Source organism: Lytechinus pictus, chromosome 5 (assembly GCF_037042905.1).
Source record: "Lytechinus pictus isolate F3 Inbred chromosome 5, Lp3.0, whole genome shotgun sequence".
In the NCBI taxonomy this organism is placed as follows: domain Eukaryota; kingdom Metazoa; phylum Echinodermata; class Echinoidea; order Temnopleuroida; family Toxopneustidae; genus Lytechinus; species Lytechinus pictus.
Window position 1 is genome coordinate 17506021 of NC_087249.1, and position 60948 is coordinate 17566968.

General features: G+C 36.1%; 2 protein-coding genes and 1 non-coding gene across 8 annotated transcripts; 2 read left to right on the forward strand and 1 right to left on the reverse strand.

The window, feature by feature from the left end:
* Nucleotides 1-3752: 3752 nt before the first annotated feature.
* Nucleotides 3753-15721, forward strand: LOC129262960 (uncharacterized). Of its 4 annotated transcripts, none has more exons than XM_064099934.1 (8): nt 3753-4142; nt 6424-6596; nt 7059-7136; nt 10273-10441; nt 10892-10959; nt 11708-11824; nt 12927-13137; nt 14358-15721. In XM_064099934.1, exons 1-8 carry the CDS (start codon nt 3941-3943, stop codon nt 14549-14551), a joined length of 1212 nt encoding a protein of 403 aa, XP_063956004.1. In that variant the 5' UTR covers nt 3753-3940; the 3' UTR covers nt 14552-15721. The 4 variants fall into 4 exon arrangements, with proteins under 4 accessions (XP_063956004.1, XP_063956007.1, XP_063956005.1 ...); XM_064099935.1 differs by having other exon boundaries at nt 4000-4090; XM_064099936.1 differs by lacking the exon at nt 3753-4142 and adding an exon at nt 4167-6161.
* A 651-nt stretch (nt 15722-16372) lies between these two features.
* On the forward strand, nt 16373-16443 carry TRNAA-AGC (transfer RNA alanine (anticodon AGC)). Its single transcript has one exon. It is a non-coding gene; the product is annotated as a tRNA-Ala (tRNA).
* Nucleotides 16444-29809: 13366 nt separating this feature from the next.
* LOC129260441 (trace amine-associated receptor 6-like) lies at nt 29810-60420 on the reverse strand. 3 transcript variants are annotated; one of them, XM_064099391.1, is made up of 2 exons: nt 60306-60420; nt 29810-31215 (listed from the first exon to the last, which is right to left on the reverse strand). In XM_064099391.1, the coding sequence occupies exon 2, from the start codon at nt 31201-31203 to the stop codon at nt 29962-29964; it is 1242 nt and encodes a 413-aa protein (XP_063955461.1). In that variant the 5' UTR covers nt 31204-31215; nt 60306-60420; the 3' UTR covers nt 29810-29961. The 3 variants fall into 3 exon arrangements, with proteins under 3 accessions (XP_063955461.1, XP_063955460.1, XP_054754393.2); XM_064099390.1 differs by lacking the exon at nt 60306-60420 and adding an exon at nt 34183-34268; XM_054898418.2 differs by lacking the exon at nt 60306-60420 and adding an exon at nt 31762-31846.
* Nucleotides 60421-60948: the final 528 nt, after the last annotated feature.

Genomic DNA, 60948 nt, shown 5'->3' on the forward strand with positions numbered 1-60948 from the left:
AAAACAAGAATGCTGAAGTATATTATTACAACATATAGTTCAAGTTGAGATCAACTTGAATACTGGTATTGATATTAATTCATTGGAAGTTCATGAGTACAGTCACAAACAAATCAGAGTGGGCGGGTGATTATAACTAATTTATAGCATTAATGGTCGGGCATTAATGGTAGCTGTATGTTACGCAATGTTGGCCTATTTACACCAAAGGCGTACATTCCCCCCAGAGTGTGATTATGGTTGACTTATAATTTCGATGACTGCCTGCCTTAATTGTATGTTGCAAGAATGCCAGGAAATAAAACAATATTGGTGAAGGTTTGAGAAAAAATCCATAAAAGATTAAGACAGTTATTGGAATTTTACGTTTTTGACTTGTGACGCCCCATAAACTAGCAGCTGCCCAAGTACACTATGTCATATAAAATGCATAAATTCCATTGTTTTCAATGGTTTATGATGACTAATAAAAAATAATATCAGGACCTGGGGGCCGTTTCATAAAGCTGTTCGTAAGTTAAGAGCGATTTTAAGAACGACTGGTGATCCCTTCTTACGCGCTAAACCGTCGCCAATGAATATATCATTTACCACAAGAAAGGATCGCCAGTCGTTCTTAAAGTCGCTCTTAACTTACGAACAGCTTTATGAAACACCCACCAGGCGTGGAATAATTTGTCTATTGATATAATCATAAAGTACAATACAATTTCAGTGAAATCCTTGGTTTTGATTGGCTTAGAGGCACTGGCCTCTGACTGTTACTATGGTAACTGTCGGAGAAAGACGACTTGTCAGTGCTGACAACTTTCATGAAACGGTCCCCGAATCTATTAGACCTATATAACAGTGCTGTTAAAAAAATTTAACTGAAGTTTCTGTAGCAGTCTCGAGAACTCCTGTAATCTTACTGCATTCTGAAATCGTACGTGGATTCTGTGACATAACATAAAATTGGTATTTGATGATTAGAACCATAAACCTTACAAATTTCCTTTTATAAACTTAAATTTTTTTTTTAAACAGACCTGTTCTGTTAATTGCAGAAAAATGTTCATTAATATTATCATTATTATAATCATTATTATCAATATCATCATTATCATTATTATCAAATATCGTCATTATTGCCGAATACAATGCCTATATAATGCAAAAGAAAAATAAACAAATAAAAAAAAGTTTAAAGTAATTGAGCGGTCATTCTTACAGCATTAAAAAAGTAAACTTAACTGATAAAGATAATTAGTGCAACAAGGAAACGAAACCATTACAGAAATACTATATTGTAGACCTTTTATTTATGTTTTATTACGGCTATAATATGTTTAAAAATTATTTGTAAACATTTCCAAATACAAGAAAATTGTATCAAATCGGGAACAATCTTCGATTTTCCATCATTAACATGCTCACTTTTCTGCTCGTAATCTTCTCCGGTAATTTCGATATTTGAACCATCTTTGTAAAGAATTGAGTGATTGACTATATTTGATTATTTTACGGAGCTGTACAAGATCATTATTAGGGTTCAATCAACAGCAGGAAAAATTGAAATCTGCATTTCAAGAAAGCACATCGAAACATGGCTTATAACAAGGCTTTATTGTGTTGTGGGATGACCTCGATGCTTTGGATGTATCTCTCATGTCCATTGGTGTCATATGCCATATATCTTGAAGCCGGATCCCGAAACATGGTAGTGGAGGGAGATAGAGTGTCAATGATTTGTGATTTAAATGATGACAATAATAAGACAATATTTTGGACTTATTTAGGACCATCGCCATTCCGATATGCAAGTAGCAATGATAACATATATCACGTGTTGGGTAATCATGGGTATGGTTTGGACCATAAGAACTATAAAATATTCGTTAATCAGTCCCAACAAACCTACGAGCTTGTGATCACAAGCGTAAATTTGCTTTCAGAGGCTGGGACATATGAGTGTGGATATAAACATGACACCAACAGCATATATAGAGAACTCGCCTCAGCAACCATTTCTCTCATTAGTTGTCATCAATATATTTTGCAATCTTTGGGTTCCGCGATTAACCAACAATTTGAATTACATGTAGCATGTTTCTTGACCCCTATTCAAACAGGCCAGGCAAAGTTCTACAGTAGCAACGGGGAGACCGTCCATGTTGATCTCAGAGTCCCATGTCTAATCATCAGTCGAATTCAGTCTCAAGGTAATCCGGGAGCGAGACAGTGATAGACCTGCTTCTGAAATTGGACATACAATGTACTGGTGGAAATAAAACTGAATCAGTAAGAGTTGACCCTTTTATTGGTCATGCCACTCTTCGTTCCAACCAATCTGTTGTTTGCACTTCTGTTAATCAAAGTTATCCTCCTGAATTTTCGTGGAAGCTAAGGGTCAATGGAACTTTTCTTTTCGGTAGTCATGACCGGATTCTCGTAATCGGTAATGTAATTTCAATTGTCAACGTACAGGAGGAGGATCGAGACATGCTAATCGAGTGTCAAGTCAATATATCTGAAGATGTGATGAGGTCGAGTTATGCGCCCGGGGGGCCACTTCCATTGACGAGTGGATACCATGCGCGACCATGTGGTCTCGAAAAGCACCCTAAACACGTATTTTCTGTACTCTGTAAATGCACCCCTTAACAAGTATTGGCGTGTGAAACCCTACCCTTAACAGAAGAAGATTGTGACGTAATGAGTAAAGTCCAGGCAACTATAATGACGTAGAGTTAAAGGAGTCTGACTCCTTTAACTCTACGTCATAATAGTAATCACCAAATGATGCAACCTGTTTTGGATTAAAAAATCATCCCTGAAGAAGGTCTATGACCGAAAATTTGGAAGATTATGTCTCCTCACGGCGTTTCTATTAAGTCTTCTTTTGTTTATATATATATATATATATATACCCTTGTAAAAAAGTACTGCGATTACCGCGGTACTACTGCGGTACTACCACAGTACTACTGCGGTACAATTGAAGTACTTGTAGTACCGCGGTACTACCGCGGTACTACCGTGGTACTTATGCAGTAGTACCGCAGTACAATTGAAGTACTTGTAGAACCGTGGTACTATCGTGGTACTACCGTGGTACTTATGCAGTAGTACCGCAGTACAATTGAAGTACTTGTAGAACCGTGGTACTATCGTGGTACTACCGTGGTACTTCCGTGGTACTTATGCAGTAGTACCGCAGTACAATTGAAGTACTTGTAGAACCGTGGTACTATCGTGGTACTACCGTGGTACTCTTGCAATAGTACCGCGGTACAATTGAAGTACTTGTAGAACCGTGGTACTATCGTGGTACTACCGTGGTACTACCGTGGTACTCCTAATCACTAAATATGGCTCAGAATATGCTTATTATCTGTATCAACATCCATTTTTACTAAATAAACTGGTTTTTAACATTAATTGTGATAGCCAACAAATTCCTCATGTATTTCTTGGTTTTTAATTTCTTATGTACTGTATTTGTTTGATATTATATTTTTTTTGTTTTTCTTTTTATGGAAAAAATATTGAACATTATTCAACAACTTTTAGCCCCAAATCAAATGATTGCAGTGATGAAAAAGAAAAATAATGAGGGTTTTGACTATTCTTTGAAAAAAAGTCCCCCCCCCCCCCCCCCCACCCCGTTCCGCGATACCCCGCGGTCCCTGTAAATCAATTATCGTTTATACTCACAATAAAAGGATGATAATTATCCCGGGAAATTTATATATAGGCTAATTAATCTTTACATGCAATATGGACATTGAACAGTAAAATCATGCGATGTAATATGTACGCGATTGTTTGACAATCGTGATCACCTGAAGGACGCATGCGCGTATCTCGAAAAATCACGTGACGCGCGTGCACCTTTTTTATTGGATCGTAGAAAGGCGCGCGCGATCGTCTATTTTTCATTCAAGATCTCAGCCTCACTATGCCGCCACCAGCTTCAGACGAGTTCTTCTGTCTTTTTGAATTTGAAAGCGATGACAGCGTCGAAATTGGACCATTTTCTTGGATATTAGACACGGACAAGGATGTGGATCCTGAAAGCTATGTCGATCAAGCTGTTGAAGTTATGTGGGTCAGTGGCAGCAAAACGGAGAAGTATCGAGCAACAGTGTTGGCTGTAAATAGTAAGTCTGTAGGGTCCTACGGTGTACCCATGCAACTCAGTCCCATGCATCATGCATGCATTACTATACGATAATTGTGGTCATACATATTTACAATGACGTACATGTCAACGAATAATGTCAAAAATACATATTCTCTGCATAAAATCAAATTGAAAATTATATGATCGGCTGCACAATCTCATAATGAACACATCTGATGTCATACAATATTTAAGTCTAAAGAATTTAACGTAGGCCTACATATTTTTCTTCAAGTTCAAATCGACTTTCAAATAGATCTAAACCTTCCAAAAAGAAACTGCGTCTGCGAAGCCGAAGACAAACGTGTGCATGGCCATGGGAATGTAACATTATTGTTGACATGCTCACTCACTGCCACCATTCCTAATCCTATATATTCTTGTCATATGTGTAAAACACCTTGTGTATGTTAGTAGATCTACTTGTGACTCATTAACCCATCAAGGACGAGAGCTATTTAAAGGCTAAAGGCCAAATTGATCATTGTTTTCCTCTACAAATTGGCAACTCGTATTTGTCGTAAATTTTGTTGGCCATTATTCGTTAAAATATCACTACCATCCCACAAATATGCGGGGCTTAGCCTTAGGCACTGATGGGTTAACAGTCAATTGACATGGTCCATTGACTTGTACCACTACCAGTATTACAGTCAATGTACTATTAATTAGATCTATATTGATTCAAATTGTTATTTTGGTAAAAAAAGGTCTACAATTGCACACCCCCCTGGCATTTCAACAAATATTTGGCCGATTGAAATTTGCACAAATTGATGCTCTAACTAATAATGATTGATATGTGACAAAAATTTCAAAGAAATTCGAAGGCGGGAACTCACGATATCGCCTTATCGGTGTCAACATGGCAATGGCTGCGATTGCGATGCCGATGGAGAGTAGTTGTTGCCTCCGATCGTACAACCAATTGTGATGGATCACAAACAATTATAACGCTGTGAGTGTGATAACATTAACAAGACTTTTTACATTTTTTTCTGTTATTTTTTCCCTTATAATTTATATTCATAATGGAAAAAAGTTTATCACATGTTATGATCAGCGTTATTATTGTTTGGGATTGATCACAATTGGTTGTACGATCGGAGGCAACAACTACTCTCCATTGCGATCGCATTGGATGTCGATGCCGATATCGTAATGTATTAATCATTATTAGAGCATCAATTTGTGCAAATTTCATCTCAATCGGCCATACACTTTTGAAATGCCAGGGGGTGTGCAATTGTAGACCTTTAGGCTTTACCGTTATTTTTGTTAACTGAATTTGACTTTGTATTTGAATGTTCTACTAGCTACTCTTCTATATTATAAACATTGTCTGTGATTTATGTTCTGATGTTCGTACATTGCCATGATGTTGGTATATTGCAGTGAGTGCGATGTAAACAGTGGCACTGACCACATGATCACGTAGTACTAGTAAATTTCCAAGACCAAGCCTCACATGCATTATCAACATGTCTGTTATTTAACTCCGGGCATCGCTAGCAGATTTTTTTTTTTTTTTTTTTTTAAATTATTTTAAAGCAGTTTTTCGCTGCGCATTACTCCCATTAGACATTTTTGGCTCCGGATCACTAGCGCTGTCGCGCTAGCGATCCCCGGAGTTACATGTCTGTTAACTCCGAGGATTGCCACGCTGCGCGTGGCGATCCGAATCCACTCAAAAGTGAACAAAAAAAGTTCACATTTGTGCAGCTGAATTCAGCTTTAAAATAATAAAATCATGCAATACTTAATTACCACCAAAATATGACGCAATATGCTAGCTTTGCTGTGCCTCCATAAAAGAATCGGATTTCCCCCTCCATTCGGCACAAATTCAGTCATTTAATGGCTTCCGAGACTTCCCTCCCGTGGCCAACTGCACAAATGTGAACTTTTTTAGTTTTTTGTTCACTTTTGAGTGGATTCGGATCGCCCCAGAGTTATGTCTGTATGTGTGGCGCTGACGAGCTGCATGAATGATGAGGTAGGTACTAGAAATTGACAATCTGACATAAACATGATTATGTGCATGATTATTTTTTAGAAGTGCCCTAGCCTGTTAAAAAAAATTTTCGGGGTCTCCCTGATATGTTAAAGCAATTATCATGATTATGGAGACATTTGAAAAGTGATTTTTGTATTAATTATTTCCATAAACCAAACCAAATGAGGAGTGGGAAAGCTCCAAGTGAGTTTGTTTGAAATTGTATAGTTAATTTTTTAATTTGTTTCAAAATTGTTTAAAGGATCCAAGGATAATCTCATCAGAAAAAGGAACAAGATGTGTGACGGGCAATCAATGGAGACTGATAAGGAAACTGGGAGAGGGAAGAGAAAGAAGAAACCAACACGCACATACATGTATTCATCTTCGGAGTTGGAGACGGATGATGAGGAGCCTCAACCAAAAGAAACAAAGGTGTGTGTACATGTGTCATATGATATCCCAACACTGGAAGTAATTTTTGATGACTGACAGATTAACAAAATCTTTCTATCCAGTTATCATTTACAAACTCATCAACAAACATAGTCAATAAATCCTTTACAGTTTACAGAAATAACATTGTTGGCTTTGTTTCAATATTATGCAGCTCAATCATATTTATAAACAAATGTTCTGGTTAAAATGTATAAGGAGGGATATTTGTTTTCAATTTGTAGAAACAGAATAACATGTTTTTGCTCTTTTTTTAAATTTCTTGGGTGCTTAATACAGATGGTTCTAAGCGTCTACATATTGCTAAATTTTTCTTCATGAAGTAACTGCAATCGCCAATGGTTGTGTAACTTGTGTGCCTAGACAATTCCCAAGATGCTAAACAGTACTATTTAAAAAAAATCATAAAATTGTTTTTACTTCTATCTTTTCCTTTTTCAGAAATCAAAATCAAAAATTTCACAGTGCAATGAGATGGCCAGGGATCTCAGGAAGCAAATGTTTGGTGCCAATGAAACGGTATGTGCAGCTATTTAAACACCTTGGAATTGCAACTTGCAAGCGTGATTAATCTAAGGTATCTGTTGATGCATAGTAAGCTATAAGTTTGTTCACATATGCAAAGTGTCCTAAAATCACTGTTATATGACAATTAACTAAATGCTCAGTCCTGGGCAAGTCCAAGATAACGCGCGTGTTACGTATGGGACATTTCAGAGGCTTTTATTTCCAGAAAAATGGTGTAAAGGAACTTTGATTGCATTGAATTTAACCATGGTGATTGATATCCAGGAGAAGTGTATTCATGTAAAAAATTGTGAGAAATGACCTTGACAATGAGATTTTAGAAGAGAAAATGTGTGCTGTTACGTATGGGACCAGAAGAAAAGAGATTTTTTTAATTTCTTTTTCAAGTTGAAATTGCTCAGAAAGTATTTCATTTAAAACCTTGAAACTCACTGTGATAAAAGTCACAGCACTCAAGTTTACCAAGGATAAATTTCATGTAAAAAGGCAGAAAGCTCTAAGTACAGGCTCTGATTAAAGACAGATATGACGTGTTACGTATGGGACATTTTTTCCCCTATTCGTTTAGTGTGTGGAAAGCGTATATTGGATTTTTGGTCTGGTTACCAAAGTGAAATAAGCTGTAATTAATCAGATTTGTTTGCAAATTGTCAGGAAAATGAAATTCCAATAAAATTTACAACCATAATCATATTTGATTATATTTTTCATTTTTATCTATTTTGTTTCATACGGGCATGCTGCTAATCAACCACTAACTGATTTGAACATGTATTTACTAGTGCTAATTATTATAGAAGTTTTGATGATATTTTTTTGTTTTTTTTATTTGGGGGTGGGGGCAATTTTTATACATTCACTGGGCTTTTAAGTTGTATAATTAAACTGTGTGAAAATGCCTTTTCTATTGTTCAAGAAGAACCACTTGAGTAATACCAGCTATAGATCTACAAACAAGTATGATCATTCTGTGCGAATATAATGAACCACCGTGCACCGTTCTTGGTCTATATTAGTGTATTTTCCCTAAATATGAAATGCCATGAAACAGTTGCATGATTTCTAAAATGAAAGCATACACACCCTTGCTTTTATCAAATACATCTTTACTACCTGTAGATTTAATCTTGAACAGGGGGGCCACAATATGAAATAATACACAGTTAAAATTCTTGATGTTGTCACAGTTTCTAACAAAACTTTTCTGAAAGGCTATTTTTTATGGGCATCTTCTGCATCATCACATAATTTTTGTAAAATTTGTTCTTTTTTTTTTTTTGTTATCCCTCTTCACTGTATTTATCTTACTCAGTAGCTACACTTTCCTCTGTAAAGATGTGAATTTCTTGATTGGTAGTAACTGGTGGAGGTAAAAAAAAAAAATCTGTCTCTGGTTCATTAGCAAAGCTGAACTTTGTTTTGCAAGACTTGTTTTCTTCCTCATGATTCCGAGGCTGACAGTAATGGCAACTGTCTGATTGTCATATATTTTCACCTTTCTTACAAATTAATAAATAAGAGGGTATTTTTTAATCAAATTATAGCATTCTTTCAATCTGAATCAGGTTCTTCTGGATGGCTTAATGTTGTTGCATTTCTTGAAGAACAAATGTGCTCCTTCATATTCAGATTGTTCTCAAATGAAGTGATGACTTCTGTATGGATTATGCTCTACCTAAATTAATATATTTTACACATTTCATGCTGATTTATTTTACCTACCTCTCCCCATTTAGAATGCAGCAGTCTAGTATTGTCTCAAGACAGTGGCTGCAAGATTGGGATGCATGCTGCAGGCTCATTGACCATTCATGTACTGAGAAACTATTGATGCCTGCTGCATGTACATTCGCATGCAATATATATGGGGATGTCCCATACGTAACACATTGTCACATACGTAACATTATTTCATTTGCTAATTAAAAATGGGTCTAATTGTTATTTCTTTTCTTTCTAACCAGTATCTAACTTCTTAACACAATAAATTAGAACTTCCCAGAATAGCACTGCAATAACTTTTACAAATTCAGAAATAAACTAAAAAAATGTCCTCAATTTGTTACGTATGGGACAATCGCTGATAGGACGCGACCTAATTTGCATAATTAATTGCGTCGTGCATAAATTTTCATACCAAATTAAAATAGATGATGAACCTCTTAGGTCCACATATTAATAAAATTTCAATTGTGTTCCTTTAAAGGTGTAGATCAGTAGTGGTTTAGGAACTCGAAATGTATTTGAAATCAGGTTAATGGGTATTTATATAAAGAAAACATCATTAAAGAACTATCGTGGAATTTTGGACACCTAATTTTACTTCTGTGTGATTTTATGAATGAAAAAAGGTTGATCTTGTATCCATCGAAGAGCGAAAATTCGTTCGTAAAATTCAAATATCAATACACACGGCCGTTATCGACTTTTGTACGTGGGCCACGTACAAAAGTAAATATCTGTTTTCTTTGATATTTCAGCCATTTCTGAACCGATTTTGATCAAATAAACGTGACATTTGTTTAAAATTAATGATCTTACTTCAGTATTTTTAGTTATTTTCATTCCAGCTCCCAAAATAGTTAAATGGTTCCAACGCCCTCTCGCCCACTACTGATCTTCCTCTTTAAATAATAATGATTTTTTATATTTGTCCCATACGTAACACAGCATTTCTAATTTATGCAAATTAAGTCACTGAAATTTGCATAAATTTGCATGATACAATTTATTCCTTCACAGAATTTTAAATTTCAACTATCATGCTTCAAAATGACACCAAACATTTCAATGTTGAGCAAAGATGAAATTTTGTCTTCTCAGGGGACCTTATCTTGGACTTGCCCTCCTATTGATTGCTACAATTTTAACACATTTGAATGAATCCTTTAAAATTTTCATTGAACATATTTAGCTAAGTAATTAAACATGATAAATGTACAAAGTCAATATATTTAGTTAGATAAGTATGCTAATTGCCATGTAAAATCTTACAAATCCTAATTCACAGTGAAACCTTGTTATTGGTCAAAATTAACTAAATCCTGTTATGACGAGGTAATTGCGCTGGTTCACATTCATAAACCATACTTTTTAACTAGTGTCCGATTTGTTATCATTCTGACAGAAAAAATCAAATGGACGTACGGCAACGGGAAGTGGAACAAGTGGTGAGATAATTGACCTGAAAAAGCAGTTGGAGAAATCAAGGAGAGAGACTGAGGATCTGCAGGTGAAGCTGAGTAAGGAGAAGGCAGTTAGGGAAAAGATACAGCAACAGCTGTTGTTTTTGCAAGGTACAGTATTTCCTCCCATTATTTAGTATTCAAATGCTTGGACAATACCTCATAGTCATATACCTCACATATTCGTTAAACAAACCTTTAGTTTATGGTGCCCTTTTGAGCCCATTTAAATAATTCATGTTGAATAGTTGGTAAAAAAAAAAGTTGGAATGAGGGGACTTGTTCCATATGTTAACAACTCTGTATAAGCCTTCTGAACTTTGTGAAATTCATGGAGTGGCTTCTTTTTCTGAGGTATCCCAATCTCTCAAAGAAGTTTTCTACTTTTTTTTATCTGTGTCATGATCTTATGTTTGTATTAAATCTCCAGCTCTCTTCTCCATTCTAGAGTATTCAGCTTCGGTTTGGCAAATTTTTCTTCATATAATACCTTCATAGTTTTAAATAGTTCAATTTTTAGTGGTATGAATAAATATCTATGTTATTTTGTTTTTGTTCAAGGAGTGCCTAAATTCATCGAAACCTTTAAAGGGTTCATAGTGGATATGGAGGAGATGTCGAGACTCAAGGTATGTTGTGAATCTTAAGGGGTGGTCACACTGGACATGACTATACCCACGAATTTGCTGTATGCATGTGGTACGAACTAGTGCTCTATGTCTACTGTTCACATATTTGCCAATGCCATGAGAAAGCAGTAAGAATCCGATAACACTTCCATCAAGAATGGAGAAGAACCAGTACGATGTCTTGCGAACTCAGTATGATTGCAGTAAGAATGGTGGACAATACCTATGACATTCTTACTGCAATTGTACCAAGTGTGTAACCCTCGTACTGGTTCTTCTTTCTTGATGGAAGAGTATCGCATATTTACTGCTGTCTCACTGCATTCTTGTGGCATTCGCAAATATGCATACAGTATGCATTGAGCATATGTAGGTATGGTCGATACATGGCGAACTACGATCGTACAGGTTAATACCGCAGGCAAATGTGTACAGCATTTGTGGGTATAGTCATGACTGTGTGATCACTCCTTTAGGCAAAGCGATTCCAGGCCAGCGTGCATTTGTGTTTATGATGAATTACTCTGGATGGATCGTTATATTGTATAGGTCTATGAAAACTGAATCAGTGGGAATTAGTAACTATTTAGAAGTCATTTTTTAGAGGAGGAAACATGCATGCAAATCTCTTATGCTATTTGCTATTTTCTGTTTGCTTTTGTTTCCTTTGATTGCTTGACCTACTTTGCAGTAAAATCTTGGTAAATATTTGATGGTATGAAATATGGATTTTCGTTTTCATTGGCAGGCTGATCATGAAGAGATGCACTGTCCATCAGGAGGGTCATCTACATCATCCTCGCCCGCTCGTTCCTCGCCCGCTCGTTCCTCCACCCAATCCTCGCCATCATCAGCACGACCACAGGTAATTACTTCATGTATAAATATTTTAGTTCGACTAAGTGGCCCAGATTCAAAAAGAAAATTTGTACATAACCATGATTAACATTGATTACTGCTCGTATACAAGATAACAATTTCTAATTATATGATGGTTCGAGCTTGCAAATCGGCAAAATATTTCAGAAACATTTATTTGTTGCATTAAGTGTGTACTGTCAATATTGTTAACAGTATTTAGTCCTCACCAGGCCAGGTTAGTCTATAGCCCGCACCCCCCCCCCCCACAAGAAATCTCGGCCGCAGAACGCGCCGCCGCCACGAAAGTTGGCACCATAACCTGCGACATAATCTACAAGATTGTAATATTTTTTTGAAAAAATCAGTATTGTTAATTATGCAAAATTATGCGAAATCCCTTTTGTCTATAAATCTCGAAATATAATTGACAATATGCTCAATTTGTGCATCATCATATTTTATAACTTATAACATGTTTTCAAAATTGCGACAGCCAAATAATTCCTGGTGTATTTCTTTGTTTTTGGAATTTCTTATGTTTTTTTTTTATTTTATTTTATTTTTTATTGTTTGTTTTTTCGATGGAAAAATTATTTACCATCAGTCAACAATTTTTAGCCCAAAATCAAAAGATATTTTGATTGAAAAAAAAATTAATGAAGCTTTTTTCTCTTATTGGAAAAAAAAATCAGTTTCCATAGGATTTGTACACAAATCACAAAATTTAGCGATTTCCGGGCTAGCAATCGCTTACAAAAGGGTATACACATGGTCGTTGCGAAATTTGGTCTCATACGATGCGGAAGACTTCGATGAAAAAACTCCTGAAGTCGCGCGGCAATACCTGCGTGCGTTGCAGAATTATCGTGCAAAAAGTGAGGGGGTGGAATCCAACCCCCGTCCTCCCCTTCCTGCGCACAGTCAAAAGATCCATCAGTTTACAAATGGTATTTCATAGATGTGAACAATGGTTTGTATAAATCTTTGTTAATTTCAACCATTGCATTAAATATGTTACAGTAAATTTACCCTCATTTATGTTGGCCATGATTAAGTCAGTAGGGTATATCAGCATATAATCACTAACCATGTTGTATTTTCTTAAGTCCCAACAGATTGCCCTTGGATCGAAGGTCTCTCTTAGTCGAAACGTCCTCGACAGGTGCAACGCTGGTGATTTTCGCAAGTACACCTGCGATTTGATGCTGGCGGTGTTCGGCAGGCCTACCCTACTGACCTCGTCACTGACTGGTGCGAAGAATGTGGCAGGTCGCGCAAAGCCACCTCTGGACAGTGACAAGCTTCAGGGGATAATTAGTAAGTAACAAGACTTAGCTCATTATTGATTAAACATTTGTCAAGATGTACAATTTTGGTTTTTGTGTTTAAATTTGTCAGCTTTACAAATTTGGTGGGTGCAGATAATATTATGCAATGCCATTAATGTTTCATTTTAATCATTAACCCTCCGCTAACAAAGTGGTTGGATTTTAAAATTTTAAAATTTGTACATGTGCACATGAAACCCCTTATAACGAGGTGTTTGGGACCATCGATTTTACCTTGTCATAAGCGGTATCTCGTTATAAACGGCAGATTCAATAACACATATAGAAACACATTTACAATTGGGACCAAAGGATTCTCCTCGTTATAAGCGGTACAGGGAAACCCCGTTATAACGAACTCGCTTATAACGAGGGGAATCCTTTGGTCCCGATCGTAAATCTGTGTTTTATATGTATTATTAAATCTGCCGTTTATAACGAAGTACCGCTTAATATAACGAGGTAAATTTGATGGTCCCGACCACCTTGTTAAAACAGGGTTACCTGTACTTCATTATAAGCGAGCTCGTTATAACAGGGTTTCCCAATATCATGATCACTTCTGACAGATGTACCCGTCCATTATGTAATTTTTACTCAGATTACAAAGCTACCAGCAATTTTGATTTGATAATATTTTCTTCATTCATTGTTCGTTTATAGTGGAAAATGTGTGCCATCATGGACATTACATATTTGGGCAAATTATGTAATGGATCCTGATGGTACACATTTTATGAAATAGCTGAACATTTGATGAGCCAAATGTTTGTAAACTTGTAGTGTATAAACTTGTTCATAGCTTTGTATTCAAAGTACAAGTTACATCCTTTAAATTGTGCGATAGCGGAAGCAGGATTTTTTATAGTTCGCAATCGAAGATCCATCTAGTTCATATTTGTAATGTCTTTGACTCTGGAATAGCCCGTATCAGCCTACTTATTATAAAAAGATATCACTGCCCAATCTATGCAGGGCTAGTGCTTAGCTTTTTATTTACAGGTGAACATAACACATTAAATATATTTGATCATAGACTTGTGTGTTGTAGAACCTAACAAGTTTGTGGCTAATACAGAGCTTCTTTCTTATTTCTAGTGGCCAAATAAAATTTCAAGTGGCCATTGGCACCCAAGTCGAGCTATGATTCTCATTTACCTACCTTGACTATAATCTTTTTTTTTTTTTTTTTTACGTGTTCCTTTGCAGGTCATGTCAAGTCAAAGTTCCCAGGAGTGTCATCATCGGAAATCCGCATCGTTATGCGGAACAAAGTTGGCAACGAAATTAAGTTGGGCAACGAAATTAAGTTGGCCAAACGTAGATCTCAACCGAAAGAGAACCAAGCCAAAGAAAACCAAGCCAAAGAATTAAACCAAGAACCACAAGATGAGACCGAATGAAGCACTTTGTCAAGATGACTAATTAATTAATAATGAGCTAAGTCTTGTTACTTACTAATTATCCCCTGTTCACTGTCCAGAGGAGGCAAATTTGCGCGACCTGCCACATTCTTCGCACCATTCAGTGACGAGGTCAGTAACATGGGCCTGCCGAACACTGCCAGCATCAGAGGACTTAACAAGCACATGCATATTCTGTTCCAAATATAATTTAGTATGATCATCATGATGCGACCTATCCGAGTATGCCATGTTTGGTACGTTTCTGGCACTTCTGAATCGCCCGTCGCTCCTGTGTATTTTTTTGGTTGATTGGAATATGTTTTAGACCACAGGCATTGCTATAATGCTTGCTACAGACCAACATTAAAAAAAATAATAATAATGTTTTAATAGGGGCCAGAATTATCCTTATCTGATATATTAAAGGTGCTCCTGCATCGTTTATCATACACACAGTGCCATCTTGCGCACAAACTAGCCTAGTTCAAAATGGCGATCTGTAGCGTAGCATCCCAACGCTTGATGATCTTTAACATTTCACCTGTTTCTAAAGCTATTTTGATAAAAAGCTCTTCATGGGCCATCACATCAATTCTAGGCATGTATTGTGTTTTCCGTCCAGCTGGTACTAATATATTAAATTTTATGTTTTGGCATGTGGATATCAAATGACAGTGCGCACGCATCAATCAGTGTTCTTTGTTGGCACCCTTCTAAACAAATAAGTGTCAAGAACTTTCTTGTTGAGTAAATTTTGATCTGATAAGGAAACAATTTGAGATTTTTTTGTGCAAAAAATGGCATTTATATATGATCTACGGATAAAAGCCCAAATTCACCTTGAAGAATGGAATCAAATCAGACTAACAAGAAACTACATCTCTTGGAAGACATCAAAATTTATATGGGGAACCTAAATTGCCTCAAACATGCATTAAAATTTGAGACATTTGGTATTGTTAATCTGGTCTTTAAACAAAAGCGAATGGAATTAAAATTGCTTTTGTTATGATTTTGAATGACGGGAATATACCAAATTATTTCATGTTCCTGATTGTTCCGTACTCTATTTGCCAAAGATATTGCTGAAATGTATTCATTGTGTGCTGAAAAATAACTTTGATAATGTGTATGCGTTTGACGCCATTTATTTAAGTGGCAAATTTCCTCTCGTCCTTTAAAAACTTTGCCTTGTGCCAAATAACAAAGTATGCTCATGTAACATTTTAAAGGCATTGTCTTCTATATGTGTACACAATATATTTACCCTACTTATTTGTTGTGTAAGGTCACATTGATAAAGTGCTGTAACAAATATTGTTATATTATTGATAGATTATCTGTAGTAGTTATAAAAAAGTACTAAAGTAGAGATGTTAGATATCTTCATGTTTTTGTTGCAACTCAGTACAGATGTTTTTAACTACAGTTTTGAGATATTATTGATAGATTATCTGCTACAATTTCTACATATATGATTCATTTATTTATTTATGATTCATTATTTTAAATAATCATATTTTACTTCTATTTACTTACCTTGTCAAAGATTTTCTTTGCTCTTCATTACCTATAATATATATTTATGTTCAGTTTAATTCTCCACTCAATTCAATCTTTATTTGGAAATAAAGATTGAATTGACTGTATTATTCGTGTTAATTATATATTCAAAAAGCTGCATCAGTTCGCCGTGATCCCTCGCATAGGCCTATAAAGTTGATTCTATCCTTTGGGTTTATGTCAGGTTTCTATAGCTTCTGACCATACGAGCATTGAAAGTTAAGGGGTTTATGGGACGAATTATCGACTAGGGCCGTCCATAGCTCAGTCGGTAGAGCACCGGGCTAGCAATCCGGAGGTCTCGGGTTCGAATCCCGATGGAACCCCATTTTCTTTGCTCTTTATTACCTATAATATATATTTATGGTCAGTTTAATTCTCCGCTCAATTCAATCTTTATTTGGAAATAAAGATTGAATTGACTGTATTATTCGTGTTACTTGTCAAAGATTGGAAGGAACTTGATTGATGTATGTTTTTGTTCCAACTTGGATACAAGTACGTGTTTTACAACTCAACAGTTCTTGAAAATTTTATAGACTTTATATGAAGCGTAATCTCAACTTGCCTTTACCATAAACATTGTGCTCGAACCTAAAACTCGTTAGTCATAGTAGTTATAAAAAAGTACTAAAGTAGAGATGTTAGATATCTACATGTTTTTGTTGCAACTCAGTAGAGATGTTTTTAACTACAGTTTTGAGATATTATTGATAGATTATCTGCTGCAATTTCTACATATATGATGCATGTGTTTAGTTTTAATGGTTTTAAATAATCATGTTTTACTTGAACTATTTACTTACCTTGTCAAAGATTGGAAGATTTATGTTTTTGTTGCAACTTTGATACAAGTACGTGGACAGTGTTTTACAACTCAACAGTTCTTGGAAATTGTATAGACTTTTTATATGAAGCGTAATCTCAACTTGCCTTCACCACAAACATTGTGCGTGAACCTAAAACTCGTTAGTCATAGTTGTTATAAAAGTACTAAAGTAGAGATGTTAGATATCTTTGTTTTTGTTGCAACTCGAGTACAGATGATTTTCACTACAGTTTTTATCATGTAAAATATTAAGCATATAACTTTAACTTGCCTTTACTTCAACCAACCATTCAGCCATTGTGTGTGCTAAAACTTCAGGAATCCCGTTACCTCAACCAACCATTTAGCCATTGTGTGTGCCAAAACTTAGTCATGTTAGTAAGAAAGTACATGATTACAGATGTTAAAACATATATATATATATATATATATATATACATATCTCAAAATAAACTTTTTATAATATTAATACTTTTGTAATTTTCTTATTACTGTGATTAAGCTAAATGAAATTGTGATCGTTTTCATAAAGGTGTGCAAGTACCGCAGTAGCACCAGGGTAGTACCATGGTACAGGTACCACGGTACTATCGCAGTACTATCGCAGTACAGGTTTACAGGTACAGCGGTACTACTGCGGTAGTACCGCAGTATAGGTACCGCGGTACTACCGCAGTACAGGTACCGCGGTACTACCGCAGTACAGGTACCGCGGTACTACCGCAGTACCTGTACTGCGGTACTACCGCAGTATAGGTACCGCGGTACTACCGCAGTACAGGTACTGCGGTACTACGGCAGTACTACTGCGGTACTACCGCAGTATAGGTACCGCGGTACTACCGCAGTACAGGTACCGCGGTACTACCGCAGTACAGGTACCGCGGTACTACCGCAGTACAGGTACCGCGGTACTACCGCAGTACAGGTACCGCGGTACTACCGCAGTACCTGTACTGCGGTACTACCGCAGTATAGGTACCGCGGTACTACTGCAGTACTACTGCGGTACTACCGCAGTACAGGTACTGCGGTACTACTGCAGTACTACCGCAGTATAGGTACCGCGGTACTACCGCAGTACAGGTACTGCGGTACTACCGCAGTAGTACCGACCAATTTACCACGAGTACTACCGCAGTACTTTTTTACAAGGGTATATATATATATATATATATATATATATATATATATATGTACATGTTGTATATGTATTGTATACTTTCTCCCATACGTGTACTGTATCAAAGCAATAGCTTTGATCCAGCTGAAGCATGGCGGCTTGTCATTGTTCGAAACCCACCTTCACCCGACAAAGGAAATTATAATTGGTATAGTGTCGAAAATCTGTCTTACGGTCAAGCGGATCGGGGTCGCCCTAGCCACTAACTCGTCTCTGTGGTCTAGTGGTTAAGGCACCGGCGTTCAAAGCTGAGGGCCCGAGTTCGATTCCTGGCAGAGACATTTTTTCGGCATCACCAATTTTTCCAAAGGGTAGATAGCTCTGGGGAACCTTGATTTAAATCTACCATTGTTCTCTTCATCCATTTCTTTACAATATTTAAATAAAAGAGTTGCCAAAGCTGTCGTACATGTATAACTTTACACATATATATTATATATATATATATATATATATATATAAATGTGTGTGTGTGTGTGTGTATGTATGTATATATATTTAATTATGTTTACTCGAACTAAATGACTTTTATTAGTCTTATATTTGTATACTCTTTGATCTCTTTAGACTACTAATGGACTCGTGTAAAATCAGATGGAAAATCTCAATCTGAAATATTAAAGAATCAACCCTTTTCTCGTTTTAATTTTGGATTAGTCTGCGACCGCAATCTTTTACAATAACGTATAATCCCAATGAATTTGAATTTCACTTATTGTATATTAGACTTCAGGGGTGTGGTCTATTGATTTCAATTAATCAGATGATATTTGACAACATACGGAAATGTATTATACAAACAGTGAGCTGTGATCAGTGCATGTTAGATAGAATCCAGATATAGCCTAAGATGCTCCATTGAAGTTATCAAATGTATTATATACTTTAAAACTTGGACATGTTGGATCATGAATCATACGGACTGATGATCCGCAGCATTTACATTGCGCCATAGTTCTATTAACAATATTCATAGGCGCAGGCTCATCCAATAGTTACTACATCTGCTGATTATAAGTGAGTTTTGAGGGACGATTTTGAGAGTTCGATCCTTCGGTTGCTCGAAACTTTGTTTAGCAGAGCAAATATTCTATCATATGAAAAACAAATCAATCTTATTTGACGAAGCACGTAAAACTGCGCATAATTTTGTGACAAGATTCCACTGCTTACGAAGAGGTCGGGTGCAAGTACCATTATGATCAGCCGCCCAACTCCACAGCTTCTCCGGTTTTTCATTCTTCGACACCTACCCGTTAAATCATTTTTCAGTATATATGTTGAAGAAAGTATATATCATTAAAAAAAATTTAGGGGCTGAGCTTTGGGTACGGATCACTATTCCAGATATTCTGAATAAAGAGTGAACGACTTTGTTGTTGTTGTTGTTGTTGATAAATCGTAATACTTATATTTCGCAGGACCTAATAGTCACGAAAATCAGATCCGTGATTTTTAAATCGGGGAGGGGTGGTAGGTATAGTTGTCACAATCATCTAGCCAAGTGGCAGAGCCTAAATAATGAAAATTGTATTTTCTTTCGGTGATTCTTCATTTTGTGTAAATGAGTAGCCTTTAAAAAACTAGGTGCCCCATCATTAGTAAATTCATTTATTCCCGCTCCTCAACTTCAAAATCCCTATCCAAAACAGAAATGAGTCCAGACCTAATCCACTTACGCAAATCAGATGATATTGTCCTTCCATCTGGCTTCACTTTTATTATGCTAAAAAATGGAATTGTGATGTAAAATATTTTCTATTTCATTTTATCTTTAAATCAAATGCAATCGTTTTCGTGCTAGCAATATTATGTACATCACAATTCCACTCTCTCTCTCACTTTCTCTCTCTTCCCACTATCTAATCTGTTGTTTTCTCTATCCTGCACCCTCTCGCTCTCTCTCCATCTTTCTAAATATCTAACTCAATGGCCCCACGCAACCAAAAGAACATAAAAATTAAATAAAAAACGAGATATCTAAAACGAAACTAACACAGATTTTAAAATGGAAAATTAAAATTTTGGACACTCGTCTTACAACATGAAATTCAAGTCGATTCGATTTTTTTTGTGCAAAATATTATTTATTGGAACTACCAAACATACATGTACACGAAGATCCAATATCATGTGATTAACCATGACTAACGTGCTACACAAAAACGGTAAATTGCCAATTCGTCCACTGCCAACTCGTCCTCTCACCACATGGTCTACCTTCATTTAGTCTAATGCCATTCCGTCCATCAACATTTCGTCTAACAAATTTTGGTCCAATAACCACTTGATCTAATCATCACTTCGTCTAATCACCAGTTCGTCTATTACCATTTCGTTTGATAACCAGTTGGTCTAATACCCATTTTCTTTGCATTCATTTTGCACAATTAACACTTTAGTTTAATTAGACCACAACTAAATGGCTATTGGACCAACTGGTTATTAGACGGAATGACATTAGACTAAATGAAAGTAGGTTGTGTGGTGAGTGGACGAACTGATGGTAGACCAAATGATAGTAGGCGAGTTGGCAATTGGACAAATTGGCATAAGACGAATCGGAAATAAACCCACACACACACCCTAACATAATCCTCACACACACACACACAAATGTTTCTTGTTTATTCTACATGGTGATCCTGTGACGAAGCCAGTGTAAAGTGTATTTGTGATTTCCACTCAATCGTGCACAGATAAAAAGATGTCTATAAGTACATGTGAAGCGCTTAGAAACAGATAGTTTAACTATATTGTGACTATAATCATTATCATTATTATTATTATTATTTGACAGAAAGCACTTTTCCATTAGCATCAAAAGTGATTCAAAGGAAAACTGCTGAAAGGAAAATAAAAAAATTAACCTAGCTTGATTAATCGGTAGCCATAATGTGATTATACTTAGGAATAAAAAGACCTTGGCAGCGGACAATAGAAATTTCGATAGAAAAATGAAGGCCTAATTCTCAGTAAGCTTCTTTAGCCTCCCTTAAGATTTTTTCATCAGTCCTGAAATGTCTTCACCCTATTTCAAAATTAATTTTAAAAGAATTTATTGCATTGAACTTAAATCTATTATTTGTCGAGAAAGAGGAAAAGAAGTCCGCCTGCACATCGTGCAATTTCTTTGTTACCCAATGATGGATTCGCTCTTAAAGGAGAATGAAACCCTTGAAACCAGCTGAATCCATATCAAAGAGAAAAATCAAAGAAACATATTGTTGAAAGTTTGAGGAAGATTGAATGAATAATAAGAAAGTTATGAGCATTTGAATATTGAGATCACTAATGCCATGTAGATCCTCCCATTGGCAATGCGACCAAGATCTGTGATGTCACACACGTACAACTCCCTCATTACTTTAGTTCTTATTTCACTTATATTCTCACTTTTATAGAGTCTATCACAAGGTGAGGTGTTCTCTTTATGAGGGGACAAGTACAGAGGTTTCACAACATTATATCATTGATGAATCGTTTGTCATAATTATGATTAGAATGAGCAAAAAGAGATGTTTTGGGGTATATTTTCAGTGTCCAAAAGGGGAGAGTTGTTCATCTGTGACATCATAGATCTTGGTCGCATTGCCAATGGGAGGATCTCCATAGCATTAGTGACCTCGACATTCAAATGCTCATAACTCTTCTATTGCTAGTCCTATTTTACTCAAACTTTTGTTGATCTTATTCTTTGATTTTTCTGCTTTCACAAAAACTAACTTGCTCCAAGAGTTTCATTCTCCTTTAAGGGCAATCAAAAGGGGAAATGTCCTCAGAACTTGTATTTTGTTGTGGATTACAGACTGATATAAATGTATACACAGTAAAAAAAGAAAAAGCTGCTTAAAATTCTAGACGACGCTGTTTCTTCTATAAACCTTGCAGTATAGTTGTTTAAAGGGATGATCCGGGCTGTAGATATTTATATCTCAATAAATATAGTAAAATCCATAAAGCAAATGCTGAAAATTTGATCAAAATTGAATAACAAAAAACGAAGTTATTGAATTTTAAAGATTTGCATTATTCCGGTGAAACAGTTCTAGGCATTTCTTAAAGAATATTCATTAGGTGGACTGATGATGGCATATCCCCACTTGTTCTTTTGTATTTTATTATATGAAATTAGGTTTATATAACCATTTTTTACCAAGAATTAAAACAATTTGATTGACAACTGATTAAGTGCATTAGTTATTTATTACCGCAACTTATTTCATCATAATTGAGTCACATCATTTACAGATGTATGAAAAAATGAAACATTTATGATTTCATGTAATACCAAAAGAGAAAGGAAAGTGGGAATGTGACATCATCAGCCCACCTAATGAGTATTCTTGACGATGTGCATATAACTGTTTTCACAAAATATGGATAAACTTTGAAATCCAATAACTTCGTTATATGTTATCCGATTTTGATAAGATTTTCATCATTTTGCTCTGTGAATTTTACTCTATTTAGATATAGAATTTTTCAGCCCGGACTATCCCTTTAACAGGTAAAAAAAACATGCATAAGTTATTGAGAATGAAATATTAAAAATGAAACTTTGTTTATACGATTCGGAACACCTGTTTAAACTGTTTAAACTACTGTAAGACTCATATAGTAAACAGCGTTGTATAAAGAAAATGTGAACAGCATTTTTACTATTCATACAGATAAATGGAATTACCGGGGATACTGGTGTCCTCAAGGAGACTGTGGTCACATGTTATGGTCAAATCATATAATGACAGAATACGCTAATTCACGACGGACAATTCACTCATATCATGATGATAATGTGCTAGTTAATGAATCAATGAATTCAATGATTCCTGTATTGACATTCAAAATGTATCCATCAATCCACATGTATCTTAAACTTGTTCATTTTTGTTTTCGGTCATGAAATTCTTAGTCCAAAACAGTGATCTATCAATAGGCAGAAACACCCCTTTTTATGGGTTTAGACCCCGAGATCTTGTATTTAGATTTGAAGAAATCTAATATATTGTATGATGCAAATAAATGCATTTTTATTAGACACATACATAATACAGAGATGGTGAGAGGGTAGGGATGAAGGAAGAGGGATATAGAGATAGACTGAAAGAGAGAGAGAGAGGGAGAGAGAGAAGGGGAGGGAGAGAGGGAGAGAAGAGGAAAGAAACACGTCAATCAGTATGTTAAATACTAGACAAGATCGGTGTTTATTTCATAAACGCCATGCTTTAAAAAATTAAGGTGATTTTGCTTTTCAATGCAAAAATTTACAATAGTACATTATCGCCAGTGCAAAAAGTCATCGCAGCCTTTTGATGTAATGAAAGCTTTATACATAAAACGATCGCACAGGACGGATGATGGTGATGATGATGATGTGTTTGAGTGCACACGTCCCTACAATGTATCTAAGTATGAATATTATATATATATATACAAACACACCAATACACACACCCCTATAACATATTGATATTTAGATCATTCAATTTATATATTCTACTTATTAAAGCTTTCTTTTTTCTGTTATTGTACACTGCAAAAACTCCGATGTTGATTTAACACCAGCCCGGAATCTATATATGTCCACACCAGACTGCCAGAGAAGTATTGAAACAACACCAGTTTTGAATCAAACCGATGCTGATTTGATACTAATTGGTGTTGTATAAACACCTATCTGGTGTTAGACCAAAAACGAAACTGGTGTTGTTTAACAATTCTCTGGTGTGGACATATATAGATTCCGGGCTGGTGTTAAATTAACACCAGAGTTGAATATACCATCATTTCAAATTTTTCGAAAAACATTATTGACCAAATCGTTTACAAAAGTGACCATCATAGAAAAAGATATATTTGATCGCTTGTTCGTACATTTTCATTTTACACATTTGTTTATACAAATCTAGCCCACCCCCCCCCCCCTCACCCTCCACACACACTATCATTATTGTGCAGGAATCCCTTAATGCCTTAGATATTCCTGTTTTAGCAGGAATTAAACACAAAATATTCGTGGGATAATTCTTCGTTTATGCTCCATGGGCACGTTTGAGCACGCCTCTTAATATGCCTAATAATAATGATAAAATAGCATCCCCTCCCCATCCCATTTGTGCATGATAAGCGTAAGACACCGAACTAAATAACTATGCAAAAGAAGTATAATAGAGTATTAAAGGTCAAGTCCACCCCAGGAAAATGCTGACTTGAATAAATAGAGAAAAATCAAACTAGCATAGTGCTGAAAACTTTATCAAAATCGGATGTAAAATAAGAAAGTGATGACATTTTAAAGTTTTGCTTATTTTTCACAAAACAGTAATATGCACAACTAGGTGAGTCAGTCGATGATGTCCATCACTCACTATTTCTTTTGTGTTTTATTGTTTGAATTATTCAATATTTCATTTTTTACAGATTTGACAGTAAGGACCAACTTGACTGAACCATAAAATGTTAAACAATGGTAATTCCACATGTTCAGGGCAAAATAAATATTTGTTTCACAGGACAATGAGGAGAAAATTTAAATTTAAATTTAAATTTAATATTTCATATTATACATTAAAAAAAAAATAGTGAGTGAGTGATGTCAGTGGTTCCCTCATTTTGACCAGGGTGTGCATATAACTATTTTGTAAGATTAAGCAAAACTTAAATATTTCATAACTTTCTTATTTTACATTCGATTTTGATGAAATTTTCAGTGTTGTGCTTGTTGGATTTTTTTCTTTTATTCAAATCAACTTTTCGTTGGGATGGACTTTTCCTTTAAGATGCGGTTCAAATGCGAGTGCTGAAAGTGTGAAACATGTCAAATATAATAAACCAACTGTAAGTTTATACATGGCAGAAGAAAATGCCAGAGGTAAATTCAGGGCCGTCGCTAAAGAGGGAGTGGTGAGGGTGCGACACCCCCCCCCCACTACTCTGGTTATCGTCCGTAAGTCGTCCATTAATAGCGAGTTTTCGCAAACCTCGGGGACGCATCATTAGGGTCCGGTAACACAAAAGTTAACGATTAATAATACACTCGATTTTTAAGATTGATTGTACATTATAGTCAATGGAATCAAACACAGAAAACTGTTCTACAATGATTGCTAAGCTTTGTGTTACAGGCCATATAGATCTACTTTTCGTGTGCAAATTTCTTTCACGCGACACCCGCACCATGCATGCCTTTCCAAGATGCGATTAAATCCCGCTTTCATGCATGTACAACTGGTCATCAGCGTATACCCGCCTGAGCCGGCGGCGGGCCTCTACTATGACAGCTGGCTGGAGATATTCGAAATGCTGGGCCTACATGGTAGATTATGACATGGATAAGAAAGTGGGTTTTCAAACAAATCGAGTACATGTTGAGTGAGGAAAAACTTACTGAATTAAGGCTTAGATATAGATCATTACAGTCCATCGAATCGATATTGCATCTAATGTGGATTATTGGTGGATCACTGGCAATTGATTCCATGGGTCAGATCACCTCTTCAGCCGAAACCATTTCGCATGCGTTGGTATGTACACAGCATATGCAATAAGCCTATCCGTCTGAAAACTATCCGAATTTGCGGGTTTTTTTTTAATATTTTGCTCTCTTCTCCTACACAAACGATAAGCAATCTAGCACACAATGTGATGGCATTATTTTTTTCTTTCCCCCGAAATGGGGATTAGATTAAAATTCCCGGGGGGACCACTCCCTTTGACGAGTGGATACCAGGCGCGACCATGGGGTTTCGAAAAAGCACCCTAAACAAGGGAAGCAAATCTTTCCAGATTATTGAAATGCATCCCTTAACAAGTATTGGAAATTGGACCGAAAATATGTAGCTTTCCTAACAAACTATATCCCTTTTTCAGTATTCTAAATATTGTTTTTTACACCCTTATAACGTTACATATACGTAACGTGCCCACTCTTGAAAAGAAATCCCTTTTTACACGTGGTCGCGCCTGGTATCCGCTCGTCAATGGAAGTGGCCACCCCGGGCGGCCCCTCGAGCTCTGGGAGGAACCATATGTGGCTCTGGAAGCTCGTCCTAAATCGGATATATCGCTGTTATCATAGTAGCAACCAGAATTTTGCACACGAAACGCAGATTGAATGTTTCCGTCGCGGATGCGAAACGTAGAAAAATTATCATGTCACACAACTTGCATTGCAGGACAGTTTTTTTTTGCGACGGGCCCATAAGTCTCTTCCAAAATCAATATACCATCGTAAAGTCCGTCTGCGTTGCACCGCGAAAAGAGGGGAATCTGCGCAGCCGTCGGAAAAAAATGAGGAAAAGGGGAAAGGGGGGAAATAGAGAAAAGAAAAAAAGAAAAAAAAAGAGGGAAAGAGAAAAAAGAACAGTGAAGAAAAGGGGAAAAGAAAATAAAAATAGAAGGGAAACAAAAGGAGAAAAAGGGAGAGAGAAGGGGACGGTAGGCGAGGTTTCGAGGTAAACCTGTGAATGTGTCGGTGCAAATACAAGCTGCGGAGTTTGAGATGTTGTCCGTTTGGGGAAATATTCATCATCCCAGCCATGGCGTAATTTCCTTCAGCAAGAAATTTATCCACATTGTGCTGCACTCGACCCGGATGAGGTGAATGGGTACTTGAATGCATGAGCGCTGAAAGGCAGCTCGAGCTAAAGCCGGGGTAATAATAATAATAACAACGCGCCTCGGAATAGAATATTTCTAGGTAGATGGCTATATGTAAATGCCTATTATTATTATTATCATTATTGTCTGTTGTACAAGTGTAGGGGCTGTTGGACTGATGTCGGGAAAAAATGATAACCTGTCGGGTCGCGCAGGAATGTTCTGCTTCATGTACCGACAATGATTAGAATTTCCCGATTTTAGGTCTAAATCGCTTGAAAATTCAACTCGCGCTTCTGTACCGACAATGATTGAGATGTAACTGTCGGGTCATTCTGGGCTGTTCCAACTGCTTCATGTACCGACAGTGATTAGAATGTTTCGGCTGTAGGTCAAAATTGCCCAAAAAAAAATCAGCTCGCGCTCGTATCCTTCATTTACTAAGATCCACACTATCATCAAAATTGTCTTCAGTGTTTGACAGTGCTTAGAATGTTTCCTTCCGGGTCAGTATTAATAATAAAAAATAATAAAAATTAGCTCGCAATATGCGCTCGCTTTGTTTATTGAGATACACAACTTGTTCTTTATTGCAAAACGTTTTACAACGTCCAGTTATGATCAAGTTGGAATATCAAAATTTTGTTGGCATGATACTCTTCGTTTTTATTATTAAAAGAAGTGCAAATAATGTCAATTTTTATGTCTATACCTTAAAAAATCAGCTTGCGCTTCGCGCTCACAATAATTATTTATTGAAAAACAGGCCTATATCTTGATCTTTATGAAAAAATGTGCTTAAATATCCAGTTGTCAGGTCAGAATATTAAAATTTCTGTTTGCGCTTCGCGCTTGTATTGTTTCATTAGATCCCCAATATGTAATATCCAGTTTTCAAAAAAAAAAACCGGCTCACGCTCCGCGCTCGCAAAAAATATTGTTAGTACTTTACCCATCATGTTCAAGATTATATTGCTTCGAATGTTTTTTTAGGTCTAAATCTATTTACAAAATTCGGCTTGTGCTCGGCGCTCTTATGTTGTGTTCTTTAGTAAAAACGTGCTTAAACTTGTCAAGTTTTCAAGACGGAATAGTTTTCAGCTCGTTCTTGCATCAATTGTTTATTTTGATTCCTATCCTGTTCATGATTAAAAGAAAAAAAACTTAATATGTCCGTTTACCCGTAAAGTTTCAAAATTTTGCGCTCGCATAAATAATTTGATTATATACATACCCATTTTGTTCATGGTTACATAAGGAGCTTAGAGTGTCCAGTTTTCCGGTCGGAAAAATTAATTCGCGCTTTGCGTTCGCATCAATTGTTTAGTTATATACCCATCCTGTTCATGGTTACAATGCTTTGGATGTCCTAGGTCTAAATCTAAGCATAAGCAGTCAGTTCGAGCTTAGCGCTCTAAAACAATGTTCTTATTAAATACAGAAACAGACTTTAACTGTCCTGATTTTAGGTCTAAATAAAAAAAATCAGCTCGCGTTTCGTGATCGCATTAGAAGGTTATGCCTACATGTATCCATCCTATTCATGGTTACAAAATGTGCTTAGAACATCACTTTATTTTAGATGGAGGCATCAGCAATGTTCAGCTCGCTCTTCGCGCTCGCATTAATTGGTTGATACCTATTCTATTTATGATTGCAAAAGTGGTTAACCTGTCCAGTTTTTCAATGAGAATCTTTAAAAAATCAGATCGCGCTTCGCGCTCGCATAAATTGGTTAATTAGATACCCATTTTATTTATGATTTAAGAAAGTGGTTAACTTGTCTAATTTTCAATCGGAATCTCAAAACTTTCAGCTCGCGCTTTTCGTTCGCATTTATTGGTTGATTAAATGTCTTTTCTATTTATGATTGCAAAAAAAAGTTGTTAACTTGTCCAGTTTTCAATCAGAATCTAAAAAACAAATTCAGACCTCGCTTTGCGCTCGCATGAATTGGTTAATTAGATACCCCTTTTATTTATGATTTCAAAAAGTTATTAACCTGTCCAGTTTTTCAATCGGAATCTAAAAAAAACAAATTCAGGTCTCGCTTTGCGCTTGCATGAATTGGTTAATTAGATACCCATTTTATTTATGATTTCAAAAAGTGATTAACCTGTCCAGTTTTCAATCAGAATCTCAAAAGTTTTCATCTCGCGCTCGAATTATTTGATTGGTGTCTTTGGTAAGATATATATTTTATTCATGAGTTACTGCAAACAGCCATTAGCAGGTCCCTCTTTAGCCGATTGCGGAAAATGTGAATGGAAATATTTTTCTGCCCCTCTCTTATTGATAAAAGCTGGAACTCCCCCTGGTATGGCGAAGCCAAATGTGACTGATGAAAACAATGGCGTACAGATTGTTCACGACCAATGGAATACAAAAGAAAAGGAAAACATATTATTTTCTGAATACTATCTCAAATTATATCGCAAAATTTGATTTTTTTTTAACCCAAAATGACTTTTTTTTCTCGCTCGCAACTTTTTATTAATTTTACATGTAAACACCATATCAAGCCGACCCAAAATTTTATGCTCTTTACGCAACTGGATGAAAAATGTTGAACACTAAAAACTCATGGTCGTTGGTCGTCGGTAATCGGTACTGATATCTGTCTGTAATCAAGGGCCTCCACACCCCCTACTGGAAAAGGCCTAGCGACGTCCCTGGGTAAATTAATTAGAGGTAAAATGTCAGCAGGAAAAAAGGGCTAGAGATGGTAAAATCATTACAGTATATCAACATGGATTTGCATCCCATAAAGTAACTGCCGAAATAATTGCATTAATGTGAGGTATTTAGGATGCGAAGAGAAAATAATACATGGCGTAATTAAGTCTACAAACAGGAATGAAAAATGATAAAATGCAGTTTTTTAAGTGTTCCGCTCGAAACTCCTAAATTGTGATTGTCTACATTTTGTTCCACAATTTTTCCTGATCTTGAGTATACATATTGCAGGGTCCTCAGAACAACCCGATTTTTGCATTGACAGTGGTCAGCCCCCACTTTCGCCCCCCCCCCCACCACACCACTTAAAGAACTATTCCGCGGCCCCTGTAATGGCCCTCACTCATATTTCATTCTAGAAGAAATTATGATAGTTAACTAAGAATTGAATGAACACACTTAATGAGATTTATACATGTATATCGCCGATGTGTTTATTTGGAACGGAATTTGGATGGGTTTCTAAAGTTTAATCATAAAGATACTGGAATGTGGTCACGCGGACTCAGGATTCGAAGCCGGGGTTTTCTCAGGTTGATCGAATATAGGAGCCCTCTCCGTATTGGACCGAGAGAACAGATCGCGGACAGCCTTACGAAATTTGGGATACTGTAGAGTGTAGATGACAGGATTGGCGCAGCTATTAAAAAACGCCAGAACAACAAGAGCTCGATCCAATGGCCCGTATAGATAAGAAAATGGAAGGTATCCAAGGTTGAATGCCAGGTAAGCCGACTGATTAGGACCCCAACTAATGATGAAAATGACGTTGATGACGAAGATAAGTTTGATGACGCGCCCCTTAGCAATGAGATGGCGTTCGCTGGACTGAGTGGCACCGTTGCCTGGTGCCTTAAAACGCGAGGCCTGGCGATGGAGGGCCAACGCAGTGAGAGATTGCGTCACCAACATGATTCCCATGGGTAGCACCAAGACAATGACGAAGGAAGTAATACCTAGAACCTCTGCGCCATTAGCCGTAGGGAATTGAAGGATGCAGGACTGAGTATCAGGGTCGACAAAGAATACAAAGAAGGCAAAGCTGTTGAGGATAAAAGCCATGATCCAAACGATGATTATTGCCAATCTTGTCCTTGTAGGACTGAAGAAAAAGCGAAACTTGAAAGGTTGCTTAATAGCGATGTAACGTTCGACTGAGATTAATGTAAGTGTGAAGATCGAGGCACTGACGGAAATCCACATGAAGCGAGCGGTGTAGATCACCTTGCAGTAGAAGCCCCCAAGCCACGTGTAGGGGATGTTGGAAACATCCGGAATGGGAATGAGAAACACCGACGTCAGGAAATCGGCTATGGCCAGGGCACCAAGAAGCGTGTCCGTAGAACGTCGGGCTTTTTGGGGTCTGAAAACAACAAGCATCACAAGAAGGTTTCCAATGATACCAGCAATGGCTGCTGTCAGCTGGATAATCTTCCACCAAGGCCAGACTATCTGATGGGCGATCCAAAGCTCTCCAGTATGGTCATCTGATCCAGAGGAAAGCGTTCCTTGAGGCTCGTGGTACGTCGTATGATGTTCGTCGCTAGTCTGGCTGGCATAGGTATCGGTAGCAAACGACAGGTTGATTTCCGTTGCATATTCTGATGACAGAACCTCCGAACCGTTTCCTGGGACATGGAGAAGTTCCTCAGTAATCTGAGCGCTGTTTTGTTGAAATTCGATGGCCGATATCAAGAGGAGGATGAAAAAGGTCGATCCATACATTGTCATGGCCATGATGGCTTATATCTGAAAGAAAAAAGAACAATAAACATTAGAACAGAGTATCATCGTGTCTAAAGGCACGCAAGGGGAGTATTACAAATTATTTTGTGTATCGGTTGTGTTGGGCAGGTAAATGGGTTTTTGTGAGGGTGTGGGAGATGTGTGATCGCACTTGTGTATGAGGTATCGGGTGCCGTGGCCGAGTGGTAAAAGGCGCCCAACTACACCATGAAAGTCCGGGGTTCGATTCCCGGCACCGCATTTAAGTAGGATATTTTATCGACATTGCTCTTTTTTTCTTGCGTCAAATAAATAAAAATACTTTTGCATTATTGATACCAACGTGTGCGCGTTTATTTTTGACAACGTGTGTTTGGGGGCACCCATGGGTGCATCGCTGCCGCCGTGCACGGTAAATTCAAGGCACGACGCATGCAACTCTCTCTATGAGCTGATCCTTCCACATAATTTGGAGATTCCTGGAGTCCAGATAAACCACTTCCATGCACTTGCACGAATCGATATTGCTTCATGTATTATAATTTCACAGAATTATTCCATTTCACTTACCGATCCATATGAAGTCCATTTGGAGACTTATTTGAGCACTCTATTCCCCTCTGTTCCTCATCTTTTCTTGCTCTTGACGTCGCGCGGCTTGTCGAACGACAACATCAATTTTTTGCCTGAAGAGGGCGCGCGATTTAAATTCATATCAAAGACATGACAAGGGAAAGACTAGGCACCTAAACTATTTTACACGCAAAGCATTACGCGAAGTCCGTGAAGTGTCCAATCATTTCATCGTATAGACTTCGGTTAACCGTATTATTGACGTTCGTTTAAAGCTTGTACTGCTGGTTTCGTTCCAGGTAAGTAGATTTTTTCTGTATTTTTTTGTTAGTCATCGTTTTAAATTATTTGCAAAAAGTGTTATCATCGCAAATAATGATCTTGAATTATGTTTATGAAGGTATTCCATTTATCGGTGCCCATAATTAGTCAAGTAATCATAAGAATTGCGCATTCAAAGACTTCAGACACAGTTATATAAAATTACCGAGGAGCTGAATCAAGGTTGTGAAATTTATTAGCGCCACCAACGGGCTTCCTTGTATTTCCGTAAAAGAGACATGCGAAGCACTGAACTGGAAATACGTGGAAGTCGTGTTCACCCAAGCAAAACATCGCCGGCGAACTTAACTCGATAAGTCAGGTGACCGCCGCCATTTTGCTAGGTCAATTGTTCGAGAACGCGCCGTAAAAGAAAGTAATGTAGGCCTACTTAGTGTGGCCAAGGAGTAACTCCTTGGTGTGGCAAAGTGTATTTTAATGTCATTAAGCCAATCATGTACAAACATATTTCTATATGCACAATGTACTGGGACCTGGTAATTCATGTAGTTTAAAAAAATGGGTTAAAATATTGTTGTGCAATTTTTGACATGTGGAATATGTCATACTGACCAGGATATGCATATAACTGGTATGTGAAAATAAGCGAAATTTAAAGTGCCACAACTTTTTAAATGGAATTACCATTGCTATGCTCTTCTGATTTGTGCTCTAATTTGTATTAATAAACTTGTTAGAGTTGACTTGCATGTTTTGTTTATCCGAGTCACCCATTCCTTTAAAAGGTGTATTGATTTATTATGTAAGCATACATGTCGTGCAACATCCATGCTCTTCCAAATTAAATTTCATAAGAATCCAAATTCTATTGTGCCCATTTTTATATACAATGTACTTAGTAGATATTTCATGGCTGAGCACACGAAGGTCCAACTTTGAAGGCTTCATTTAAAAGTAACAACCTTCTTGTCCTCAAACTTCTATTCAAATTTTCACCCTGAATGTGTGATTGAACAGTATGAGAGGGTGGGAAGGGAATATTTACTCAAAATTTATATAGAGAAAGCTGAAATGAGAAAGGCAAAATGGTAAAGATGGAGAGAGAAAAAAAGAAACAGACGATCAACGAGAAGAGATGGAAAGAAGAGTGAGATCAAAGAGAAAGAGAGAGAGAGTGAGAAAGGGGGAAATGACGAGGGATGGGAAAGAGGCGAGGAGAGAAAGGCGAGACGAGAGGGAGATAAAGGAGGGCTCGATATAAGGGAGATGGGATATAAGAGGAAATAAAAGAGAGATATAAGGGGGATAGAGAGAAAGGGAAGGTAAGAGAGAGAGAGATGAGAAAGAAGAGGACAATCAGAGAAAAAGAAGAAATTAAAGAGAAAGGGAAAATAATAAAGATGGAGATCGAGATGATAAAGGGGATAAATAAGAGAGAGAAGGGGCATGAAAGTAGAAATGGAAGAAATAGAAGGGGTGGAGAAAAGGGAGGATAAGAGAGATGGACAGAAGAGGAAGATCAGAGAAAATGAGATGAGAGGTATAGGTGAATGAGAAGGGAGGTTTTAAAAAAAAGCTAGAGAAAAGGAACATGATTTCTAATCGTTAATATATTTTTTGTTAATGCAACCAGCTAATAGGCCTTTATTGTTCAGACAAATTGTAGGCCTACTCAGAAAGCAAATTTGTTGTGGGGCGTGAAAAAGGTCGAGTTTTTATGATTTCATGTCTGTATGTTTACTCCCCTTTAATACAAAAATGTGACTAAATCAACATTTTCAGTTATGAAAGTATTCGATAACATATAGTTCATGATGTGACAAAGCAAACTAAAACTTTAAACAGCACAAGGAACACTTTCTTTGCGTTTCTTTCTCCCATCTGCCTACATGCAGCGTTTGTCGACCAGCCAGTATTGACCTAGCAAAATGGCGGCGCGCTCAGTCGAGCGTGAAGCCCGATGCTCTTCGTTGCCGCACGGCTTTGTGTACATTGGGAATAGGGACACGTATTCCACGTATTTCCAGTTCAGTGATGCGAAGTAACTTTCCAGGCCGAGGTAAGCGAATTTGCTCTTTTTTGTACGATTTCGATTTTGAATTTCAATATAAAAATTATGATTGTATTGCTACTTACCGGAAAGAGCCCCGATGAGTAGCGGGAAGGAGTTTCGGCAAATATTACTTCTGCCATGAAGCGATGTTTGCCGACTACTTAAAAATCCAGGGTCAAACTCGGTACGGTGTACGAGGTTAGTATAGCATACTAACCTCGTACTAGTGAGAGTGGTGTGGGGGTGGATGTGTAGGGTGTTAACGGTGCAGGGCCCGTTCAGGGTAGCCTATGCGGGGACTCGGGGTAGCACTGCCGGAATGGTGTACAGCCAAAAACTGGGGCTTGCGAGAGGGTGGCAGCCTATAGGCCTATTATGTGCATGTGTATTGAAGTTTGGAATGGCCGCTTTAAATATGAGAGTACGACAATAGGTCCTCGCCATTTCCTTTTTGGATTCATTCGCATCATGCTAATTACATGTGTAATGTAGACACTCTCGATTAAAGCTAAGGGCTCACAATGTCAACTGCGATCAGCAAGAGAAGTGTGTAGAGTCCACTAACATACAAAATGACACAATATTAATAATGATAGTAGCTAGAATCATAATAGCACTTTTTGTCTGAAAACTCAAAGCGCTATTATATTAATAATGATAGTAGCTAGAATCATAATAGCGCTTTTTGTCGTAGGACTCAAAGCGCTATTATAATGATGATAGTAGCTAGAATCATAATAGCGCTTTTTGTCTGAGGACTCAAAGCGCTATTATTACCCCGGCTTTAGCTAGAGCTACTATCACCGACGCTCAGTTCATGCAAGGAATTAATCCTACCAGGTAGGCCTATACCCATTCACCTCACATAGGTCGAGTGCAGCACACTGTGGATACATTCGTAGCTGAAGGAAAACACGCCATGCTAAGATTCGAACCCACGACCCTCTGTTTGAAAGACGAGAGTCAGAACCACTAGACCACGACGGGCCCACAAATTGAATGACAAATCGGGGTGGAATTAATTCACTGTTCATGCAATAACTTGTCACTTTGCCGAAAAGATACATTTTACGTTGCTCGAATAACTAGCCATTTAAATCGTGATACAGTTCCTACATTCCCTTAACCGTTTGGGGAAGTTGTAATATGCATTATGTTAAAAGTATAATATCATTCCATTCGGATCTGTGTGTGGCGACCATTATTTTGTCTCTCATTTGAAAAAAAAAAGATAGTTTTACGTAGGGCCTATATTGCTGGATGCCACACTCCTAAAATGCTTGGCAACATACACTGTAAAAATAAAATGGATAAAATGTTAACCAACACGAGGGTAATTACGTGTCCAACTAATTTGGGGCAGTATTTTACCCAATGCGGGAAGCATATTGTCCAGTAAGGTTGAAAAATAAGCAGCAATTACTTAAGAATGGGCAAAGTTTTCATCACACTAGATAGATAAAAATGCCCAAAAGAAATGCTTAATGTTGGATAGACACATAATTACCCTCATGGAGCATTTTTACCCATTATTTTTAGAGTGTTCTGTCCACACAACAATTGGTTTTCAACTAATACTGTGTAGTTTTTACCCAAAGCACACATTATTGGTTTAAAACTACCCAGAATTGGATAAGTGTTAATGTTAACCAATTGTTGTGAGGACAGTATGTTGCCCAACATTTTTAGGAGCGCATCTCTCCGTTATACTGACCTACCTATGCATGCAGAAAGATCATTTTCACATTTATTTTACAAATTTACGAATAATTAGAAAGCTACTATCAAAAAATATGCTGTAATAGTCAGCACAATCCATGCTGGAGAAAAGGTTTAATTCCATGAATGAAATAACAAGGACCCAGGTGTTGGTCATTATAATTATGGCATATGAAATATTTTAATATCATCTTCAATTTCGTGTGAAACAAGGTTTGTTACCTCCCTGAACTTATGGAACTATCATTGCTCAACCTTTTGTGTTTCAGTCAAGAGGGTCCTTATTGTCAGATTTGTAAGGATTGAAAATGTAAAATTCAAATAATAAAAGGACAAAGATAGTGAGCGACATCATCAGCTCTCTCATTTGCATATCACGAAGTTGCGCTTATACCACATGTTTTCCTACAGCAGGAGATTTATCCACACTGCTGCACTCGACCCAGGTGAGATGAATAGGTAGCCATCAGAATCAATTCCTTGAATGCACGAGCGCTGAAAGGCAGCTCGAGCTGCATCCGGGGTAATAATGATAATAACAACAATGCGCCTCTGAATAGATTGTTTCTTGATAGCTGGCGCTTTACAAATGCCTTCTATTATTATTACTGTTTTGTAAAAATATGCGAAACTTTAAAATATTCTAACTTTCTTACTTTACATCTGGGGACCGTTTCATGAAAGTTGTCAGCATGAAAAGTTGTCTTTCTCCGACAGTTACCATAGAACAGTCAAAGACCAGTGTCTCTCATCCAATCAAAACCAAGGATTTCACTAAAATAGTCAGCGCTGACAATTTAGTCAGTGCTGACAACTTTCATGAAACACCCACCAGATTTTGATTTAATTTTCAGCGTTTTTCCTTGATTTTTGTCTGTAGTGATACAAATCAAATCTATTTATGTGGTGAACTTGAACGTAAAAAGGGGGATTTAAAAAAATTGGACTGATTTTTTTTTTAATATATCAAACTAAGTCTTTTAGCAGTTAGTTTCCGTTTCTTTGCTCTCACTTCAAAAGGGGGTTTCAAACCGGCATTATGGATCAAACATTATTCTGCTCACACTGTATTTTATGCGAGTGTGAGAGAAACGGAGAATTCATTTCATTATGTGTATTTTTTTCTTCAAATGCAACATATGAAATGGTTTATTATTGCTAATTGGTATCCATGGCAACAAAGCCACTTATCCCATTGCTTTAATCGATATCAAGTAATAAGCAACTGATGATAAGAAGTTAATGGAAAACTGAATAGATTTCACAAACTTGGTAAAGCTAGTTTTGATATTTTTTATATTAAAACCCCGGGTATGATTCTGGCGATAAAGCATGCCTTTTCAATAAAATTTCTATGCATCTTGTACTGCAAATCAATTCCGAAAGGCGTGGAATGACGTTACTGAATTCTGTTTCCAAATGGTAAAAGCACCTTGTTCATCTTCAAGAACCAAACAAATGTATACTCTATGATAGGCCATTTTCTAATTTAGATCTTCATTTAAAATAAACACAATTATAAAAGAAATTATGGCATGGGTACTCCGAGTTAGTGAGTCAAAGTTTATAGAATAGGAGCAAGCAAAACAAAATATCTAGCAAAATCACTGCTTATACAGACTAAGAAATAGAGGTTCAAATTTGAACCCTAGGGGTGCTGATGGGTGCAATTACGCTCATTTGTGCACCTTTAAGGGTGCAATCACCTATATTAAGCACCGTATAGGGTGCAGAAATGATATTGGCGGAGCAAAAAAAAAATTAAAAAAGGGGGAAAAGAAAGAAAAAGAAAAAGAAGGGGAAAGAAAGGAGGGAAAAGAAGTGGAAAAATAAGAGGAGGGAGACGGGTGAATAAAATAAAGTCAGGAGAAGACTTGGAAATAATTGAAACATATATTTCATGTCACTATATTAAATTTTCGCTCGCGCTTCGCGCTCGCAAAGCCTGTTTGTTCGGTTACATATCTTGCTTAATAGGCTGATAATGTAGCTTAAAATATCAAGTTTTGAAGTCATTACAAAGCATATTTCATCTCAGACATCGAGCTTTCATTATTTTGTTTGATATACAAATTGATATTTTAAGTGCTCTGTAAAATGTCCGTTTTATTGTGTGAATATCATTTGCAGCTTTTTGCGCTGTGCGCTTGCATTATTTTATTTGCCAAGTAGGCCTACATATTGTTTATGTTTATTCCATAAGCATGATAAGATTCTTTATATATTAATTTTACAATAAACTACTTAAAATTCCCATTTTATGACAGTTTATTAAAAATTTCGTCTCGCGATTTGCGCTCGCATTATTGATGAAAATATATCAACTCGTAAATCATATTCATGATTACAAAAGTGCTTAAATATCCAGTTTTCAGGCTTCAATGTCAACAAATTTCACTCACCCATTAGGCTTATTACATTATAAGAATATGATAATAAAATTTTCATGAATTCCTAATAACTTAATAGTCCCTTTTTCAGAAAGGAATACCGACAAGTTTCATATCGCGCTTAGGAAGAGGAATAGGAAGATAGTCATCATTTTCATATGATGGCAAAATGTCCTTAGGCCTAAGAATGTCCAGGTCCTAGGTCAAAATAATAATAAAAATATCAGCTCGCGCTTTGCACTCGCATCATTTACTAAGTGCTATCCACATCCACTTCACAATTTCCCTACACAGTGATTTAGATTTTCATGATAAAATATTAAATGTATTCAGAATGCCTAGATTCCGTCTAACTCTAAAAAACACGCGCACACATGTTTATTGTGATACGCAGATTGATCTTTATTCAAAACGTGCTAAAATTATCCAGTTTCAGATCAGAATATCAAAAATTTTCTGCACGCGCTTTGCGTTCGCATTATTAATGTAGGAAGATACCAAATTTCCCATCCTTTTTCATGATTTACAAAACGTGAATAGAGTGCCCATTTAAAAAAAAAATCTCAATTTTTTTTCCACTCGCGCTTCGCGCTCGCATCAATTGTTTGGTTTTATTCCTATACCGTTAATGATTACAAAAAGTGCATAAAATGTCAGTTTGTAAGGTCGGAATGCCACAAAAATTTCAGCTCGCGCTTCGCGCTCGCATTATTTAATAGTTAAAATATTTATCGTCTTAATGGCTAACTGCAAAATGTCCTTAACAGGTCCCTTTCCGATCAAGCCAGAACCCATGTTAAAAATTTCTGCTCGCTCTTTGCGCTCGCAGTAATTATTATAGTTACATAGGCCTACGCATCTTGTTCAGGTTCACAAAAATTGCCCAAAATATCTAATTTTCAGTACAAAATACCTAATGAAAATCCAAAAATTTTCAGCTCGCGCTTCGCGCTCACACTATTTAAATAGGGCTTATGAGAATATTACACTTCTTATGTCGTTTTCTAAGAATAAAGCTAAGAAATGACTGTTAGGACATCGGCGTTTTGCCCCCCCCCCCCCCCCGATTTTTCACGACCAAGAAAAAAAAAGAGAAAAGGAAAGGGTTAAGGGTGAAATATAGGCCTATTATTTTCCAAATGTTAAGTCAAAATCTATCACAAACTTTGATTTTTGAAATAAAAATGTCGAAATTTTGGCTCGCTTTTAACTTCTTATTCATTTTACGCGATACGCCGTATCGAGCCCCCTCAAAATTGTTTGCTCATTACACCACTGGGACAACTCAACTTTGAGCGGCCGATCGGGGAGAATATGGGTGAAAATAAAATTCTCCCCCCCCCCCTATTGGCGGGAGCTGGATCCGCCCCTGAAATAGTCAAGTATTATGCAGATTAAAAAGTTCAAATATGCAGCTTGTAGGGTGCAAACGAGCATTGTTTTGGTAATTGATCTTCCCCATTATAAATAGTTAAGAAATATACTGGAGAAAGATTTGAATAGGTAATATGTCAAAAATGAATAGTTGGGTCCACTTCTAGACACATTAACACCTGATGTGTTCTTTCATCTTGGGTCTCTTTCATATCAAAATGTGAACACAGACAGGGTAGGGATTTTTCGCTATACCGACGCACGGATGAGTCAAGAACAGAATAATGCTCGTCACAACGTACTGCTATACAGAAAAAGCCCGGGAGGACTCAAAAGTCTTCGTCAAACACTGGTGAATCATAACAGTAGTTTGGTCCTTGTTTCTGGGGAAAACGTCATTTGCAATTTCTCGTCAGCTCTGAAACTAGGTTCACCAATTTTCGACAAAGGCTTCTTAGTTATTCTTTGTCATGTGACAGGCATGTGACAAGATATTTACTCTGTTCTTGAATCGTCCGTACGTCCCTGAGCGAAAGACCTCTATCGGCGAATATATCTACGGACAGTTACGGATATCTATGGACAGTTACGGATATCTATTGACAGTTACGGATATCTACGGACAGTTACGGATAGCTACGGATTTTTACGGATGAATATGAAGTGGATGAAAAATACTGTTTTTATATTCACTTCATACTGATAACATCAAAGTGGAATTTATACTGCATACCAAAAAAAAATTATGACAAAAGTGTTAGAAAACAAAAATGTGACCTTTTTGTAATGTGATGAACCTTTTAGCGTAATGAAACCATTTTGACATATAAGATTTCCATAATTTAACGTATTTTCATACACTTTGCTAGATTTAGATACTCTGAAAATGTATGACGAAGTTAGTTTCATTCATGCTTTTCCTATTTGATCACAAAGCAAATGGATCTAATTATTTGTTATCATCAATGATGCCTTATGTAAAAATTGTGATGGCAATAAAATTCTTATAAATTGTCTAAAGTCCCAAATATTAAAATAATATAAATGCAGCTACCATAATTATTGCTAGGAAACAACATAAAGTTGGTGTAGGTAGGTGTAATAATTTTGTAAAGGAGAAAATCTTCAAAATGCATTCAAAGTTTCTGAAATAATGCATCTTACTATCAGTAAGGTGTAATATATATATTACATAGTTTTAATTTATAACTTTTAATCATATATATATATATTTATATGTATATACAATTTTTATTTGCAATTAACACCAAATTTTAGATATCAAACGATCAGACTTACGCAATTTTGTAACTAATAAAAGTACATAAATGACATGCAATAATGAACAGATCTTTGTACTTACGGGACATTTGGTAATATATCGCTCACAATGAAAAGTGCAATAGAAGGTGAAATTATTTTTTTTAATATATTTATAAAAATATGATCTTTCAAATTTGTAAAACAAAATAAATAAAAAGAGCTGTTGAAAGTTTAAAAGAGTGGCGGTTTTCAATGTAGTGCCTGTTTATTGTGCCCCCGTTTTGGCACTTCCTATTCCTAACGCTGCTAAGAGTTCGAATATGTACAAAGGGTAAATTATGAAGGTGAGGAATAGTAATATTTTGTGCTGCTATCAAACAAATTAAATACCAATGAATAAAATAGATGTTTTTTATGAAATCGTCAAAAAAGATTGTTGTGAACTGTAAAAAGGATTTATGATTAGATTTACCCCGTGAACAAGCAATAAAAAAAGACTGACCATGACGATAGAGGGGAAGAAGCGGGTGTGAGGCAGGACAGGTAGTTCCGCCTCCCAGGGGCAGATCTAGCTTTTTTCCAAGGAGGTGGCCTCTCCGAGAAATTGGACAAGCAAAAAAGAAAAAGAAAAGAAAAGAAAAAAGTTCACTATACAATGAAGGTCGTTTAGGGTTGGATCCAAAACGTAGGTCATTACTTTTTTTTTACTTGGCAGACCCAAAAGGCGAGTTTAAACTCCCTAACCCCCCCCCCCCCCGGTAGATCTGCCACTGTATCTTGTGTGTCAAAAGTCCGATTACCGCAGCAGTAAGGAGCAAAAGACGAAGCAGGTGACAAAGGGGACAAAAGTGAAGGAGAATTAACAGAAGATCTGTATAATGATGAACCAAGTCGTCTGTGAGAGTTCTTCAACGGATAGTTTCATCGTCAAAAAAAAAAAAAAAAAATGAGAAGGATTGTTTTAGTATACGAGAAAATATCTTGGAAAAAAGACGGAAATGTATTAGACAAACCTCACGTATGTCATCATAACTAATTCTTTATAAATTGCGTATTAACGATTGGTTTCTAACAAGTGGTTTGTGAATCTAAAGAAGCAAATTTTCTTCATCAGACACCGTCAATTAGAGTCACCCGCTGTCCTTCGAGAGCCCCTAATAAAGGTATCTATTATCATAAACAAAAGAAACGTAGCACAGCAAAACGGGATTGGCGGTGAAATTTGATGATCATACTAATCATACTACTAATCATGCTAATTGATTCCCGAATGAATGTATATCTTGCAGGTTTCAACCGCAAGTCATTATAGATTCACTCCCATATGACTTAATCCATTAATCTTTTCCCGACATTGTCTTATTGATATTTGAGTTTGTAATCACCAAAGGCCTGATTAAGGTCTAATTAAGACCCTTTTATTTGTGAATAGATAGACTGCTTAATTGTCACGTACCTCCTTTCTCCACCAGAGCTATACGCTCCGAAAGATGTTTTATTTATCTTTTAAAATATATTTATCCAGCTATACTACAACATATCGGCATAAAGCTGTTTTTCTTCAATGACCAGATGAAAACAGAGTAAAAATAACTGCAAAAATCATCATAAAAAAATTATCATACACGAAAATGAATTCAAAATCTGAGTCAAAAATACATACGCAATGCTTGGTAACATAAACAAATATTTTTACATATGAAAATGATAACATGAATATAATTGAAATGTTTAAGTTATCAGAACGGAACAGATATAAAATACTAATTGTATAATTTATTCACTGATAAAAAAACTCACTAAAAATGAAAGTAATGAATTAATTAGTGGTGCTGTGGGAAATATATTGAAAATTGGGTGAAAACATTAACAATAAAGTAATAACGTGTGTCTAAAACAAAAAAATATCAAAGAGTTCGGATCATTACAAATATTAGCAACGTAATTTCCTAGGGGAATTGTACATTTAAAAAAAATAATAAGTAAGGGTTATAATATACAAAAACTTTGGATTACAAATACTTCCCGGAAATAACGGAAGGGTATAGGAACATGGGTAATACCATGAAAAGTAAGGAAAGATGAAAATAGAAATACATTCATAATTATATGTTCATAATAATTGTGTATTACAGCCAACATGAGGTGAAAATTGACGTAGTATCTTAAGAAATACAAGGATAATATGAAAGAAATCTATATGCATGTCTTCATGAATATTCATTAGGTGGGCTGATGATGTCACATCCCCATTTATATTTTTCTTATGTTATCATATGAAATATTGATTGTTTCATTTTTTTCATAAATGATGTAAATGATGTGTCACCAATAAATGATGCAATAAGTTGCAGCAATAAATAACTAATACACTTAATCAGTTGTCGATCCTATTGTTTTAGCTCTTGGTAGAAATATTTTGAATAAACCCAATTTCATATAATAAAATTCAAAATAACAAGTGGGGATATGACATCATCAGTGAACACCTCATGACTATTCATGAAGACATGCCTATATTACGGTTTCACCGGATTAATGCGAATTTTTTAAATTCAATAACTTCGTTATTTATACAAAAAATCTGAAAAGTTTGATTAAAAAATTTATACTGAAAAATGTTAATATGAATCCTCAAATGAAATGGGACATGTGTAAGATAAAAATTAAAGAATACACAATCAAGTATTCGAAACAAAAACAGAAAGAAAATAATGAAACTTTTAAACAATTACAATCTGAATTCGATTCAATTAATAGTTATAAGACTGATGAAAACCCATCTAATGAAAATAAAGCTGAATTAGAACGAACAAAAATTCAACTAGACCAATGGTTAACATATAAATGTAAAGGAGCTTTCATCAGATCCAGACAAAAGTGGATGGAGCATGGTGAAAAATCAACCAAATATTTTTTTGAAAGCGAAAAGAGAAACGGAAAGAGAAAATGAATTAATTCTATTAAAAATAATGGAAGGGGTATTACAAACCAGGAATCTGTTCTTGGGGAAATATTTCAATATTATAAACGTTTATACTCTGAAACAAACAATGAAGTTGAATCGTATGATATTGATGACTATTTAGATTCAACTACATGTATATTACCTACGTTAACAGAACAAGAAGCATTGTCATGCAAAGGTATACTTACTGAGGAAGAATGTCGTAATGCTTTATTTTCTATGAGAAACAATAAGTCGCCAGGTAGTGACGGTTTATCTGTTGAATTTTTAAAGTATTTTTGGGACGATGTTAAATCCCTTATAATAGCTGGTGTTAATGAAGGTTTTATTCAAAAACAGTTATCAGAAACTCAGAAATTAGCTATATTAACTTTGCTGTACAAGAAAGGTGATAAACAATGTCTAGATAATTGGAGACCTATATCATTGCTCAACACTGATTATAAGATTGCAGCAAAAGTATTGTGTACAAAATTAAGAGGTGTTATAGATAAATTGATTTCTTTTGATCAATCAGGTTATTTAAAACAGCGCTCTGCTATGCAAAATCTACGTTTTGTTAACGATATTATTAAATATTGTGATTATAATAATCACCCAGGCATTTTTCCTTTTCTTGATTTTCGAAAAGCTTTCGATACGGTTACCCATCAGTTTATATTTCAAATATACAAACTTAAATTTAAAGAATCTTTTATTACATGGATTAAGGTCCTTTATGCAAATGTTGGAGGGAGTGTCATGAGTAATGGTTGGATTTCGAAAAAGTTTGAAATAAAAAGAGGAATTAGACAGGGTTGCCCTCTGTCAGCTTTATTGTTTATTCTTGTTGTTGAAATTATGGCATTAAAAATAAAGCAGAATATTAATATCAGTGGTATCACTGTAGTATCTACTGAAACTGGTATTTCAAAAGAATTTAAGATATCTCAACTTGCAGATGACACTGTTCTCTTTTTAAACAACATTCAATCTGCCAACTTATGTCTTGAAGTAAAACTTTTTGGTTTCTTTGCTGGGCCAAAGCCTATATGTGATTAAAACAAATGCTGTCACTATGCAACAACAACATGCATTCATTGAAGGTATTAAATGGAATGATGAACCTGTCAAGTACTTATACCTTGGTCACATTTACTCTACGGCGGCCGTATACGGCCAGTCGAAAACAGCCGTTTTATCAATTTTAATTCAAACCACCTAAATTATACAACGCTGTTTACTATATGAACCTTACAGTAATTGTTTAAACAGTTTAAACAACTGTTTAAATCTTTAGCAACAAAGTTTAATTTTCAATATCTAATTGTCAATAAATTAAACATGATTGTTTAAACGGTTAAACAAATACTGTAAGGTTCATATAATAAACAGCGTTGTATAAAATCTTAAACAGCGTTTTTACTGTGTATGTGTAGTTGGACACAAAAAAATGTTAAAACGGCTGTTTTCGACTCGCCGTACGGCGGCCGTAGAGCAAATGTGACCAAGGTATTAGGAATGTATCTAACAAGTGATAAAAAAAGAGTCTGAACGACTGAACTGGTTTATGAAACTTCAAAAAGTTAAATCAATTTTAAGTTTTTGGAAAATGAGAAATTTAACTTACTATGGTAAAGTTTTGATTCTTAAATCATTAGTAATTTCTCAATTTGTTTACGTTGCCTCTGTATTACCAATCCCCCAGAAACTAGTTGTTGATCTCAATAAACTGATGTATAATTTTTTATGGAATTCAAAACGAGAAAAAGTCAAGAGAGCAGTCTTGATTAATGATATTATAAGGGGAGGACTGAGAATGATAGATTTGAAATCTAAATTCCAATCCTTACATTTATCATGGTTGAGTAGATTCTTTGAAAATGATAATGATGTACCGTGGAAGTTTATGTTTAGATATTGGATTGAAAAAATATGTCCTTTTTTATTACTTTTGAAAACAAATTGTTTCAGTAAAGATATGTTAAAGTTGTGCGTAAAACAAAAGGTACCCGACTTTTATATAGACTGTCTCATAACTTGGAGTGAACTTAAATATATTCAGTTTCCAGATATTGTAAATGTTAAAAATCAAGTTTTGTGGTACAATAGTAATATCACACATGATAGAAAACCTTTATTTAAAAAAAAATGGTTTGAAAAAGGCATTATAACGATTAATGACATTGTAGAAAATGGATGATTTCGGCCAAGAGAACATATTTGTCGAGAGCTTGGCTCAAATTCTTTGTTAATTGACTTTAAGTATTCGAAACTGAAAAATGCGATACCAAAAATTTGGATCGAAAGAATTCTAGACATAAGTTATGCAGATAACGATGAAACAAATTCACAATACGGAAGCGACGTATTCGAAATTAGAACGCTTGATTTTATTAGACTACTATCAATGAAGGCTCGCAATTTCTATAGTTTATTGTGTGAGTTTAAGAAAAGAGAACCGACTGCTTTAACATTCTGGGAAGGTAAATTGAACCTTGCAATTGATTTTGACTGCATGGAAAGACACATTGAAATTTAAGTTTAAGATATTGAAAAACAATAAAATAAAGCAACTCAACTTCAAAACTCTTCATAGGATTTTACCGTTTAGATACAACTTGTGGAGGTGGACAATTGTAACAGACAACTTATGTATTTTCTGTAAAACAACAAAATCTTTTGTTCATGTTGTTTTAGAATGCCCAAGCGTAAAGCTTTTCTGGAAACGTATTGTGGATTTGATTAATTTAATGTTTAAAGAAAAAATCATATTAAACGAAAAATTAGTAATAGTTGGTTTTGATTTCACACATGAAAAAGTAACAGATATAAATACAGTCCTTGTGTAAGCTCAATATGCAATCTATTTGATGTATATGATTAATTATTTTCAAGGTAAACCATACAACAGTTATTCTATATGGCATGTGTTTAAATATGACATTCTTTTAAACGACATCTCGGATGTTGTCTCTAAGACCCTGAATGTTAATACATGTTAACTTGGCAATTGAATGAATAAAAACCTCTGACACGAGGGAAATAAAATTTGTTACTTGTAATCCGATTTTGATCAGATTTTCAGCATTTTGCTTTGTGAATTTTACTCTATTTATTGAGATATGAATATTCTCAGCCTGGAGCATCCCTTTAGGGTGGAACAACATTTAGTGTATTGTAATTACGTGTTCTAACACCATGTCTTTTACAAACCATTTTAATTTTGTTTACATAAGCGAGATGGGGCCATTTTTTGTTCAATAAGTGTCCACTTATATAATCTCCTTAACGATCTGTTCCCCACTATAATTTATAAACTCAAATTTTCCAGTACATATCGGGCGGCTCGTTTCTGAAGTGTGTAAAGTTTTGAGAGTGCCTTTGAACCAATTTCGTTTCCCCAGACTGGTAGTACATAGTCGAAACAGGGTTGAATATTGGATTTGTATAATATATTCGATAGGGTTTTATTTATAGGATTTGTTGTAATTTACCAAAAGAAAAAAAATCTTATAGGCTAAGCTTTTCGACAATTGAGCAATGTGTGAATTCCATTTAATATTTTCGTCTACTTTGACTCCAAGATATCTAACAGTTTTGACTTATTCTACTGGCTTATCATCAATGAATAAGTGAAGCCTATCGGTGGATCTATTTTTGAGCATCATGACTTTTGTTTTATCAATATTAAATGTAAGATGATTAGTGTCATAACACTTTTTTATTTTATCTGAAAAAAGGTTTTTTTTTGCATATCAAAATTTATTGTTGTTGTATTTGGACCAATATTATTGATAACAACATCATCCGCAAATATGTTAAATGTGCCACTTACACTTTCAGAGATATCTTTAATCATTATTAGAAGCAAATATCGGACCCAGAACACTTTCCTGTGGGATCCCAACGGTAACATTTTGGTAGGATGATAATAAACTGTGGCAATATACAGTTTGTTTTTGTTGCAAAGGTAACATTTAAATCATTCCAAAGGGATATTATGAATTCCATATTTCTCCATTTTGAAATGAAAAAGATTATGGTCAATTGAATCAAGACATTTTTACGTATCCAAAAAACATACTCCAAGATCTCCATGTTCGTTAAATAATGCTTCATACCAGTCGTCAACTACCCTATAATTATGTAAACAAGAAACTGTGAATCATTTGGTAAGAAAGCAAACTGATCGACGCTAAAAAGGTCGTGATCAAGAAGATAATTAAAAAGTTGTTTTTCACAATCTTTTCAATTAAGCTTTAATAGCTCTATGCTGGTATCATCCAAAAATCAAATAGCCGACGAGTTGAAAATGTAATTGGGGGTTGTAGCCGGGATGGCTTGCAGTTCGGATGTTACAGTACTCTCAGATTAAAAGAATCTCGTATATTACAATGTTTTCAATATCGCAAAAATCCACACAAATTTATTATAAGTATATTGATGGACACTGGGTTGATGATGATGATATTCGGTTTAAATAAAAATCGCATCGAAAATCGACACGCAATCACGTTGATGTTCGAGATTGCATCATACTTGACAACCCGCAAACTTTTCCAAAATTGAATATAGGCCCTCCACTCTCACGTTTTGAAAACTTTTTTTTTCTCTGAAAACTGAAATAGGATCTACATATTTTAGGTTAATTGTGACAATCTTTTTATAACAACCATGATAAAGGAAAAAATGCGTCTCGATGCGTACTATACACGATTCACTACCGCAAAATATAACAACCATCTTCATTTGTTACTATTAAATCGTCAATATTATCATTACTGTTATTCGTACTATCACGCCCGATAATATCACTCTATTATTATAAATATTATTATTATTATAATCATCATTATTATTATCTTCATCATCACCCTTATCACTCACTATATATTTCATATCTATTTCCTATTGTCCAATCTCAATTATAACATACATTATATTCATAATCATATTCATCATGTTCATAATAATGACTATGAAAGATGATATTGATGATGACGATGATATGCTGGTGATCACCGTTTTATCAGATGATTTATGCAATATAACATGCTTATCGCTACTCGATCATGATGAAAGAAATCTTTGAGTAATAGCACAAAAGAAGTCGAGATGGTGGTTTATACGCACTTAGAACACAAAACATTCCCCATTCAACGGGCCGATGGTCTTTTGAAAAAAGATTCATCTATTGCAATTACGACAACAATCACGACAGCGGATATGCAGGGAAACTAAAAAGGCATTTTGCTTATACAATCATAGGCCTGTTATATTGGGGCAATGCCTAAAAAACAGTTCAAGGCCAAGCAATCCTGAAAGGTATAAGTGTTCAATTCTATTGATGGATAAGACTCTAAAATTTGCTTTTGCTCTGTTAGGCCAGTAAGTATATTACCTAAAATAGATGATAAATATCTAGAAAGAATCTTTCTTCTGTTTTAGAGTATAATCTAATATCGATATCATTCTACATATCGCCCTGCATCATACGGTTTACTGACGGTTGGTCTAATCATTTGATGGGCTAACAATATTCGGGCTAAACCCACTTAGTTCTTGATATCAAGAATTCAATTCTTGACATACATTAATGCTCGGTACCAGTGAGGGAATTCGTGCATTACATTTGCGTTAAAAATCAGAATGATTTCTTGCAATACATTAACGCTCGAAATCAGAAATGAATTCTTGATATCAAGAAATGAATTATTGATATCAAGAAATGAATTCTTGATATAAAAAATTGAATTCTTGATATCACGAAATGAATTATTGATATCAAGAAATGAATTATTGATATCAAGAAATGAATTATTGATATCAAGAAATGAATTATTGATATCAAGAAATAAATTCTTGATATCAAAAAGTGAATTCTTGATATTAAGAAATGAATTATTGATATCAAGAAATGAATTATTGATATCAAGAAATGAATTCTTGATATCAAAAAAAGAATTTTTGATATCAAGAATTGAATTCTTGATATAAAAAAAATGATTTTATATGTGGTTAATAAATTATCAAGAATTGAATTCTTGATATCAAGAAATGAAGTCTTGATATCAAGAAATCTAATTCTGGATATCAGAAAATGTGAATAAATGTTCAAACGGCTTGCCATATGCGCGTACCTGTATGCCTCTATCACCACTATCATGACTATGAGCCCCCATAAACCCCCATTGCGTGGACCTGTCCTTTGAGAGGTTGAAAGTTATACGAGATGTGAAGAAGTTTTCTTACTGAGACAACCCCCCCCCCAAAAAAAAAAAAAAAAAAAAAAACAGGAAGTGGTGCACTGGGCGCGCCCCGCTGAATATCGATCGATAACAGCTTGAAAAAGAATGTATAACGAGCTGTCAATAAAAGTACATCAGGGAAAGGGCTAAATATGTGAACTTAATTAATCTTTCAAATGTAATCCTTCAGTCTTAACGTCACTTCCTAGTGCCCCGAAGCGTGTGGAGGCGAGATCTCAAAGAAACCAGGAATTCTAGATACTTTGCTTGATCCCTTCCCAATGGAATATTCCTTGCCATGAATTGAAATGGAAACCCGCTCTATTAATAGACCAAACAAAATAATTTCTCTCTCCCCCCCCCCCTCCTTTCTACATGTTCTATATCCTTTGTTTTTTTAAATTTCTTTTGTAAAAGTGTCACCATGAAAAGCTCGGTCGCTTTGCTCCCTCTCTTGAGTTTCTTCGAAAACTTTCACACATCTCATCCCCGCCAGGAAAAGAAATTTCTGCGTTCCGTTATGATTATTGTTGGTACATAAATAGTTCTTTCGGGCACAGTAGGGCAAAAAGAAAATAACCATGATCAGTCGTGTAACATGAGCAAAAAATTAAGAAAGGGAGGCATAATTATATGTGGCCTTTAAATTCTAAGTCGCAAGAGAGCATTTGTTGTAGATTTTGATCTGATAATCCTCTCTGGTCGTTGTAGTGCCCCCCCCCCCCCCACACACTCATATATGCCCGTATCATGACAAATGATGGAAAAACGTTAGTTCTAATTCTGCTCAGTCTTGATTAAAAACGAGCAGCAATGAAGGCATTGTGTTTTTTCAATTACGGGGACTTTTGTTTTTACTATTTTTTTCTTTAAAATACACACTTGCAAACGTTCGTCGAATATATAATTTAGATGGAATATGAATATTTGAAAACAAATATAACGACAATACTTTGGAAAGTCAAAAAGGGGCCTAAGCTTTCGATCCTAGCAGAATCTTCGTCGGAGGCAAAATGACAAACATATAAAGTGGAACAACCATAATATAGACCACAAACAAGCTACAGCAACACTAGAAACAAGGAGACAAAAGGGGCATTAGTGAGTAGAGAAGACCAATCAGGTTAGTGAAGGGGATGAAAGAAAAGGAGTAGGCAGACACAAAGGGAAGTTAGTGTAAGTAAGGCCAGTAAAAGACCTCAAGCCAAGAGGGATTAAAATAATGAGGCAGGCAACATCAAACAGGATCTGGAACAAAACAGTGATAATGGGATGAAAAACAAGAGAATTAGTGAGAGGTGAGTCAAACAGGTTACAAAGAAAGGCTTAATAAACTGGTGCATAAGAGTGGGGGAAAAAAGGAAAAGAATGGGGAACAACTGATAATGTGCAAAAGACATATAAGTATATATGATAAAGCATTAAACAAACTAAGAGAAGAAGGTAAGTGTAAATATGTATCTATAAGTGATATGTATATAAATATATCCAAAAAAGAAATGTATATGAAAAAATATAAAATACACATATGGTGAAACTGATATTGTAATCCACTAGGTGTGACGGGAAAAAAACATAAGACTATATAGTAGGGAAAAAAAAAGAAAAAAAAAACCTGTAGATGTGAAAAAGAGGAAGCAGATTGCCTAAAAAGGTAAAAGCAAATATAGAAGAGAGGGGGTGTATTATGAAGAAACCATAGTATACATGAAAATAAGCAAATGTGGTAAATCTAAAAGAGGTGAGTGGAGAAAAAACAAATATATATATATAATAATTATTATATCGCCTGAATAAGGAAGGAAAAATTGGAGCTGAGCTTGTATGAGATATGGGAGGAAAGTAGAGTAAGAAACTATAATGTAACTATTCAAAAGAGCTGAGGGGGAAAATTATATGTATATATAAATTGAAAGTGGATAGGAAAGAAAAATCAGTCGTTCCCCTCTTGGATGTTCAGGCCATGAGGTTGGGTGGTGCGAAGTCGTCTCATCCAGAGCTTCTCCCTGCTAGTACGGACTGAGTCAGGACGGGTACCTAAAGATTCGATGCCCTGTAGCATCATGTCAGTGATGGAGTGGTTGGGGAGGTTAAAATGGCGGCCAACTGGAGTGTCCAGCTTTGCTGTGTTGACGGTGGACAATACTTTGCATATTTTTCGATATGCAGGCGCGCCGGAACTCTTATACTTTCGAGGGGGCGGGCACATATTTTTGTCAGTAGGATCCAGATTTTTTCCAGGGGGGGGGGGGTAAAAACGTTTTCATCCACATTTTCCCAATTGGCCGCTAAAAGCTGATTTTTGCATTTGTAGGCTTTTTGAGGCCTCAAGGGGGCAATAACTTGTTATCTGAAGAAACTTGATAGTATCGTATTTTAAGGTCAAGTTTATTTCAACATATCATTATCATGTAATTAGAAGAATCCAATCTTCGGAACATGACAAAGACTGTTTCCATGGTGCCAGAAAATGATTTGCATTCAAATGTACAAGGAATGTGTGTGAAGCACCCTGGTGAAGCATGAAGCGGAGAGGAAAAAGGGCGCTATCCTGTTTATCGAAATGTTTCGGGCGAAAAACTTTGCTGTTTACTGTATTAAACTTAATATGATTTTGGCCCGAAATGATGATTATTTTGATCGAAACTGAACTGAGTATTGTTTCTACAAAGAACCATACTTTGCCTGAATAATTCAACGCATCGAAAATGAGATTTTGAGCTACGTCTGAGAACAGTATTCCAATGGATTGCTGGAGTTACTCTTTTTTCACGTATTACAGTCTCTTATAATGTAGACTGATATAAAGCGAACGCGGCTGTCAACGCTCATAATCATGGTCATGGCGGCCAACACGCTAACATGAATAAGAGTGATGCCTGGATGGACTTAAATATAAACTCGCTCATCTGCATTTAAGGTTTGATGAACTGGATCCCGTTCACTTACAACACACTAAAATCGCAGAAATTCAGCTTTAGTGGGTTCCAACGCATTTTACGGTAAGTTACTCAACAATTATTATTGAGCTCATAACCACGTATAACTAGATTGGATGTGGAATGTTTTGTGGTTACGTAACAATCATACATAACATGAAAACAATTTTTGATTCATTATTAACATGTTCGGAGTGGTGTGATTGACGCAAGTTGTAAACTGGAGGCTAAGTTTTTATTGCTAATGAGATACGATTGTTTTTTAAATTAAATTCCAATGTAGCACAATTTTGTTTGACTTAAAACCAAATGATTGCTTTGGTGTAATATTTTTCGCGAGTTTGACGCAGCCGAGCGAAATCACTGTCATAACAAACTCAAGGCTAACGTTTTCAGAACGTCTCAGCCCTATTCTTACAAATGAGACGATGTATCTCATAAGGCCTAAATAAATAATGCGAATGCGCGAAGCGCAAGCTTAAATTTGTGTACGTTTCATGTATTCACACTTGAAAATTTAAAACTCTGATAATTTTTTTTTTCTGTAATCATAAAAAATGCGTACTATATTACAATCAATGTGAGCGCAAAGCAGGAAGCTTTAATATACCGACTTGAAAACGGACTTGCTAAGGACTGTCTACAAACTAAGATTCATGAAGATGCATATCCCATTAGTCTCAATACTAGCGCGTATGGTGAGCTGAGTTTTTTTTTCTTTTAATATTCTGCATTTTTTTTGGTGATAATGAGCAGGGTGCGTACCCCAAAAGAAAATAAAGAAAACTTGAATCGCGAGCGGAGAATTTTTGCATAATGAAAATAGAACAGGATATATTAAGCCCCATATTACCCTCTTAATAGAATATTAGCTCTCCCAACATGCTTGAATGCGAGCGCGAAGTATTACTTGCCCGAGTTTGTGATAGGGTCCATGCTTTAATGTACATTTTGGCTTTACCATTCTCTATCCAGGAAAATAAGATGCACCTCATAACATAGAATGCGAAATCCACTAGATCATGCTTGTTATTTGTACTTGGAAGCACTTGCTAGAACATTCCCAAGGGAGTGGAGAAAGTGCTTACACTGTGTGCATGCAATTCCAGTCAGGTTCTGATGACCAGTGAGATGTAGAAGTTAAATATTTACAAGAATCCAGTTCCAATTTACCATGAATTCTTGTGTTAATATATTTAAAGGGATGGTCCAGGCTGGAGATATTTATATCTCAATATATAAAGTATAATTCACAAGAGCAAAATGCTGAAAATTTGATCAAAATTGGATAGCAAATAACGAAGTTATTGAATTTTAATGATTTGCATTATTCGGGTGAAACAGTTCTTGGCATGTCTTCATGAATATTCATTAGGTGGGCTGATGATGTCATATCCCCACTTGTTCTTTTGTATTTTATTATATGAAATTAGGTTTATTCAAATTTTTCCTACCAAGAACTAAAACAATTGGATTGACAACTGATTAGGTGCATTAGTTATTTATTGCCGCAACGTATTTCATCATAATAAAGACACATCATTTACACATGTAGGAAAAAATGAATCAATTATGATTTCATGTAATAACATAAGAAAAAGGAAAGTGGGGATATGACATCATCAGCCCACCTAATGTATATTCATGACGATGTGCACATAACTGTTTTCACAAATCATTTATAAACTTTAAAATTCAATAACTTCGTTATTTGTTGTCCGATTTTGATGACATTTTCAGCATTTCGCTCTTTGAATTTTACTCTATTTATTTAGATTAGATATTTCCAGCCTGGGCTTTCCCTTTAAGAGTGATACATAAATATTCGTAAATGCAAAAGAGCTCATCTGGTCCATAATCACACTCCTCCCAGAGTGAGACGATGGGCGAGTCGTTTTGGAGACTGAATTATAACTCACTCTGGAGTGATAATGTATCAAAAAACAAACTGTTCACTCCAGAAAGAGCTATTAATGCACTCTCAAAAGATGTTAATCCCACTCCAAAATGATTGGTCGCTTGTCTCACTCTGAGAGGAGTGTAATTTTGCAACTTAAAAGGAACAATATCATTAAAATTAAATGACACGTCAATTTCCCCTCTTTAACTTAATTTATGCATTTACACATATTGAAATATTTAGAAAAATATGCAAAGCAGTAATGGAAGACCAATAGAAAAATGGGCGTACGGGGGGGGGGGGGCTTTTGCCCCCCAAATTTGTCAAGAACAAGAAAAAAGGGAAAGAAAAAGGAAAGGAATAAGGGTGAAGTATGATATTATTTTGTGAATATTTGTCAAAATCTATCACAAACTTGGATTTTTGTTTTAAAAAAATGTCGAAATTTTTGCTCGCTCGCAACGTCTTATCAATTTTATGCGATACGCCATATCGAGCCCCCTCAATTTTTTCGGCTCATTGCGTCACTGAATAGAAAGCTATTGAGGCTTGACATTCATACATAAGTTACATCAAGCGGCATTAAAATGGGGGGTCATATAATTAGAGACAATATGGCCAAATTATGTGCAGACATGAACCCCGAAAATAAAATTATTTAAAGATAAAAAGAACTAAAATGTGAGCTTGAAATTTGTTTTGTTACCTGAAAAGATGTGATGTCTCGTCTTTTTAGATCGGTTCAATATCTGAATGACACCCGTTAACTGGACGGAGAAAACACGAATGATATCTCTGGAGCGTTTCGGGCTCGGACAAGGACGATGGGATTTAAATCGGATCGCATCACAAGAAAATTGATTTAGTTGAAATCGCACTCAGCTAAACTAAGATGATTTGCACATGCGATAATCATAAGAATGTTCTGCGCATGCGATGATAAGTGCGCATGATGCAATAATCATGAGCATTGCGCATGTCCGTTGGTGGGGCAGATCAGATGGAATGCCCTTTCCTCCTCAATGGGAAAATAATGACGTCGAATAACCTTTCTGATTGGCGGATGCTTTACTAAGAAGCTATTAGATTTCGTTCAAGTAGCATAATATTGTGGGTGTATAATTTTCTCATGATTATAATCTGGTCAATAACAAGTGAGACAGATGGTAGGCATATTTTTTTTCTTTTATTCCATTTACGCCATATAGCTCTCATTGGTTTTTTTTAAGAATCATCTAAGAATCCTCTTAACATCTAACCCCTCCCCACCCTCTATCAATTCCCGTCATTCTAGCTTAACACACATAGTTGCAGCAAGAAACAAAAACAAAAATAAATGAATAGAATAAATGCATGGTCCATTGTTAATGTATTGTAGTGACCAAAGTAATATCTTAAATTTCACACTTTGATTTGTTCCTTTTTTACCACCATACGACTATTTCGAGTGGTGAAATTACGTCACAGACCGCGAAACCACATTACTTTTTTGGTCACGTGGGTCTGGTATCATTCCACCGAGGAAAAATAGTCATCCTCTTTGCTATCATTGTCATATATTGTTATATTGTCGTCGAAAACATTATTAAGGAATAGAAATCTACACACATACATAATGTTGTGTGTAAACGTCTCTCCCATGTTTCATCATAGGTGCAGGCCATGTTACAGTGGAAAACACTCCGTCCCTCGGATAGGACGTTAAATGGAGGCCCCGTGCAGAGGAGAGTCACCACCTTTGCACGTTACGAACCCACTGCACTATTCGTATAAGAGTAGGGGGAAAACCCGGTGTAGTGGTCCACCTGCACTCCCCCAATCAGCTATATCGGGAGTAGAGACCTGCGGGTCATAGTGATTCGTTCGCTTTTCGCCTCCCAGGCACAGGTGACGCTAAAACAAATAATGATAATAATGATATGTATACAAGCATATGTCAATTAACTTTACAGGTATAAAGTATATTCAGTGTAGTATAATATTACATCATGAATTAATGCAGAGCTATATCAGGCAAGTCTTTGTAGCTGGGTAGCAACCTTATCCCACTTACAACATTAAACGAAGTCGTCACGACTCGTCACTTTTTTTTTCTTTTTTCGAAAGCTTGAAAGCTACCTTTTCATATTCGGATATGTGTGGCTGCCGGACAGTGTAGCGGTGGATTTAATTTCCATCAGCGGATACGGTATCCGCCGGCAGATATCGTTCTTAATGGCAGATATCGTTCATACTTGGAACCATATCTGCCGGGTTTGACGCGGTTTGATGTATGCAGATTTGGGATTTCTCGGGGGATCTGGTTCAGTTTGACAACGTGTATTCGTTATTGATTTGGTATGACACCCTCGGCAGCGCATGCGCGACTCTGGCAATATCGGGGGGGGGGTGATTTACGGCCGCATTTTTGTCAAGGGGCGGATCCGTGCAGCTTCTGACAAGGGGCGCGATGGGGGTGGGGAATTAAAGGTTAAATGTGTTGATATTTCATGTAGTTATATAGACCTGTAGATTTGTAACATTTATCAATTTTTCACACCTTCCAGAATTCCAGGGGGCTCTGCCTATGGAGAATGATACATGCAGCACATCCCCCCAGGAAAATCTTGGGGGTGCTTCAGCAACCCCAGCACCCCCGCTTCTCAGGGACATGGGGATAAAGGAAGTTCCTATAAGTATCTATAGCTGTGAGCAATTTAGAGCAGAACAATCCAAATAATAATAATAATACTAGTGTACAAAGTAGAAAACATGTAGTCAACCCGATTTTTTTCTTATTAAAGGACAAGTCCACCTCCAACGAAAAGTTGATTTGAATAAAAAGAGAAAATCCAACAAGCATTACACTGAAAATTTCATCAAAATCGGATGTAAAATAAGAAAGTTATGACATTTTAAAGTTTCGCTTAATTTCACAAAACACTTATATGCACATCCTGGTCGGTATGCAAATGAGGAGACTGATGACGTCATCCACTCACTATTTCTTTTGTATTTTATTATATGAATTATGAAATATTCTGATTTTCTCCTAATTGTCAAGTGAACAACGATTAATTCCTCCCTGAACATGTGGAATTATAGCATTGTTTAATATTATATAGTTCAGTCAAGTTGGTCCGTATTGTCAAATTTGTAAAAAATGAAATATTGTATAATTCAAACAATAAAAAACAAAAGAAATAGTGAGTGATGGACATCATCGATTGACTCATTTGCATGTCACTGAGTGGTGCATATCACTGTTTTGTGAAAAATAAGCGAAACTTTAAAATGCCATAACTTTCTTATTTTACATCCGATATTGATGAAATTTTCAGCGTTATGCTAGTTTGATTTTGCTCTATTTATTCAAATCAACATTTTTCTGGGGTGAACTTGTCCTTTAAAATAGATGGCAGGTCCTATTATTTTGAAGAAAAGAGGTACCCAATTTAGATTCCTATTAAAACACCTCCCCGCCCCCCTCCGCGCCCTACATCCGTCAAATATCGGCAACAAAATTAAATCAATGAGGAAACATAATAAAATATACATTATTTCAAATCCATAGAGCACCCCAAAATAAATTAAACATGGGCAACACTTTGGTGAGTACTACCATGGACCTACTAGTAGACCCTATTATTTTTTGGAGGAGGTTATACAGTGCGTATCAAAAAATCGAGACAGATTTGAAGTCTATAAATTTTCAGTTTCAAATTATGCAGTCTATATTTTGGTGTTAATAGATGCTCTGAACTCTTATCTTTCAAATGCCATTAAAAAAATTAGTTTGTTCATGCTTGAGCGAACACGGAATGTTTTTGTCTGGGGTTAAAAAGGAAGCTTGCTTGCGCCATGGCGTTATGTTGTATGCCGCCCACTTGCGGCCTAGGTTTTAGAGTTTGCTGTTCTGTTCATTGGGGTATTCGCCCCTTCCGGCCGGCAGCTTGCGTTGCGTGAGTATGTTGAATAAATGCTTAAAGTAGAAATATATTGAAAATCATAAAAATGAAGAATTATATATCAAATTAAAGGGGAAAATAAGAAGAATACGATGGGGTACATCATTTATCATGGAGACCGATGAAACTCACTTAATTGATAGTTTAAAGTTCTCTCTCTGAATGTTTCAAACACGCTCAATTACGTCCGCGAAATTGGGTTTTTTTTATGACGTGTACGAGAGACGTGATTGGCTCTTCCACGTCAAGCTCCACTTGCATGCAAAACCTGTTGCGAGGGTACGTTTTCTCTACACTCACTGAATACTTCGATCACGAAATGGAAGAAAACCCACAAGTTTATCCATATTTTGGATTTTCAAATTGATGATTTTGAAGATGAAGAGAATGATGAAGTTTCTAGCTCTAGTGTCGTGGATGGAGGTAAATTAGGGGAATTACGTCTATGATGATGAGTCGGACAATTCAACTTGCATGCCGGTCGATTCGCTACCAACTCATGCAGCATATGGAAAACTAGCGGACAGAAGGTCCTCGCTGCACGCGCGCACCCTTATAACACGCAGAATTCCCTTGCATTATACCCTTTTTTCACAAACAAATGTGTATCAAGGACAAGCGTTGATTCAGATAGAATTTCCGCCCCCCTGAAATGAATGGTAACAACTTCTTCTATCAGATGATCATAATTTTTTTTACATTCAATTGGTGGGAAATATGGCACTTTATTACATTAAAATCACTAGAAACCATCCATAGTCAGGAATATGTATTGGGATAATGGGTTTGGGGGACATTTTTATAGTACCCGGGTGGATTATATCCGTCGTCACATCGGTGGGTGGTGGTATCATGAATTTCCGCCCAGATTACAATAAAGGGCACATTGTAAGGCAAATACTCATGAAAGAACCATGGAGATTGGTTAATAAGGAAATAGGGCACTTTTATCATCAAATCAGAGGAGATTTTCTTTGTGATAGTGATGTCCGAAGAGCAAACCTACACTCGTGACGGGTCCATTATGTATACGAGGGGTGCATCCTAGCTTACCACTGCATAGCTAAGTCTGAAAATTAAGTTTTGCTTATTTCTTTCATTTTATAATGATGTTTAAATGTTCAAACAACGATAATTCATGAAAATTGACTCAAAATATTGCGAATCAACGCTGAAACATTATCTGTGTATACATTTTATCCCTCTGTAATGCTATTTCCCCCATAAAGCCGCAATGGAACATTCCGCACCACTAGTCATACGATGATCGCGAGGTCTGCAAACGTCGTCTGCTATGTTTTTACATGTCCGTACACTGCATACAAGTTTTCGATATGCTGCAGTGCTAGCTGCACGTAGGCCTACCGCGGGCCAAAATAAATCCATGAAAATTCCAGCCTGACCAGCCATACAGATCGAGTCTCTTCCCTCTGTCAAGGCTCTAAAGAAGGAAAATAATGATATAACTGTACTTACAAACAAGTGAATATATCCGAATCTGAAGGCAAATCAACTCAACGAATAGCAGCAGACGATATTCACCGACGATAAACTTCACGTGGCCGTGGCTGGGATAAATTGTCACTCGTTCGGTTAGATATAATTTCTACCTCATTATTTTGACAAAATTACGAAACTCGGGGAATTATTCATTTATATTAAAATATAGTAACACCTCGTACTATTTTTAAATTACGATAAAACCTTTTTTGAAGCAAAAAGTTGAGGTAAATTAAAATTAGATGTAAAAGATCATCCCCAACATGCTAGCTCGTATGTGATTGTATAACAAACCATCCAAAATGCCGATTGAGAGCTGTGCAACACGTGTATCTACTCTCTCAGCCAAGGCGAGCAAGCAATATGTGTTTGAAGGTTTGTTTACAATCAGGAGACGCGCGTGTAACTTTATCCTAAACTAGGGAGTTTAGGTTTGTGTTTATTATCAATAATAAACGGTACATGCACACCGGGCATGCACATCAACTTTATTACTGCCTGATCTGCGCCCTCTGTCGTTCTTCTCTTTCGCCCCTGGTATGAATGAATGGGTGTGGCATACGTGACCCACCAAAATATGTTCGAAGATATAATACATGTAGACACTGGCGGATCCGGG

Coding starts and splice junctions, on each gene's coding strand:
- LOC129262960 (XM_064099934.1), top strand. CDS start 3,941: ATGCCGCCACCAGCTTCAGACGAGTTCTTCTGTCTTTTTGAATTTGAA. Junction 10,442..10,891: donor ACAGCTGTTGTTTTTGCAAG/GTACAGTATTTC, acceptor TTTTTGTTCAAG/GAGTGCCTAAATTCATCGAA. Junction 10,960..11,707: donor AGGAGATGTCGAGACTCAAG/GTATGTTGTGAA, acceptor TTTCATTGGCAG/GCTGATCATGAAGAGATGCA.
- LOC129260441 (XM_064099391.1), bottom strand. CDS start 31,203: ATGGCCATGACAATGTATGGATCGACCTTTTTCATCCTCCTCTTGATA.